This window comes from Emydura macquarii, unplaced genomic scaffold (genome assembly GCF_026122565.2).
Source record: "Emydura macquarii macquarii isolate MOO-44397 ecotype Brisbane River unplaced genomic scaffold, CSIRO-AGI_Emac_v2 contig_931, whole genome shotgun sequence".
NCBI lineage: Eukaryota > Metazoa > Chordata > Testudines > Chelidae > Emydura > Emydura macquarii.
In genome coordinates, this window is record NW_027131068.1 from 7,640 (window position 1) to 67,421 (window position 59,782).

General features: G+C 52.2%; 5 protein-coding genes across 5 annotated transcripts; 2 read left to right on the forward strand and 3 right to left on the reverse strand.

The window, feature by feature from the left end:
* Nucleotides 1-450: 450 nt before the first annotated feature.
* On the reverse strand, nt 451-2,635 carry LOC137149966 (phospholipase A2 inhibitor and Ly6/PLAUR domain-containing protein-like). The gene is made up of 5 exons (XM_067543619.1): nt 2,587-2,635; nt 1,728-1,844; nt 981-1,133; nt 748-891; nt 451-530 (listed from the first exon to the last, which is right to left on the reverse strand). Exons 1-5 carry the CDS (start codon nt 2,633-2,635, stop codon nt 451-453), a joined length of 543 nt encoding a protein of 180 aa, XP_067399720.1.
* Nucleotides 2,636-6,206: 3,571 nt separating this feature from the next.
* Nucleotides 6,207-12,839, reverse strand: LOC137149972 (phospholipase A2 inhibitor and Ly6/PLAUR domain-containing protein-like). The gene is made up of 6 exons (XM_067543625.1): nt 12,813-12,839; nt 10,926-11,061; nt 7,351-7,467; nt 6,847-6,999; nt 6,580-6,723; nt 6,207-6,358 (listed from the first exon to the last, which is right to left on the reverse strand). The coding sequence occupies exons 1-6, from the start codon at nt 12,837-12,839 to the stop codon at nt 6,207-6,209; spliced, it is 729 nt and encodes a 242-aa protein (XP_067399726.1).
* Nucleotides 12,840-17,070: 4,231 nt separating this feature from the next.
* Nucleotides 17,071-21,482, forward strand: LOC137149974 (phospholipase A2 inhibitor and Ly6/PLAUR domain-containing protein-like). Its single transcript, XM_067543626.1, has 5 exons — nt 17,071-17,119; nt 20,155-20,271; nt 20,624-20,776; nt 20,962-21,075; nt 21,322-21,482. Exons 1-5 carry the CDS (start codon nt 17,071-17,073, stop codon nt 21,480-21,482), a joined length of 594 nt encoding a protein of 197 aa, XP_067399727.1.
* A 7,265-nt stretch (nt 21,483-28,747) lies between these two features.
* Nucleotides 28,748-29,550, reverse strand: LOC137149967 (phospholipase A2 inhibitor and Ly6/PLAUR domain-containing protein-like). The gene is made up of 3 exons (XM_067543620.1): nt 29,453-29,550; nt 29,186-29,329; nt 28,748-28,964 (listed from the first exon to the last, which is right to left on the reverse strand). Exons 1-3 carry the CDS (start codon nt 29,532-29,534, stop codon nt 28,804-28,806), a joined length of 387 nt encoding a protein of 128 aa, XP_067399721.1. The 5' UTR covers nt 29,535-29,550; the 3' UTR covers nt 28,748-28,803.
* A 22,881-nt stretch (nt 29,551-52,431) lies between these two features.
* On the forward strand, nt 52,432-57,000 carry LOC137149975 (phospholipase A2 inhibitor and Ly6/PLAUR domain-containing protein-like). Its single transcript, XM_067543627.1, has 5 exons — nt 52,432-52,480; nt 55,534-55,650; nt 56,003-56,155; nt 56,341-56,484; nt 56,701-57,000. The coding sequence occupies exons 1-5, from the start codon at nt 52,432-52,434 to the stop codon at nt 56,859-56,861; spliced, it is 624 nt and encodes a 207-aa protein (XP_067399728.1). The 3' UTR covers nt 56,862-57,000.
* Nucleotides 57,001-59,782: the final 2,782 nt, after the last annotated feature.

The window sequence follows — 59,782 nt, forward strand, 5'->3', positions numbered from 1 at the left end:
CGTCCTCTGCCCTTTGCTGCTGGGAGGTGCCAGCCAAAAAGACCCGCTGAGTTCCACTAAGGGGCTGATAATTCCCTTTCAAACAGTTTATGTGTTGGATCCTCTGCCACTGCTTTGGAAAGATTCAGTGTGGATGCTTTGCAGGTCCTTTCTTATGGACTAAACATCGCTGGGCAGTCTGAACAGCCTGTGACCAGGCCGCTGTGTTTGGCCAGCGTATTGGGAGACATGCTGACTCTTTACTTAGACAGTCTGTGTCTCTGGTTCAGAGGGAAAAGTGGGTAGGTGGATACAGAGCAGGACAGCTGTGCAGCTCATCTCTCGGGAATACAGGGGGTGGCCGGTAAACTGGTTGTGGTACTGGTCCCAGTAAGATCCCCTTACTGGTTGTGGTACTGGTCCCAGTAAGGCCGCTGTACTGGTCCCGGTAAGGTCCCCTTACTGCTTGTGCTACTGGTCCCAGTAAGGCTGCAGTAATGGTCCCAGTAAGTTCTCCTTACTGGTTGTGGTACTGGTCCTGGTGAAGTTACCTGGACAGGGAGAGAGAGAGAGACGTGATCGGGAGCTCCCTCATCTGCCCCCAGCTCCCATGATGCTTCTCACACACTCCGCTCGTAGCAGGACTGCACCCTGCTCCAGGAGGGGAAGGGGTCTAGTGGTTAGCACAGGGTGGCTGGGAGCCTGGTCTCCTGGGTTCTAGCTGGCTGAGGCTCTGCTCCAGACCCCACCCCGATCTGGAGAAATTACCCGCTGTTAATGTCCCGGCGACATCAGCACAATGGTCCTCAGCACCGGTGCAGGCTAAGATCTCCATGGCCTTGCAGCGATCCGCCCCCGGGACGTAACACGCCGGGCACTGCCGGCCGTTGGGGACGTGGCTCACGGATGGCACTGAGAACAACAACCAGACATGCAGCCAGCCGGGGGTGGCCCAGCTCTTGGGAAGAGTGTGGGGTGTAGTGGTGAGAGCAGACACACACCTGGGATGGCCCCGGCATTGTAGCCGTCGGTGTCACAGCAGGAGACCTTCAGGCGCATGGTGAAATTGCGCGGGAAGGTCACCGTGAAGGAGCCAGGCTCACAGCTCTTGGTTTCCAGGCACAGCTTAGCCGTGTAGATGAAGTAGCTTTCTCCTAGAGGAGGGAACCAGAGAATCACCGCTTAGCTCCCCAATGCCCCCCCCCAGCTACTCTGTCCACCCGCTCAGTATCCATCCACCCCCATCTAAGCTCATCTCCCGCCCCCCCCAAGAGAATCCTCTCTTCTAGCTGATCCAGTTCCCCCGTCCACCCACTCCCATTCCCCATCTAATCCCAGCCCCCAGCTGTGACAATGTCTGTCTACACTAAGCAGCCCCAGCTCCAGGAGGGGAGGGGTGTCTACAAGTTCGAGCGGGTGCTCTGGGAGCCAGGTGTGACCAAGTCTGCCCTCGGGTTTCCGCACACCAGTGCAGCCACGTCCTGACTCTGGCTGGGCCAGGGCAGGGGTCCTGGCTAGTACTGCTGGGGATGGCCCATCCGCCCTCCAGGGGTCTCTGAAATGATCACACACCTGGGTCCCATCACCAAAATACATGAGTAACACAGGGGGAAACTGAGGCGCGCACACAGCACTCAGAGAAAACCCCCAAGAATATCTCCACTTCATCACCCCAGGACTCCTCGGTTCAATCCTGGCTCAGGGGGGACAATGTCATCGCCACTTAGTAGGAATCTTGTTTCACTCACCCAGGTTAAACGCTGCCACGCTGGTGACGCAGTCGCCTTCCAAGGGGGCGCAGGGCTGTAGGGGGCCGGAGCACGATTCCTCTTTGGACTCACACACCTTGCAGAGCAGAGCGCTCCCTGGAGGAAGGAAACATCCCTTTTCAGTGCAAATCCTGTACCCACTAGTCACCTCTCCTCCTGCGGAGCCAGGCACAGAACCCAGGAGTCCTAACTCCCAGCCTGCCTGGCTCCCCACTCGGAGCTGCGGAAAGAAACCACTCCCAGGAGTCTTCACTTGCAGTCGTTTCAATTCTACCCCACCAGACCCCACTCCCCTCCCCTCCCAAAGCCAGGTGCAGAACCCAGGAGTCCTGGCTTCTACTGCCCCCGCCGCCAGTTCTAACCCAGTAGACTCCACAGCCCGCTTTCAAAGCCTGGGAGGAATCTCAGCGCTGGGGGGCCCAGGGAACATTTCCAGGCAGGATTACAGGGGAGGAGGCTGGAAACGGATTTCCTGACACCTGAAAATTTTCCATGCTGTCCAAACCTTTGCTGCTCCTCGTTGGGACGACCCCGAGATCCGCCAAAGTTGGAGGAGGAGGAAGAAGGACAGACTGATGCCGACCCCAACCCCGTCACCCCAGTGTGACCCATGGCTGGCAGGTCAGGGCCCTCGTGAGGGATGTGGAGCCCCAGGGTCAGATCCCTGCTCTCCCCGATTCAGACGGGGGACGTGGCTCCGCGTTTTCCTCTCTCTGGTTTTAGCCAAAAATTCCATCCTAACCCGAGACTCTGTCATCGAAAGTGGCCCGTTGCCTGTGTGAATTCCCGCCCCTTCCAGCGCCCGGATCCCTGTACCTGGGGACAGACGGGGACTGACCTGTGGCCAGGAGAGCGGGCAGCAGGCAGAGCGACAGGGGTGCCCACATGGTGGCTGGGTGTTTTCTGCAGTGAAGAAAGCAGTGAGGAAGCTGCCGGCTGTGGGTATGTCACGGAGGTTGGCAAATACCTGCCCCAGGGAATCAGCTGGAGCTGTCCCATGACATCCTGGAGGAGCCGGAGATAGAATCATAGAAGACAAGAGCTGGAAGGGACCCCGGGAGGATCTAGTTCTACCGCCTGCTCAAAGCAGGACCAACGCCAACTAAGCCATCCCAGCCAGACCTTTGTCCAGCAGGGCCTTATAACTGCTAAGGATGGAGAGTCCTCCACCTCCCTAGGTAACCCAGTCCAGTGCTTCCCCACCCGCCTAGTGAAAAACTTTTTCCTAATATCCAACCTAGACCTCCCCCACTGCAACTTGAGACCATTGCTCCTTGTTCTGTCTGTCACGCTGGCTGGATTGGGGGGGGGGAGGGGGCATTTATTATATTATTTAACATCAATAGGTCAAAATCATAGTGATTCACGTGAGATATGCCAGGCCAGGTACTGTTAGAAAGGCTGTAATGTGCTAAGTAAGATGATGATGTTTATGTTCATGTGTTATGTGTGTGATGGAAGTTATGGATGTGGTTGATATTATCAGTATTTCAAACTGGGCTGTCTGGGTAACGCCTCAGACAGGCTGGCGGCAGGACAATAGCCTGTTTAATGGCCCATTAAGACATTCCCAGGTGCAAGAGGCCCAAGAGGAGAAGCCAGGGATACACCTGATGAGTCACCAGGACTTGGTCATGTGACTCTGGACTCCATTTTGGTTCCTGTAAAATTCCACAAGCAGCATGGCCAGGGCCAGAGGCTATCTAAGGCAAAAGCCTTGGAATCCATTTTGTCTTCAATCCTGATCAGCTTCAGCCACCAATCTACCTCTGGATCAAGTCATCTGCAACGGAGGCTGTGCAACAAAGGACTGAGACTCATCCAGGTACTGGGTGTGCACCAGAGGATCTGTACAAACCTGCAACTCCACAGTTCTTCTAGAAACCTGATGTATAAGGACTTTCAAATCAATTGTATGTATGTGATTTGCTTTGATCCTTTAACATTTCTCTTATAATTTCTTTCTTTCTTTTTACAATAAACTTTTAGTTTTAGTTGCTAAAGGATTGGCTGGCAGCGTGGGATTGTGGGTAAGATCCAAACTTATATTGCTCTGGTGCTGTGGCTGACCCTTTGGGGTCAGAGGAAACCTTTTTAGTAAAGAGCAGAGAGTTAAATAACTGGTCTCTTTACTGGACCTAGTGGCCGATTGGGAGCCAGAGGCTGAAATGAAATAAAGGGGGATGTGTGTATTTGTATACAGGCTTCTTGATAACCGGTGTGGGGAATCAGAAGCACAGTTTGCGGCTGGTTGGGAAGTCTGACTTCAGTGTCACCCACCAGTGCTGGGAGAATCTGCTCTCCGTTTACAGCCTGCCCTGACCTTGGCATTTTCAGGTGGCTGCCCTAGGCATGGAAGGGTTACACTGTTATTTACCACCAGTGAGAACAGCCTATCTCCACCCTCCCTGCAACCCCCCTTCAGATAATTGAAGGCTGTTTCTAGGTCGTCTCCCCCATTCTCTAAGGGGCCCACACTTTCCATAACCTTCTTCTTATTGCTAACATACCTGTAGAAACGCTTCTTGTTCCCCTTCACGTCCCTGGTTAGATGCAACTCCAGCTGTGCTTCGGCCTTCCTGATTTCACTCCTGCGTGCTCGAGCAGTATTTTTATACTCCTCCCTAGTCATCTGTCCAAGCTCCCACTTCTTGGAAGCTTCTTTTTTGTGTTTAAGTTCACCGAAGACTTCTTCCTTAAGCCAAGCTGGTCGCCTGCCATATTTGCTATTTTATCTGAACATCGGGATAGTTTGTTCCTATCCCCTCAATAATGTTTCTTTAAAATGCAGCCAGCTCTCCTGGACTCCTTTCCCCCTCAGATTAGCCTCCCAGGGGATCCTGGCTATCAGCTCCCTGAGAGAGTCAAAGTCCGCTTTTCTGAAGTCCAGGGTCCGTATCCTGCTGTTCTCCTTTCTTCCTTTTGCCAGGATCCTGAACTCGACCATCTGATGGTCACAGCTGCCCAGGTTACCACCCACTTCTACAACCCCTACCAAATCTTCCCCCTTTGTGAGCAGCAGGTCAAGAGGAGCACGGCCCCTCGTTGGTCCCTCCAGCACTTGCCCCAGGAAGTTGTCCCCAACACTCTCCAAAACCTCCCTGGATTGTCTGTGCTCTGTTTTGTTGCTCTCCCAGCAGATGTCAGGGTGATTGAAGTCCCCCATGGGAACCAGGGCCTGTGATCTGAAACCTTCATTTAGTTGTCTGAAGAAAGCCTCGTCTACCTCATCTTCCTCGTCCGCTGGTGCATACCAGACGCCCACCACGACTTCACCCTTGTTGCTCTGGCCTCTAAACTCAGCCCACAGACTCTCAACAGGCTTTTCTCCAGTTTCATACCGGAGCTGTGAGCAGTCGTGTTTCTCTGTTACATACGGTGCAACTCCTCCACCTTTTCTTCCTGCCTGATGGGAGATTTCACAGGCCTGGGTGGTGGAAAATCAACCCAGAGGGACATTTCTCCTCTCCAGCGTGTTCCCTCCCGCCTGGACGGCCGTGCGAGCGTGGCCCCTCCTGCCTACAGACCTCTGTCCCCAGGGGCAGCTCAGCTACCCTTTCCCTCAGCCACCTGGGCCTGGCCTTGGGGGAGAAGGTCAAGGCAGGACATGTGGGTTCTATTCCTGACTTTGAGAGGGGCGTGGGTAATGGGGGGTGTGGTGGCTGGGTGTCAGGACTCCTGGATTCTTTTCCTGCCAGTGTCTCTTATGCACAGAAAAGAGGCGACATTTCCCCCTCCAGAGGCTTTATTCAGCCAGTGGAAAAAGGAATCTGCAACCTCCCCCCCCCCCCCCCCCGTTAGAAATAACCAAACAGGTTGTCCCGGGGGCGGAGTGGGGAGATGGAACCCTTTATTGCCTGCTCGTTCCACCTCGACGCCGCGAGTGAGCAACGAGGGGTTACTTTACAATTCTCTTATCCATAACGGTCTGTAAAAGTACACATTGCAAGCAATACCCCATAGACCCTTATTTAGTTAAACTAACACCTATAAAATGAATATTAACAACTACATGATGAATACAATTATACCCGCCCCTGTTTGTTGTTTACAGGATTATCGCACAGAGCGCAGGCACATCACCTTAAAACCTATACATTTTACGCTAACATTCTTTGAAGTAAAGGCATGCCGGGGGGAGAAGGAAGATAATGCTTTCTTCCCACCAAGGCCTTGCACAGAAATAGCAATAGGTATTTTATTAACCTCGTCCCCTGCGCAGATGGCCAGGAAGGGAGGAAAAGAAGAGAGAGAACAGACTCCAACTAGAATTCACATCAATTAACAGAAACAAGGTTTGCCCGTGCCATGACCCCGTTCCTTGTAACTTAGGCCTGATCATTTGTCCAACTTTTCACTCTTTACTCTCCTACACCCCCCTGGAGGGGCAGCAGCAGGAAATTCACTGCCCGCCCCCCCCCCGGGGAGCAGGAGAAGGGGAGGATGCCAGGCTCTGGCTCACAGCTCCCCTCTGGACGAGGGTGCTGGGTAGCACTGGGCCCAGGTCAGTACCTCCTCCACACCATGTGCATACTTCTTCACCCCCAAAGCCAGGATGCAGGAGCCAGGGGAGCCGCATCCAGCCGCAGCCTTCGTCAGTGTGATGTCACCTGGACAGGAAGAGAGAGATGTGACCGGGGAATCCCACATCTGCCCCCAGCTCCCATGATGCTTCTTGCACACTCCCATGTGAGCAGGATTACGCCCGGCTCTGGGCAGGGAGTGGAGTCTAGTGGGTTGGAGCAGGAGGTCTGGGGGCCAGGACGATTGGGTTCTACCTCACTGAGGCTCTGACTGCGCCCCATATCGCACCCCGACCTGGGGGAATTACCCATTGTTAATGTCCCAGTGACCTCGACACAATGATCCTCGGCGCCGGTGCAGGGTAAGGGCTTCATGTCCTCGCAGCGATCCGCTCCCTCGGCGTAGCATGATGGGCACTGCCGGCCGTTGGGGACGAGGTTCACGGCTGGCACTGAGAACAACAAGCAGAGACATGCAGTCAGCTGGGGGTGGGGAGCCAGGGGGAGTGGGGTCTAGTAGTTAGAGTGGGAGGATGGCATGTGGGAGCTGGGGTCTAGTTGTGTCGCAGACACACCTGGAATGGTCCCAGCATTGCAGCCGTCGGTGGCACAGCAGGAGAAGTTCACCCGCACGGTGATATTGGGCGCAAAGGTTATGGTGAAAGGGCCGGGATCACAGTTCTCAGGCTCCAGGCACGACTTAGCCGTGTAGATGTAGGGGTTTGCCCCTGTGGGAGGGAAACAGAGAATCACCTCTGAGATCCACAGTGTCCCCTCCCCTAGCTGCTCCATCCAACCCGCTCGGTATCCATCCACCCATCCAGCCCATCCCCACCCCCAAGAGAACCCTCTCTTCTAGCCAGTCCAGTCCCCCAGACACCCACTCCCATTCCCCATCTCATCCCACCACCATCTGATGATATCTTTCCAAACTGAGCAGATCTGTCTCTATAAGGGACGGGTGTCTACCAGGTTAGAGCAGAAGGGGTGGGGGCCTGGGAGCCACGTCTCCTGGGTTCTATCCTTGGCGTGGGGACGACAATGCCATCTATACTTGGTAGGAATCTAGTTTCACTCACCGAGATTGAACTCTGCCACGCCCATTACACAAGTCCCTTCCGAGGGGCTGCAGGGCTGCAGGGGGCCGGAGCACGATTTCCCTTTGGACTCACACACTTCGCAGAGCAGAGCGCTCCCTGGAGGAAGGAAAAATTCCTACTCAGTGCAGAGTAATGTTAGCTCAGCCACGATGGAGTTCAGATGTAGGGAGAATTTAAATGCACGAAGGGAACATTGTGTGTCCAGGTGTGAGATTTTGCTCCCATTACAGTATGTTCTAAGTTTGTTAGTAAGAGCAGAGGAGGGACCCGTGCCCAGGAGGGGCTCGACAGCTGAGGAGCTGTAAACGGAGGATTTACAATACAAAACCCATGGCCCAAGACTCGCACGGGAGGGGCTGAGCAAGCTGGTGACTCAGCAGGGCCCACCTGGACGTGCCAGGACTCACGTGACGTGTCTACTGGCCCCGTGGTCAGAAGAGATCAAATCAGGATCAGAGGCTGCCGGCCGTGTCCTTTCCCCTCCCCATCCGCCCTGAAAGCAGCAGGATTCACACTGGAGCACTCCGGCCGTGTCTGCACTGCAGGGTGCTGGCGACACAAGTGACGGCGCCGTTCAGCCAGCGCGGGGAGTAAACCCGCTGTCGCACGTCCACACTGTGCGCCTCGTGCCAGTGGAGTCATTCACACGGGCAGCTCTTGCACCCACACAGGCAGCAGTGCCCTGTGGGTAGCTGAGCCACTGTCCAGCTGCAGGCAGGCTGCTTCGGGAAGGGTTGGTGAGGCCCCATGGGGTGGGCGCAGCGTCACAGGATGAAGGTTTCTAAGTTCCGGGGCTTCATGCGAGATTGACAGCAGCCATCCCACAGCCCGTCGTAGGGGAGCAGGATTGAACCCCCAGTTCTCCCACAGCCTTGTCTCCCCACAGTCCCAGGACAATGATCCCCCCCACCCCCCGCAGTCCAGGCAGGAGCCCCTTTGCTGACACGAGCCACGAGCGCAGCTGGGCAGTGACTGTGTGAGCTCCAGGCTGAGCAATTTCAAACCTTCCCGGGGCTTTGACAGGGGACTCGGGTGCCTGCCTGGGCAGCTGGATGCAGGGCAGCCGAGTTAAGAGCAGTGAGCAGAGCGGTCAGCGTGGGACCGTGATATAGCGCTGGGAGCCCAGTTATGGCACCTGGCGCCCACACTGACACTTTGTTGCTCTGAATTTCGTGCACAAAGTTCTGCACCTTGCGTTGAGGCGGTTTTAGTTTGTCACCACAGCAGGGACGTTTTGTCGGAGGAGAGCACGGTGCCGTGTCCGGCACAGCTACTTGGTCGCCAAATGCTGACTTTTGTTGACAAAACTCTGCAGTCCGGATAAGCCCCTCGAGACTGGACCCAGCCCCTGAGAGAAGCCTGGACACTGAGACTGGAACATCCCAGGGGGATGAGAAAACTGCCTAATGTAGAGACAGGCATGTGCCGGAGGTTTAAGGTTCAGATTGCATGTTTCTCTTTCTGGATGAAAGCTTGAAAAAAACTAAGTGCACCAATTAGTTCTTTCTTTCTTCAATTAAAACTGTCTGCTCCCCCAGGGGACAGCCTATGCCTTGCACCCCCTTCACACTCCATCCGGGGATGTCCCATACAGTGCCTGGCTAGTGACAAGCAAGTTTCTCTTTATTTCCTTTAATAAACCTGTCTCCTATGCCTGCCCCTTATACGTGCATAAATTCCACAGTGGGTTTCACTGAAGTGTTTGCAAAATCGCTGCTCAGTTAAAAAAGTTGGCGTGTCTTCTCCCCACACTCGGGAGGGCGAACGGGGTAACACATCTACAACTCAGACACTTGACCAGGGCAGGACAGGGCAACTTGGGGTGCACGCACAGAGCTGGCTCAGACCAGCTGGTGCCTTTCTGGGTGAGATTTGGGAGTGGCTCTGAGAGCAGTCGTGCCATCTAGCTTGGGCGTGGGGCACCACCTGCCGTTGTGCTGAGAGATCACAGCACACGGAGGGGTCACTGCTTGTCACTAGCCAGGCACTGTGCGGGACATCCCCGGATGGAGTGTGAAGGGGGTGCAAGGTACCCCAGTGCCAGGCTGTCCCCTGGGGGGACCCGTCATAAACAGACAGTTTTAATTGAAGAAAGAAAGAACTAATTGGTGCACTTAGTTTTTTTCAAGCTTTCATCCAGAAACATCACTTCAACCTCAGCTCCCCTGTGACGGAGTTTCCCAGGAACCGTTTTCTAGAACCACTCGGGATGAAGCCAGTCAGGACCCTTGTGCTTCAGAGTCTGGCCCTCGGGGCCCCATACACAAGTGCAGCCGCCTCCTGATGCTGGCCTCCGAGGATCCAGCACCCCTGCTCCACCAGAACCCCCTTGTATGAGACCATGGGGAGCTCTTCCACACCCCAAAGGGACCATGCACCCGTCCTGCAGTCAGGAGCGATTCACAGGCAGCGTGGGCGTCAGAAGGGTTATTAGCTCTCAGGATCACGGTGTGGGAAGACTTTGCTAGCAGCTTACTTAGGAGTTACAGCAGCGACCACCCAAGGAGCCTCATCCTTCGGCTCTGCTTGAACCCTCCACGTGGCATTGGCTCTTCCCTCCGAGCAGCCCCTCAGAGCCATCCCCTCGCCCCTCCCCAGTCCTTCATCTCCTTCCTGGGCAAGGTGGCAACGCCTCTTGGTCTCCACTTGCCACAACCTGTTTCAACTGGGTGGGCCAGGGCAGCAGTCATGGCTAGATCTGTGTACGTGTGGCTGGGGAAGGTCCATCTGCCCTCTAGTGATCTCTGCAATGATCACACACCCTTGTCCCATCACCGAAATACATGCGTAACACATGGGGAAACTGAGGCACAAACACAGTATTCAGAGTAAACATTAAGAATTTCTCCACTTCATCACCCCTCCACACACACACCATGGCCCTAAGTGAGAGGAAACCAATATCCCCATCTAATAAATAGGTGTACTTTGATGTCAGCATTTGGGGGGGCAGCTCCAATCAGGCCATCGGGGCTGTGCATGGGGGGACATATCCCAGCCCAGCCTGGGGCTTGCAGTTTGGGGGGCAACGCCCTCCTGCCTCCTCCAAATGACACCATGAGACTGAGGCAGAAAGACGACATCGCAGATTCAGAGTCAGAACGAAAAACACAGCCAAGCAACTCCCATTTATTCGACCCCCCTCCTCCTCTAAAGCCAAGGACAGAACCAGGAATCCTGGCTGCCAGTCTCCCCTGTTCTGTCCTCAGAGCTGGAGATAGAACCCAGGAGTCCTGCTTTGCGGCCATTTCTGCTCCTACCCACCAGAGCCCACTCCCCTCCCAAAATCAGGCATAGAACCCAGGAGTCCTGGCTTCCAGCCCCACACTCTAGTCCACTACACCCCACGCCCCACCCAGAGTTGGAGATACAAGCCAGGAGTCCTGGCTTTCAGACCTCTCCTCACTTTGAAAGCCTGGGAGAGAACCCAGGAGTTCTGGCAGAAATTCTCTCCTGACCCAAGAATCCATCATGAAAGGGGACCCACACCCTGGCTGAATTGTCACCCCATCCAGTGCCCAGCTCCCTGTGCCCGGGGACGGACAGGGACTCACCTGTGGCCAGGAGAGCGGACAGCAGGCAGAGGAGCAGGGGTGCCCACATGGTGCCTGGTGTTTGCTGCACTGAACAGTTCGGCAGAGCAGCGAGGAAGTAGCCGGCGATATCTATGGCAGGGAGGTTGTCAAATACCTGCCCGGAGATGGGCGATTTCAATCAAAGAGGTAAGCAAGGTCTGAGTGGCCCTCCCCTATTCAGCCAGCTGAGAGGGGGGCCCTTTATTTGCATGGGCTCTGTATTGCATGAGTACAATCAGGTGCTCAGCATGCGTGTACTGTGTCTGCAGAAGCACACCTAGGGGCTGAGCATGATGGGAAATGCTCAGTCTGGCTGGTGTTGGGTTACAAATCACTTTAAAGGTGCCTGCAGGGGTAATGAAATGTTGTCTTCCTGCGGTATGAACAAATAGCAGCAGAGCTGTGCTTAGACTGGTCTGAGGAAAGAGTCACCCTTAGGTAAAGAGAACTGAAGAAAGGTGGCGTACGGCTGGTAGAGGCGGGTAAGAGCAAACAGGGAGGGTGAGGGTCTTGATTTGGAGGCTGGGCAAGGTTGGGTGAAGGGCTGCTCCCACCATTAAGGGGTAGAATTAGTGGCTCTGTCTGGAGTGGTTTTGTTTTGTTATGGAGCAAGGACTTTTGGTTGCATCCATTTATCCAGCAAGAGCCCCAGGACTTGGAGCAAGACCAGTGCTCCTGTGTGGGCAGGGGCGTCTCCCATGGGCTGAGAGCTGAGATCACTGGCAGCTGAGTCTCACTATAAGTGACAGTGGAGAGAGCCCCCAGGCAGTGAGAGCAGTAGAAGAGAGCAGTCAATCCCGTGGTGGGTCGGCGACAGGAGCCAGCCGAGGGGACTGGCTGAGCCCCACAACCAAGAGATGGACAGTGCAGCTATGATGGGCAGTGGGGCAAGGGAAAGCAAGAAGGGAGAGGCAAAAGACACGCCCCACATACTCCGGAGTGAGTTCAGCTCAGTGTGTTCTTAAATTCTCTTTGCACTCTTCCCAAACCAGTGCTGTGTTCCTTCCTTCCTTTTATTACAAGGTTTACTTTCTAGGCTCACACTCTGTTCTTGCCGGAGGGGAAGTATGGCCTTTTGGGGCTGCCCAGGGAACAGTGGGTGGTTTCCCAGATGGGGGTCAGAGGACTGAGCCGCAGGGCAAGATTGCTGGTGTGGAGGGCGATTATGCCTTGTGGGGCGGGATTTCTCGGAGGAGAGCTGAGCACCATTCACCTCTGTTTTCCCTGCTCTTTAAAGACGGAGACTAGAGAGCTGAGTTGGATCCAGGCTGGAATTGCTGATAACCAGATGAGAAGCCCCTGCCCCGGACTGGGGTGGGTGTCAGCACTGCAGGGTCAGAGCCTGCCTGGCCTGCCTGACCTCACAGCGAGGTCTGCCACAAGACCCTGAGATCACTGAGCGCTTGGGTACATGGGGGTCTGAACCCACATCAATGCTCCTCTGGCCCAGGAAAGCGACAGGGAGCAGGGTGAGGCAGAGGGGAGGGGAGGGTGTGTTAAAGAAACAGGTGTTGTCAGGCTTTTACTCAGCAAGGTGGGAAACTGGGGCAGAGGATGCTGTCTGCACTGGGGGGACCATTTATAATATTATTTAACATCGATGTTGCAAAATTACAATAATTCGTATGGGATTTGCCATGTCAGGTACCATTAGAAATGGTACAAGTTGCTCAACATGATGTGTAGGTATCATCTTGCTACTGTAAGTTATAGTTCTGTGTGATATCCCTGTATTTCAACTTGTGCTGTGTTTCTGGGCGACACCCCAGACAGGATGGCAGCAGCAATGAACCAGCTCATTGGCCCATGAAGGAAACTCACAGGTACAATGAGCCCAAAGAGAAAAGCCAGGGCTAAACCAGTTACCTGAGTCACCAGGACATGTAAGAACATGCCCGGACTCTCTCTGAGGGTTTTCCATGCCATAGGCTGAGGGCTTGTGTTTGGAACAAGCCACATCACGATCCAAGCAGAGAGTCTAAAAGGCAGCTGCACCAGCACATCCATATTGTCTTCAGTCTTCATTCCTGCTTCTTACCTCTGGAACAACTCATCTGGAACTGAAACTGTGAAAGAAGGGACTGAGAGACATCCAGGTACTGGGTGTCCACCAGAGGGACTGAACCAGCCTGCAAACTCCACAATTCTACTGAAAACCTGATACATTGGACTTTCAAATGATTTGTATGTAATCTGATCGTGTTAGTCATTTAACATCTTTCACCTCGACTGTTTCTTTCCTTTTACAATCAACCTTTAGTTCAGTTACTAAAGGATTGGCTGGCAGCGTGGTATTCTGGGTAAAATCCAAACTCGTGTTGATCTAACAATCTGTCTGGCACTTTGGGGATCAGGAGAACATTTCAGTAAAGAGCATAAAGTTGTAATAACTTCTCTCTTTACTGGACCTTGTGGCTGACTGGAAGCCGGAGACTGAGATGCAGTAAAGGGGACTGTGTAATTTTTTGTTTCAGCTTCTTGATGACGAGTGCAGGGATCAGAAGCCCTGTCTGTGACGGGTAGATGAATCTAACTGCAGTGTCAGCCACCGGTTTGGAAGAATCTGGTTTGCAGCCTGTAGGAGGGTAAAGAGTTCAAAGCTGGACAAATGATCAGGCCTAAATTACAGGGAATGGGGTCAAGGCACGGGCAAACCTAGTTTCTGTTAATTGGTGTTAATTTTAGTTAGAGTCTGTTCTCTCAATTCTTCTCCTCCCTTCCTGGCCATCTGCGCAGGGGATGAGTCTATTGCTATTTCTGTGCAAGGCCTTGGTGGGAAGAAAGCGTTATCTTCCTTCTCGCCCTGGCATGCCTTTACTTCAAAGAATGTTAGTGTAGAATGTATAGGTTTTAAGGTGATGTGCCTGCCCTCTGTGCAATAATCCTGTAAACAACAAACAGGGGCGGGTATAATTGTATTCATCATGTAGTTGTTAATATTCATTTTATAGGTGTCAATGTAACCAAATAAGGGTCTATGGGGAGTTACTGGAAATGTGTACATTTACAGACTGGTATGGATAAAAGAAACGTGAGGCTGTCAGGCTCACTGGGCTGGCTCACAGTCGCTCGGGTTTCGGGTTCCAGCGTGTCGAACAAAGACTGAGCCAAAGGGCTATCTGCAGAACTACCGTTGGTGTAGCGCTTTCTACACAGGGGTCCGAGGCCTTAGGAGCCAAAACAAATTCCAAAGGCCTCATGGGAATGGTGAAGGCGTCCATGTTCTCCTCTCGGCGTTTTTCCACGAGCTGTGAACCACGTGGTATCGAAAATGAGATGCTTTAAAGGCCCCGAGACTTACGGGGGCATTGCCGCCACCTGCCCAAACGTTGAGCCCCAGAGATTCCACCCCATCCCCGATTGGTGCACCTTTCCCTGCTGGGATGTCTTAAGCCCGCTCCAATTGGTGGAGGGTGGCGCTCTGCTCCTCCCCGTGCCCTTTCTGAGCCAATCCTGCTCTCGGCGTGAGACACCCGCCGACTGGTGGAGGGGTCGCACCACCTGCTTCCAGTCAAGTGGCCATCTGGGGTCCAATCCTGCTCTCGGGGCAGTCTCGCAGGGGCAAAACTCTCTCCTATTGGTGGAGAGCAGGCGGGAGGCGTTCTCGGAGGGTCTCACCACCCGCTGCTGGTCAGGTGCCCATCTTGACCCGGAAGTCATAACTCAGGGCGGGACCAGATGTCAGGTGACTGGCTGGGCGGGGCTTTCAGTGACAGCGGTGGGGCTTAAGGGTCACAGGTGGGGCTTAGGGGTCGAGGGAGCGGAACCTCCCGGGGCAGGGGTGGAAGTCAAGTGATCGGATGGGGCGGGACTTCCAGTAACAGGTGGGTGGGGATAACATTTGATTGATGGTAGGCACCTTATGCTACTGGCATCAAAACAGGAGGTGCTGTCACAGGTTATGCTTCAAGTAAACTGCACAGAAACACCACAGAACCCACAAAAAGGGCTAGAAATAACAAAGATGAGCTAAACGAACCGTCTGGAAAGGATGTGGATATGTCATTAATATGCACGGACCTGCCAGCCTATAGAATAAGTGTACCCTAATAATTTGGGGGTGAAGAATCCAAGTTTGGACTTAGAAGGAGGACTCCATTGGTCAGGGTATAAGAAGGGGCAAATCACGTTCCTTGGGGTGATCGTCAGCTACTCCTTCTTGAGACTTTTTTTAGGTAGTGTGTTAAGATTTCCTCGTTTATATTTAGTATTATTTGTAGTGTTAGTCATAGCCTTATAGTTCTTAGCGCTCGAGCATTGCCTAGCTCTCCACCCCTCTTCTCTTTTTTCCCTTTTTGGGACCAGGACCACAGGCGATGCCCATAAGCTGCCGGACTATTTTTATCACCCCAGGTGTAACATATTTTGCACCTCTACCTTAATTTGCTCCTGTACCTTCCCAGTGCCCTGGTGGCTCTGCTGGGAGGGGGTTGAGGCCCATTTCTGACGATCTTATGGCTCAGCAGCGGTGTTTTTCCTGGCTTATTGGAAAACACTTCTTTGTATTCCTGAAGCACCGACACCACTTTGTCCCTCTCATTTGGGGTTAAACCACTGAAGATGTTAATATCTTCTAGGGTGGAGTCACTCTGGTATTTTGCCAACAGGTCAATGAGACCAGATGCCACAGTTTCCCCTTCTGCACAGCAGATCATGTTTCCCATGGCCTCCCTGCTATGATAATGCTTAAGTCTATTTACATGTACCAACTGGGGAACAGCGTGGTCCTGAGGTTTCTTCATGGAGTATGTGTCCTCAGAAACCACCTCTGTCACCTCATAAGGCCCATCCTATGTGTTTTGCATTTTACATTTCCTCATAGAGTTCAAAACCAGGACCAGGTCCCCTTTTCCAAAAGAGCTTTTACAAGTTTTTTTTTATCATCCCACACATTTTCTTTTGCCGGACTGTCTTTGAGGTTTCCCTGAACCACATCCCTCTTATCTTCCAACTCCTTCCTGAATTTCTGTACATATTCAGTCACCGGCGCTTCCCTGATTTCCGTGCCTCCCTCCCAGGAGTCTCTCATGAGATCTAGGGGCCCCCTCGCCTTCCTCGCATAGAGAAGATCAAATGGGGAAAATCCTGTTGACTCCTGAGGCACGTCTCTGCACGCAAACAAGAGGAATGGCAATAATTCATCGCCGTTCATCCTGTCTTGCTTGCATACATCCCTAGCATAGATATTAGGGTCCCATTAAATCTCTCTACCAACCCGCTGGCTTCTGGGTGACATGCGGCGGTCTTCAATTGCTTCAGCCCACATAATGTCCACAGCTCGTGAATAGCCGTGACATAAAGCTTGACCCAAGGTGAGACAGAACATCCTTGGGAAAATCCACCCTACTTAAAAGAGTGAAGAGGGCTCTTGATGTGGTTTCTGCCTCAATATTAGACACAGCCATTGCCTGAGTGATTTTAGCTCTCAGTATACAAACCCCCGTACCCCACCCCTGCTGACACAGGTGCACTGTCCCTGCTTCTAGTCTGGACGCCCAGTTAAAGAAACGGATGCAGCTGCAGACAGAAGAGAAACGCCGCACTCCATTAGAAAACTAAAAGAACCTAAACAGAGACACTTTACCTTTCAAAAGTGGGAGAACACAGTCAACCCATGAGTGACAGCAAATCACCAGCCAGCCTGCCCAACCCACTCCACACTTGCTCTTGCTTTGCTCTACCAGCCGTACTCCACTTTTCTTCAGTTCTCTTTAGATGAGAGTGACTCTTTCCTCAGACCAGGCTAAGCACAGCTCTGCTGCTGTTTGTTCATACCGCAGGAGGACAACATTTCATTACCCCTGCAGGTACCTCTAAAGTGATTTGTAACCCAACACCAGCCAGACTGAGCATTTCCCATCATGCTCAGCCCCTAGCTGTGCTTCTGCAGACACAGTGCATGCATGCTGAGCACCTAGTTGTACTCATGCAATACAGAGCCCATGCAAATAAAGGGCCCCCCTCTCAGCTGGCTGAATAGGGGAGGGCCAATCAGACCTTGCTTACATCTTTGATTGAAATCGCCCATCTCCGGGCAGATATTTGACAACCTCCCTGCCATATATATCGCCAGCTGCTTCCTCGCTGCTCTGCAGACCGTTCACTGCAGCAAACACCAGGCACCATGTGGGCACCCCTGCCCCTCTGCCTGCTGTCCGCTCTCCTGGCCACAGGTGAGTCCCCGTCCGTCCCTGGGCACAGGGTGCTGGGTACTGGATGGGAAGGGAATTCAGCCAGGGAATGGTCCCCTTTCGATGATGGATTCTTGGGCCAGGATGGAATTTCTGCAAGAACTCCTGGGTTCTCTCCCAGGATTTCAAAACGAGTTGGGGGATCTAATGGGTGAGAGCAGGGGTCTGGCTTTTATCTCCAGATCTGGGAGGAGAATGGGGTGTAGTGGACTAGAGTGGGGGGGGGAGGGCTTTGAGCCAGAATCCAGGACTCCTGGATTCAATGCCTGATTTTGAGAAGGGAGTGGGGTGTGGTGGGTGATAGTAGAAATGGACACAAATCACTACTCCAGGTTTCTATCCCCAACTCTGAGCAGGGAGCAGGGGAGATTGGCAACCAGGATTCCTGCTTCTGTCTTTGGCTCTGGAGGAGGAGGGGGTCGATCGGGTGGGGATTGTTTGACTGTGTTTTTCGTTCTGACTCTGAATCTGACAGTTCGTCTTTGTGCCTCAGTTTCATCCGTGTCCTATGGAGGAGGCGGGGGACGTTGTGTCCCCAAACTGTGAGCCTCAGGCAGGATTGGGATATGTCCCCCCAAGCACAACCCCGATGGCCTGACTGGAGCTGCCCCCTCAAATACTGACATTAAACTACGCCTATGCTCAGTTCCCCTCTTTATAACATGGGGATATTGATTTCCTCTCACTTAGGGCCATGGTGGGGTGGCGCTGTGATGTAACTCATAAGTAAGCTGCTAGCAAAGTCTTCCCACGCCGTGATCCTGAGAGCTAATAACCCTTCTGATGCCCACGCTGCCTGTGAATCGCTCCTGACTGCAAGACGGGTGCATGGTCCCTTAGGGGTGTAGAAGAGCTCCCCATGATCTCATACAAGGGGGGATTCTGGTGGAGCAGGGGTGCTGGATCCTCCAAGGTTAGAGTCAGGAGGCAGCTGCACTGGTGTATGGGGCCCCGAGGGCCAGACTTCGAAGCACAAGAGTCCTGACTGGCTTCATCCGGAGTGGTTCTAGAAAACGGTTCCTGGGAAACTCGGTCACAGGGGAGCTGAGGTTGAAGTGATGTTTCTGGATGAAAGCTCTGAAAAAAACTAAGTGCACCAATTAGTTTTCTTTCTTTCTTCAATTAAAAAACGTCTGTTTGTGGCAGCATGACGGAAGGTGGAGCCCCACACCCAGCTAGATGTCACGACTGCTCTCAGAGCCACTCCCAAATCTCACCCAGAAAGGCACCAGCTGGTCTGAGCCAGCTCTGTGCGTGCACCCCGAAGTTGCCCTGTACTGACCTGGTCAGGAGTCTGAGCTGTAGGTGTGTTACCCCGTTCGCCCTCCCTGAGTGTGGGGAGAAGACACGCCAACTTTTGTTGACTGAGCAGAGATTTTTCCAAACACTTCAGTGAAACACACTGCTTTAATTAAGAATATCAAACAGGTTTATTAACTACAGAAAGGTGGACATTCCATGCATATAAGGGGCAGGCATAGGAGAGCAGAGATAGGTACCAAAGGAAATAAAGAGAAACACGCAATCTAGACCTTAAACCTCCAGCACTCGGCTTTATCTACATTAGGCAGTTTTCTCATCCCCCTGGGATGTTCCAGTCTCAGTGTCCAGGCTTCTCTCAAGGGCTGGGTCCAGTCTCGAGAGGCTCATCCAGACTATAGAGTTTTGTAGACAAACATTAGCGATCAAGTAGCTGTGCCGGACACGGCACCGTGCTCTCCTCCAACAAAACGTCCCTGCTGTGGTGACAAACTAAAACCGCCTCAACACGAGATGCAGAACTTTGTGCGGCAAATTCAGAGCAACAAAGCGTCAGTGTGGGCGCCGGGTGCCATAACTGGGCTCCAAGCGCTATAACACGGTCCCACACTGACTGCTCAGCTCACTGCTCTGAACTCGGTTGCCCTGCATCCAGCTGCCCAGGCAGGCGCCCCAAGTCCCCTGTCAAAGCCCCGGGAAGGTTTGAAATTGCTCAGCCTGGAGCTCACACAGTCACTGCCCAGCTGTGCTCATGGCTCGTGTCAGCAAAGGGGCTCCTGCCTGGACTGCGGGGGGTGGGGGGGATCATTGTCCGGGGCTGTGTGGAGACGAGGCTGTGGGAGAACTGGGGGGAATCAATACTGCTGTCTTATGACGGCGGCTGTCAATCTCGCAGGACGCCCTGGAACATCGGGACTCAGAAACCTTCATCCTGTGACACTGCGCCCACCCCGTGGGGCCTCACCAACCCTTCCCAAAGCAGCCTGCAGCTGGACAGTGGCTCAGCTACCCACAGTGCACTTCTGCCTGTGTTGGTGCAAGAGCTGCCCATGTGAATGACTCCACTGGCACGAGCTGCATAGTGTGGACGTGCGACAGTGGGTTTACTCCCTGTGCTGGCTGAACGGCCCCGTCACTTGTGTCGCCAGCACCCTGCAGTGCAGACACGGCCGGAGTGCTCCAGTGTGAATCCTGCTGCTTTCAGGGCAGACGGGGAGGGGAAAGGACATGGCCAGCAGCCTCTGTTCCTGATTTGATCTCTTCAGACCATGGGGCCAGTAGACACGTCACGTGAGTCCTGGCACGTCCAGGTGGGCCCTGCTGAGTCACCAGCTTGCTCAGTCCCTCCCGTGCGAGTCTTGGGCCATGGGCGTTGTATTGTAAATCTTCCGTTTGCAGCTCCTCAGATGCCGAGCCCCTCCTGGGCAGGGCTCCCTCCTCTGCTCTTACTAACAAACTTAGAACATACTGTAATGGGAGCAAAATCTCACACCTGGACACACAGCAGCGAGATGCCTATTGTGACAGCAGTCTGGCCGTTAGCAGGTTACGACTGTTCATTGGATATCACACGTGCCCTGTTCAATATGTCTGGTTACAGCCGTAGGGAGCGATCAATGTGTGGTTCATAGTCTGTGGTTCAGGGCACAGGGTGTCACAATGTTCCCTTCGTGCATTTAAACTCTCCCAACATCTGAACTCCATTGTGGCTGGGCTAACGTTACTCTGCACTGAGTAGGAATTTTTCCTTCCTCCAGGGAGCGCTCTGCTCTGCGAGGTGTGTGATTCCGAAGGGAAATCGTGCTCCGGCCCCCTGCAGCTCTGCGCCCCCTCGGAAGGGACCTGCGTCAGCTTCGTTGCAGCATTTAACGTGGGTGAGTGAAACAAGACTTCTACTAAGTGAAAATTCCATTGTGCTCCCTGAATCAAGAACAGAAGCCAGGAGTCCTGGCTCCCATCCTCCCGGTGCTCTACCTTTGTACATTCCCCTCCCCTGCTGGAGCTGGGGCTGGTTAGTTTAGACAGATACTGTCACAGCTGGGGCTGGGGTTAGATGGGGGAAGGGAAGTGGGTGGATGGAGGCGCTGGATCAGCTAGAAGAGAGGGTTCTATCGGGGGTGAGAGATGAGATTAGATGGGGTGGATGGATACTGAAGGGGTTGGATGAAGCAGCGGGCGGGGACACGCCTGGGATCTCAGAGGTGATTCTCTTTTTCCCTCCCACAGGGACGAACTCCTTCACCTACATGGCTAAGTCGTGCCTGGAACCTGTGAACTGTAGGACCATCAACTTCACGTTGACCTTTGGGAAGAACATCACCAGACGGGTGAACAGGACCTGCTGTGACACGGATGGCTGCAACTCCGGGTCCATCCGAGGTATGTGTCTGCTGCAAACTAAGAATCCCCCAGGTCACACATTGAGAGAACCCAGGAGTCCTGTCTGCCAGCCCTTCCCAGATATAACCACTAGACCCCACTCCCCTCCCAAAGCTGGGATGAAGCCCAGCATGAGGTGACTCCACAGCCCCGGCTGACAGTGTGTGTCTGGTTGTTGTTCTCAGTGCCAGCCGTGAGCCTCGTCCCCAACGGTTGGCAGTGTCCGTCGTGCTACGTTGAGGGGGCGTATCGCTGCAAGAACATGAAGCCCCTACTCTGCACTGGCGCCGAGAATCAATGTATTGATGTTGCCGGGACATTAATAATGGGTAATTCCTCCAGGTTGGGTGGGGTCTGGGGCATAGTCCGAGTCTGAGTGAGTTAGAACCAGGTGTCCTGGTTCCCAGCCCCCGTGCTCAGACCCACTATACCCCACTCACCGCCCAGAGCTGGGCGCAGTCCTGCTCAGAGGGAAGTGTGCGCGGAACATCCTCGGGGAGACAGATGGCTATGGGAGCCCTGATCATGTGACTCTCCCTGTCCAGGTAACATTACCCTGCCAAAGGCTTCGGCTGGATGCAGTTTCCACGGCTCTAACGTTCTGAGTCCAGGGGTGAAGAAGTACGCGCAGTTCGTGGTCAATGTCGTGACCCGGGTCAAAGTGAACCCACCTACCAGGGCTGGTGGAGACAACAAGAAGCCCTGAGCCATGTCCTGGCATCCTCCCCATCTCCTCCCTGCCAGAGGGGTGCAGTACGCTGTCTCCCCGGTGGACACCAGCTGCTGCTTCTCTTTCTGTGTGGGGATTGCGGTTTCCTTCTTGCATTGGCTGAATAAAGCATGTGGTGTGGTGAAGGTCCGGACTCTTCTGTTCACAAGACATACTGGCAGGGAGAGAACCCATGAGTCCTGACACCCAGCCTCCCTCGCTCGAACCACTGGACACCACGTCCCTCCCTACCTAGACCAGACAGCAAATGTGAAATTGAGATGGGGTGGGGGTAATAGGTGCCTAGATCAGAAAAAGCACCAAATATCAGGACTGCCCCTATAAAATCAGGAGATCTGGTCACCCTAAACCCAATAGACCCGTCTCTCCTCCCAGATCTGGGGGTAGAACCCAGGTGTCCTGCTTCTACCTCCTCCCCCAAGGCCAGGCCTAGGTGGCTGACAGAAAGGGTAGCTGAGCTGCCCCTGGGGACAGAGGCCTGTAGGCAGGAGAGGCCACACTCGCCCGGCCGTCCAGGCGGGAGGGAACACGCTGGAGGGGAGAAATGTCCTTCCGGGTTGATTTTCCACCACCCAGGCCTGTGAAATCTCCCATCCGGCAGGGAGAAAAGGTGGAGGAGTTGCACTGTATGTAACAGAGAAACACGACTGCTCACAGCTCCGGTATGAAACTGGAGAAAAGCCTGTTGAAGGTCTGTGGGCTGAGTTTAGAGGCCAGAGCAACAAGGGTGAAGTTGTGGTGGGCGTCTGGTATGGACCAGCGGACGAGGAAGATGAGGTAGACGAGGCTTTCTTCAGACAACTAAATGAAGGTTTCAGATCACAGGCCCTGGTTCCCATGGGGGACTTCAATCACCCTGACATCTGCTGGGAGAGCAACACAGCAGAGCACAGACAATCCAGGGAGGTTTTGGAGAGTGTTGGGGACAACTTCCTGGGGCAAGTGCTGGAGGGACCAACGAGGGGCCGTGCTCCTCTTGACCTGCTGCTCACAAAGGGGGAAGATTTGGTAGGGGTTGTAGAAGTGGGTGGTAACCTGGGCAGTTGTGACCATGAGATAGTCGAGTTCAGGATCCTGGCAAAAGGAAGAAAGGAGAACAGCAGGATACGGACCCTGGACTTCAGAAAAGCGGACTTTGACTCTCTCAGGGAGCTGATGGGCAGGATCCTCTGGGAGGCAAATCTGAGGGGAAAGGAGTCCAGGAGAGCTGGCTCTACTTGAAAGAAACCTTTTTGAGGGGATAGGAACAAACTATCCTGATCTGCAGACAGAATAGCAAATATGGCAGGCGACCAGCTTGGCTTAAGGAAGAAGTCTTTGTTGAAGCTAAACACAAAAAAGAAGCTTCCAAGAAGTGGGAGCTTGGACAGATGACTAGGGAGGAGTATAAAAATACTGCTCAAGCACGCAGGAGTGAAATCAGGAAGGCCGAACACAGCTGGAGTTGCAGCTAGCCAGGGACGTGAAGGGGAACAAGAAGCGTTTCTACAGGTATGTTAGCAACAAGAAGAAGGTTATGGAAAGTGTGGGCCCCTTGCAGAATGGGGGAGATGACATTTTCATGGCCTTCAACTATCTGAAGGGAGGTCAAGTCAGGATGGAGCTAGGCTGTTCGCAGTGGTGGCAGAACAATGGTTTCAAGTGGCAGTTGGAGTGTGTGACGTTCTCCCCTGCAATCTGATTGGTGTGTAGCTGTGTCACTCTGATTCCTCACTCCTGTGCCTTGACTTACGCTGCTTTGCTGTGTCAACCACCCACTTCTTCGTCAGCTCACGCTCAGCCTTCTGTGAGTAATCGGTCCCTGGCCTAGTGAAGGAGCTCTCCTGCCAGCTGCTTCTGGGATTGATCCAAAGCAAACACCCACAGCTCCAGAGGCAATCCTGGGAACTGCCGTTTTACAGAGTTCAGTGCTGTACACTGCACAATGCAAGCTCATTACATTTGTCCATCAGTTTATCAAAGACATTGATATGCACCGGCTTTGTCACTGTAAGACAAGTATCTGCACACACTCAACCCACAGGCCCAGCCTTAGATAAAAGAAATACATAAGTTTATTGATTACAGCCAGATTTTAAATGATTATAAGCCAGAAAAATATGAATCAAGGTTTGATCACAATGAATTAAAAGACAAGAAGCATCCTAAACGAAACTCAACTCTTGAATAGCCCGATAGTCTCAATTCATGCTCAGAACAGGCTGGCTGACTCCTTTTCAATCATCCCCCGTCCCTCCCCACCCCATGGACACTCTGTCAGTGGCTCGCTGTTGCTTCATAAATTGATTCCATGGAAGAGCTCCACAGACAAACATGCCTCTGTCTTTAACATGTTCTCTCATCACCCCCTGGGGTCGGGTGATCGGCCATGTCCGGAAATGGGCATGATTTCCTCCACATGAGTAAAATGAGCATCGCCTGATCAGGTGCTCAGGCCAGTCGATTCTTCTTGTATGCATGCCTTCGCAAGATGTGAACCCTCACTTTTCTTTGTGTGTCCCTGTATCTATTCTAGCCATGGGAGACACACATTTGGGGAATATGAAATACCAGAGGTTCATAACTATGTATATGTGACATTGCGGGAAACATGCTACCATAACAATAGTGTTCACTGTGTCATGAGCATTCGAAAAACACCTTCCATGTCACACTTTGCCTTAGAGAGTACACATTTACACTATAAGGGTGAACATGAATGACACACAAATCACACCATGCAGCTGTACATGTGGTATAGCATGTCACAGGGACGTCTAAGTCGATTATTAGGAAAATATTTTTCCATAGGAGGGTGGGAAAGCACTGGGATGGATTACCAAGGGAGGTGGTGGAATCTTAATCCTTAGGTCTTTAAGGCCCATCTTAATAAAACCCTGGCTGGGATGAATTAGTCGGGCTTTGTCCTGCTTTGAGCAGGGGGTTGGACTAGATATCTCCTGAGGTCCCTTCCAACCCTAAACTTCTACGATTCTACAATATGGAAAAAGCTGAAGTACTCAATGTTTTCTTTGCCTCTGTCTTGAAAGACAAGGTTAGCTTCCAGACTACTGCACTGGGCAGCACAGAATGGGAAGGAGGTGAACATCCCTCAGTGCTGAAAGAACAGGTTCCGGACTATTTAGAGAAGCTGGACATGCACAAGTCCATGGGCCGGATGCAGTGCATCCCAGGGTGCTGAGGTCATTGGCTGATGTGATTGCAGAGCCATTGGGCATTACCTCTGAAAGCTCGTGGTGATCGGGGGAAGTCCCGGACAATTGGAATAATCAATAACATTTCTCCAATAACGATCTGAATGCAAGAAATTATTGTCAAGCTGGCTGGATTGGGGCGAGGCATTCATTACGTTATTTGACACCAATATGTCAAAATCATAGTAATCCATGTGAGATATGCCAGGCCAGGTGCTGTTAGAAAGGCTGTAATGTGCTAAGTAAGATGATGATGTTTATGTTCATGTGTTATGTGTGTAATGGAAGTTATGGATGTGTTTGATATGTCCGTATTTCAAATTGTGCTGTGTCTGGGTTACACCCCATACAGGATGGCTGTAGAAAAATAGCCTGTTTAATGGCCCATTAAGAGATCCACAGGTGCAAGGGGCCCAGGGGGAGAAGCCAGAGATATACCTAATGAGTCACCAGGACTTACTCATGTGACATTGAACTCCATTTTGGTTCCTGTAAAATTCCACAAGCACCATGGCAAAGGTCAAAGGACATAAAAGGCAGCTGCCCGGGATCCATTTTATCTTCAGTCACTAGTTTGTCTTTCAGTCATCACCTACCTCTGGATCAACCCATCTACTGAAGCTGTGAAACAAAGGACTGAGACCCAGCCAGGTACTGGGTGTGCACCAGAGGGACTGTACCAGCCTGCAACTCCACAATTCTTCTAGAAAACTGATGTATCTGGACTTTCAATCATGTGTATGTGTCTGATTGCTTTAGTCATTTCACATCTCTTATAGTTTATTTCTTGCCTTTTATAATAAACTTTTAGTTTTAGTTACTAAAGGATTGGCAGGCAGCGTGGTATGTTGGGTAAGATCCAAACTTATATTGCTCTGGTGCTGTGGCTGACCCTTTGGGGTCAGGAGAAACCTTTCTGGTACAGAGCAGAGCGTTAAATAACTGGTCTCTGTACTGGACCCAGTGGCTGATTGGGAGCCAATGATTGAAATGCAGTAAAGGGGCTGTGTGTATTTGTATTTTGACTTCTTGGTAACCAGTCTGGGAATCAGCAGCGCTGTTTGTGGCTGGTTGGGAAGTCTGACTTCAGTGTCACCCACCAGTGCTGGGAGAATCTGCTCTCCATTCACAGCCTGCCCTGACCTTGGCATTTTCAGGTGGCTGCCCTGGGCACGGACGGGTCACAATTATAAACTGCAAAAATAATGTTTAATATAAACTCCATAAAATGTAAATGCAAACAAAACTCAACCCGCCCAGACCCAAGGCCAGCCCTGCGTCCGCACACCTCCTGGGATTGTCCGTCGCCCCCGTCACAGACTCGGAGGCCCGTGCTCTCTCGGCTCCTCACGGCCCCTGGGAGGACAGCCCCTGTGTGACAGCCCCCACGAGGGTCGCATGCGCTCTCTGGGGTTATGCTCTGTGGTCCCAGCACCGCACTTCTGAGCCGTCAGCACGCCTGTCTCTCATAGTGGGCCCCCATGGGGAGCCCCCATGATCCAGGCCCTCGGGACCCACACACCCAGAGGGAGCCAGCCCCCCCCCCCCCCCCGATCTCCCAGCAGCAGCGACTCTTCGCCGGCGTAAGGGGACTATTCGCCCCTCGCTGCCACTGAGTGGGGTTCTTGGTTGGCAGCTCCCAGGACCAAAGGGGGAGGGTGGATGAGGAAGCAGGTCCCTGAGACAGACAGCCCCCAGAGCCAGTGGGGAGAGGCCAACGCTCCAGGTCAGCCTGATTGACAGGGCGGGCAGGACAATGAGGGAGCCAGGAGGGCAGGCGGGTCCCATCCTGCACATGAACTGCAGCTGCCTGGGCAGAGCCGGGCGAGCTAAGGACAGAGCAGCCGGGCTGGGAGGGGAGAAGCCAGGCCAGGGAGCCGAGCCGAGCTGAGCCGAACTGATCTGGGTGGGGCGGGACCGGAGCCGGGTGCAGCGAGCAGCTGAGCAGAGCGAGGGGGACCCTGGGCAGGGCCCAGCGCAGGGAGACGCCCCCAACCCAGAGGCCGCGCGGCCTGGACTGGGAGGGGGATCGTGTCCCCGATGGGGGCGACACTGGGGGCACATGGCCACTGCCAGAGCAAGTGTCCGACCCAGCCTCCCTGCAGTGCAGCGCAGGGGGCTGCGACGTGTGAGACATAGACTGTGAACGTCCCTCGCACCCCAGAGACGCTGGGTGGGGCCCCTGGGCCAGGGCCGGCGCTGGGTGTTTGCCTTCAACCATTCTCCTCTTTTCGTTATTTTCTCATTGATCACTGTTTAATAAATGGGGTTTGCTTTGCACCACACACATCGATCAGTGGGGCAGGGCAGCGCCCGGTGCAGACAGCCCCCGGAGTGCGAACACCCCAGCCCCTGCCCTAAGTGACAAGGTTGAGGGGTCGAGCCTTGTCGGGGTTACGGGGACCCCACCATGCAGGAGAGTGTGAGGGGACCCATCGTGGTCAGGCCGGCCTCTGGGGAAAAGGAGCAGTGGCGAGGACGCAGATCCTGTCGCCAGCCAACTCCACCGGGGCAGCGTATGAGCCGGGAAAGTTCCCCACAATAGGAGGACCATCCCCCGCTTCCAGTCATTTCCCCAGCTGCCAGCCACCCTGGTCCCTTCAGTGCCGCACATGCACCTGAGCCATGGGCAGGGAGAAGGGCCTCAGCCTGGGACCCTTCCCCCCAAGTCACACAGACCCGCAGCAGCCGCTGGGGCTGCCCCACACAGACAAGGGCTCTCGGTCCCAGAACCGTGAGTTAACGTCTCCCCATTAAGCACCCTGCCGCTCCCGCTGGGGACCAGAGGATCCTGAGGCTGTAAGGGAACCTGAAGACGTACCCTCTGGGCATGGAGGGGAACCCATCAGCCACGCTCCCCCTGGCCAGCTGGCTGGGTGACAAACGCACAGCCCGCTCTCTGGGCCCGCATTACCGGCTGTCTGCCCCTCACCAAGTTCTCCCTTCGAGGGTCTCTCTGGCCAGCGCTTCCTTCATCTGTGGGTGCTGTCCTCTGTGTGGCTGTGATTACAGATCAGTTCTCTGAGCGCCCCTGGAGAAGGTGCAGCCCATCCCCGTCGGCTTCTCTTCCACCTCCGGGTGAACCTGACTCTCCCCTGGCATGCCCCCGGGGTTCCCAGCTCCTTCACTCTCAGCTCCAGTTCCGATGCAGTGGGGTAGAGAAACCCAGGCTGGATCGGACTTCCCAGCCAGTGCTTTCTCCCGGCACCAGCGGTCACTGGGAAGATCCCTGACTCTGGGTCGACCCACCCTACGGTGACACTCTCACGCCGGCCGGGATAAGTCCTAGACTCCTCCACCTCCTGGGACCGCACCTTTGGGCTCTTGGCACGCCTCTGTCCCTGTGCCCCCCTGCTGACCAGCGAACTGGGTTTGTGGGACCCCCGGCTGCCACCCTGACTGTCCCTTCCCCACCACTATTCGCAGGCCCCACGGAAGCCCAGCTGGGGGCTGGCACTTGTTTCTCGGACTGGTCTATCTCTACCAGCCATGCAATCATCTGCTCCTTGGTGAGCTTCCCAGTGCTAAACCTAGCTAGGAGCCAGGACTCCTGGGTTCTGTCCCCAATTCTGGGAGCAGTGGCGTAGCAACGGGTGGGCCTGGGTGGGTCATTGCCTGCCCCCCCCCCCACACACACACACACTTTGAAAGCAGGCTCAGCCAATCACATTTTAAGCAATTAACCCCACATTTTTATCAGCCTCTGTCTTGCTTGTGACACTAGGCTTGTGCCCACCCCTGTCAACCACAGGCCCTGCCAAAATGTCAGTTCTGGCTACGCCTCTGTCTGGGACGGGGGATCTAGTGATTAGAGCATGGCAGAGGGGAGCCAGGATTCCTGGGTTCTATTCCCAGCTCTGGGATACGAGGGGTCTAGTGGTTAGATCAGAGGGCCTCGGAGCCAGGACTTCTGGGTTCTCTCCCTGCCAGTATCTCTTGTGAACAGAAAAGATTTAAGGAACTAGCCTCTTTTCCCCAACACATGCTTTATTCAGCCAACAATTCACAGAAGGAAACCACAATCCCCTCCCCAAAGAGAAGCAGCAGCTGCTGGCCAGGGGCACCCCCATGAACAGGAGAAGGGGAGGACACCAGGTGCTGGCTCAGGTCTCTCTGAGGCCCCCACCGGCCCGGGGTGCTGGGTAGCACATGGCCCGGCTCAGCGTTTCCACCACGCCCTGCACGTACTTCTTCACCCCTACGGCCAGGTTGCAGGAGCCAGGGGAGCCGCATCCAGCCGCAGCCTTCGTCAGGACGATGTCACCTGGATGGGGAGAGAGAGACGTGATCGCGGGCTCCCACATCTGCCCCCAGCTCCCATGATGCTTCTCGCACACTCCCATCGAAGCAGGATTGCGCCCGGCTCTGGGCAGGGAGTGGAGTCTAGTGGGTCGGAGCAGGAGGTCTTTGGGCCAGGACGATTGGGTTCTACCTCACTGAGGCTCTGACTGTGCCCCATATCGCACCCCGACCTGGGGGAATTACCCATTATTAATGTCCCAGTGATCTCAACACAATGATCCTCGGCGCCGGTGCAGGGTAAGGGCTTCATGTCCTTGCAGCGATCTGCTCCCTTGGCGTAGCATGATGGGCACTGCCGGCCGTTGGGGACGAGGTTCACGGCTGGCACTGAGAACAACAAGCAGAGACATGCAGTCAGCTGGGGGTGGGGAGTCTGGGGGCGTGGGGTCTAGCAGTTAGAGTGGGAGGATGGCATGTGGGAGCTAGGGTCTAGATATGCTGCAGACACACCTGGAATGGTCCCAGCATTGCAGCCGTCGGTGGCACAGCAGGAGAAGTTCACCTCCACCGTGAAATTGGGTGCGAAGGTCATGCTGAAAGGGCCGGGATTACAGTTCTTAGGCTCCAGGCACGACTTAGCCGTGTAGGTGAAAGGGTTTGCCCCTGTGGGAGGGAAACAGAGAATCACCTCTGAGATCCACAGTGTCGCCTCCCCCAGCTGCTCCATCCAACCCGCTCGGTATCCATCCACCCATCCAGCCCATCCCCACCCCCAAGAGAACCCTCTCTTCTAGCCAGTCCAGTCCCCCAGACACCCACTCCCATTCCCCATCTCATCCCACCCCCAGCTGACGATATCTTTCCAAACTGAGCAGATCTGTCTCCATAAGGGGAGGGGTGTCTACCAGGTTAGAGCAGAGGGGGTGGGGGCCTGGAAGCCACGTCTCCTGAGTTCTATCCTTGGCGCAGGGACGACAATGCCATCTATACTTGGTAGGAATCTAGTTTCACTCACCGAGATTGAACTCTGCCACGCCCATTACACAAGTCCCTTCTAAGGGGCTGCACGGCTGCAGGGGGCCGGAGCACGATTTCCCTTTGGACTCACACACTTCACAGAGCAGAGCGCTCCCTGGAGGAAGGAAAAATTCCTACTCAGTGCAGAGTAACGTTAGCCCAGCCACGATGGAGTTCAGATGTAGGGAGAATTTAAATGCACGAAGGAAACATTGTGACACCCTGTGCCCTGAACCAAAGAGTGTGAACCACACATTGATCGCTCCCTATGGCTATAACCAGACATATTGAACAGGGCACGTGCGATATCTAATGAACGGTCGTAATCTGCTAACGGCCAGACTGCTGTCACAATAGGCATCTCGCTGCTGTGTGTCCAGGTGTAAGATTTTGCTCCCATTACAGTATGTTCTAAGTTTGTTAGTAAGAGCAGAGGAGGGAGCCCTGCCCAGGAGGAGCTCGACAGCTGAGGAGCTGTAAACGGAGGATTTACAATACAACACCCATGGCCCAAGACTCGCACGGGAGGGACTGAGCAAGCTGGTGACTCAGCAGGGCCCACCTGGACGTGCCAGGACTCACGTGACGTGTCTACTGGCCCCATGGTCTGAAGAGATCAAATCAGGAACAGAGGCTGCCGGCTGTGTCCTTTCCCCTCCCCATCCGCCCTGAAAGCAGCAGGATTCACACTGGAGCACTCCGGCCGTGTCTGCACTGCAGGGTGCTGGCGACACAAGTGACGGGGCCGTTCAGCCAGCGCGGGGAGTAAACCCGCTGTCGCACGTCCACACTGTGCACCTCGTGCCAGTGGAGTCATTCACACGGGCAGCTCTTGCACCCACACAGGCAGCAGTGCCCTGTGGGTAGCTGAGCCACTGTCCAGCTGCAGGCAGGCTGCTTCGGGAAGGGTTGGTGAGGCCCCACGGGGTGGGCACAGCGTCACAGAATGAAGGTTTCTGGGTTCTGATGTTCCGGGGCATACTGCGACTTTGACAGCTGCCGTCCCACGGCCTGGTCAGCCAAACGGACATAGCTGAACACATGCACAAGAAGCCGAGAGAAGTGGTGGGGGGGAAGAGTGTGCGACAGGGAGTGAGTGTGTGAGAGAGAGACACAGACAGAGTGTGTGCTGGGTGTTACAAATAACCAAACAGGTTGTCCCGGGGGTGGATTGGGGAGATGGAAACATTTATTGCCTGATCGTTCCACCTCGACGCCGTGAGTGAGCAACGAGGGGGTTACTTTACATTTCTTTTGTCCATAATGGTCTGTAAATGTACACATTGCCAGCAACTCCCGTAGACCCTGATTTGGTTACACTGACAGCTATAAAATGAATATTAACAACTACACAATGAATACAATTATACCCGCCCCTGTTTGTTGTTTACAGGATTATTGCACAGAGGGCAGGCACATCACCTTAAAACCTATACATTTTACACTAACATTCTTTGAAGTAAAGGCATGCCGGGGGGAAGGAAGATAACGCTTTCTTCCCACCAAATGCCTTGTGCAGGAGGTAGAATAGATATTTGTTAGCCTCATTCCCTGCGCAGATGGCCAGGAAGGGAGGAGAAGAGAGAGAACAGACTCTAACTAAAATTCACACCAATTAACAGAAACAAGGTTTGCCCTGCCGTGACCCCATTCCCTGGAGCTTACACCTGACCACTTGTCCAGCTTTTAACTCTTTACTCTCCTACACTGGGGACAGTGAGTGTGTCACACGCTGTCTCTTTAAGTTCAGACAGCAGCCGCATATAACCAATCCAGAGGCAGAAGTTGGGGCAGAGACAGCAGGTGTCTCCCAGACCCCCCAGCCCAACTCAGCAGAGGTGTTTTCATCAGTGCGGGGAGTGAGACCCCGATGTCAGCCCCTGCTTCCCTCCATGGCTTTCCTATGCCTGCCCCTTATACGTGCATAAAGTCCACCTTTCTGTAGTTAATAAACCTGTTTGATAGTCTTAATTAAAACAGTGGGTTTCACTGAAGTGTTTGCAAAATTGCTGCTCAGTCAACAAAAGTTGGCGTGTCTTCTTCCCACACTCAGGGGAGCGGACGGGGTAACACATCTACAGCACAGACTCCTGACCAGGGCAGGACAGGGCAACTTCGGGGTGCATGCACAGAGCTGGCTCAGACCAGCTGGTGCCCTTCTGGGTGAGATTTGGGAGTGGCTCTGAGAGCAGTCGTGCCATCTAGCTGGGCGTGGGGCACCACCTGCCGTTGTGCTGAGACATCACAGCGCACGGAGGGGTCACTGCTTGTCACTAGCCAGGCACTGTGCGGGACATCCCCGGATGGAGTGTGAAGGGGGTGCAAGGTACCCCAGTGCCAGGCTGTCCCCTGGGGGGACCCGTCATAAACAGACAGTTTTAATTGAAGAAAGAAAGAACTAATTGGTGCACTTTGTTTTGTTCAAGCTTTCATCCAGAAACATCACTTCAACCTCAGCTCCCCTGTGACGGAGTTTCCCAGGAACCGTTTTCTAGAACCACTAGGGATGAAGCCAGTCAGGACCCTTGTGCTTCAGAGTCTGGCCCTCGGGGCCCCATACACCAGTGCAGCCGCCTCCTGACGCTGGCCTCCGAGGATCCAGCACCCCTGCTCCACCAGAACCCCCTTGTATGAGACCATGGGGAGCTCTTCCACACCCCAAAGGGACCATGCACCCGTCCTGCAGTCAGGAGCGATTCACAGGCAGCGTGGGCGTCAGAAGGGTTATTAGCTCTCAGGATCACGGCGTGGGAAGACTTTGCTAGCAGCTTACTTAGGAGTTATGTCAGCGACCACCTGAGGAGCCCCATCCTTCGGCTCTGCTTGAACCCTCCACGTGGCATTGGCTCTTCCCTCCGAGCAGCCCCTCAGAGCCATCCCCTCGCCCCTCCCCAGTCCTTCATCTCCTTCCTGGGCAAGGTGGCAACGCCTCTTGGTCTCCACTTGCCACAACCTGTTTCAACTGGGTGGGCCAGGGCAGCAGTCATGGCTAGATCTGTGTACGTGTGGCTGGAGAAGGTCCATCTGCCCTCTAGTGATCTCTGCAATGATCACACACCCTTGTCCCATCACCGAAATACATGAGTAACACATGGGGAAACTGAGGCACAAACACAGTATTCAGAGTAAACATTAAGAATTTCTCCACTTCATCACCTCCTCCTTCTGCCCCCCGCCCCCCCCCCCCCCACACACACACCATGGCCCTAAGTGAGAGGAAACCAATATCCCCATCTAATAAATAGGTGTACTTGATGTCAGCATTTGGGGGGGCAGCTCCAGTCAGGCCATCGGGGCTGTGCATGGGGGGACATATCCCAGCCCAGCCTGGAGCATCAAGCTTGGGGCAACGCCCTCCTGCCTCCTCCAAATGACACCATGAGACTGAGGCAGAAAGAGGATGTGTCAGATTCAGGGTCAGAACCAAATATAGAGCAAAGCGACTCCCACCCATTTCACCCCCCTCCCTACTGCAGAGTCAGGGACAGAACCCAGGAGTCCTGGCTGCCATCCTCCCCTGCTCCCCACTCAGCGTTGGAGATAGAACCCAGGAGTACTGATTTGTGGCCATTTCTGCTCCTACCCACCAGAGCCCACTCTCCTCCCAAAATCAGGCATAAAACCCAGGAGTCCTGGCTTCCAGCCCCACACCCTAGTCCACTACACCCCACGCCCCACCCAGAGTTGGAGATACAAGCCAGGAGTCCTGGCTTTCAGACCTCTCCTCGCTTTGAAAGCCTGGGAGAGAACCCAGGAGTTCTGGCAGAAATTCTCTCCTGACCCAAGAATCCATCATCGAAAGGGGACCGTTCCCTGGCTGAATTGTCACCCCATCCAGTGCCCGGCTCCCTGTGCCCGGGGACGGACGGGGACTCACCTGTGGCCAGAAGAGCGGACAGCAGGCAGAGGAGCAGGGGTGCCCACATGGTGCCCGGTTTTTGCTGCAGTGAACGATCTGCAGAGCAGCGAGGAAGCAGCTGGCGATATATATGGCAGGGAGGTTGTCAAATACCTGCCCGGAGATGGGCAATTTCAATCAAAGAGGTAAGCAAGGTCTGAGTGGCCCTCCCCTATTCAGCCAGCTGAGAGGGGGGCCCTTTATTTGCATGGGCTCTGTATTGCATGAGTACAATCAGGTGCTCAGCATGTGTGTACTGTGTCTGCAGAAGCACACCTAGGGGCTGAGCATGATGGGAAATGCTCAGTCTGGCTGGTGTTGGGTTACAAATCACTTTAGAGGTGCCTGCAGGGGTAATGAAATGTTGTCCTCCTGCGGTATGAACAAATGGCAGCAGAGCTGTGCTTAGCCTGGTCTGAGGAAGAGTCACCCTTAGGTAAAGAGAACTGAAGAAAGGTGGCGTACGGCTGGTAGAGGCGGGTAAGAGCAAACAGGGAGGGTGAGGGTCTTGATTTTAAGGTTGGATGAGGTGGGTTGAAGGGCTGCTCTCACCGTTAAAGGGTAGAATTAGTGGCTCTGTCTGGAGTGGTTTTGTTTTGTTGTAGAACAAGGACTTTTGGTTGCATCCATTTATCCAGCAAGAGCCCCAGGACTTGGAGCAAGACCAGTGCTCCTGTGTGGGCAGGGGGGTCTCCCATGGGCTGAGAGCTGAGATCACTGGCAGCTGAGTCTCACTATAAGTGACAGTGGAGGGAGCCCCCAGGCAGTGAGAGCAGTAGAAGAGAGCAGTCAATCCCGTGGTGGGTCGGCGACAGGAGCCAGCCGAGGGGACTGGCTGAGCCCCACAACCAAGAGATGGACAGTGCAACTATGATGGGCGGTGGGGCGAGGGAAAGCAAGAAGGGAGAGGCAAAAGACACGCCCCACGTACTCCGGAGTGGGTTCAGCTCAGTGTGTTCTTAAATTCTCTTTGCACTCTTCCCAAACCAGTGCTGTGTTCCTTCCTTCCTTTGATTACAAGGTTTACTTTCTACGCTCAGACTCTGTTCTTGCCAAGGGGAAGTATGGACTTTTGGGGCTGCCCAGAGGACAGTGTGTGATTTCCCAGGTGACTGGGTGGGGGCTCGACCCGGTTTGACGTGGTATCATTCATGGTATCTGGTATTCATGGTATCTGTCTGGCAGACGGGTTACAAATACGAACTGCAAAAAGCCAATTAACATTTCATAAATGATCATATAAATTAATATAAACATAATCGACAGCAATAATAAATAATTAACGTTCATCAATAATGATTTGAACGTAAGAAACTATAAACTGCAAACAAAACTTAACCCGCCCAGACCCAAGGCCAGCCCTGAGTCCACACAACTCCTGGGATTGTCCATCGCCGCCATCACAGACTCGCAGGCCCATGGCCCCTGAGCTCCGCACAGCCCCTGGGAGGATCCCCTCTATGTGACAGCCCAGGCGAGGGTTGCACACGCTCCCTGGGGCTAGGCCTTGCTGCCCTGGCAACACACCTCTGAACCGTCAGCCCACCTGTCTCTCGCCAAGGCCCCCAAGGGGAGTCCCCTTCATCTGGGCCCCTGGATCCCCCACGCCCAGTGAGCCAGGCCTCCCCCCCCTCCCGATCTCTCAGCTGCAGCGACTCTCAGCCAGTGTAAAACAGCAGGTTCAATGTGCGTCTGGACGCAGCACAGGCAGGTCTCCGGGCTCGAGCCCTGACAGTCTCAGCACCGTCTCTCTGGGGTGTCCTGCATCTGGGGGATCAGTGCCTCAGGCTGCTCTTTGTTCCCCATCCGGCCTCCCAGTCAATCGTCCCATGTCCCCTTCCCAGCAGCCCCGCCTCCGTCCTTTGTCTCCTCCCCCAGGCAATAGATCCCCTCGGCCCTCTCTCTTCCACCCTTTCTTCCCCCACTGGCTAAAACTGGACAGCTCCCAAGATGGGCTGGGCCCCTGGGGCCTTTGGACCACCAGTCGCTAAGTGTCCTGGCTGTCTGGGTCAAGGCTACTGGGCGGGGTCACACCTGGTCCTTACAACAACAAACCCCCTTTTCCACCACCCCTTTAAATGTGCAACACAGAGGGGAAACTGAGGCACATTCAGCACGCATATGATGCATCAAGAAAATTCCCCACTTTATCCCATCTCTCTCCCTGTGAGCCCGAACTGAGCAGGGTCTCTTCGGCAAGTGACCTGGGGAATTTATGTTCCCCCTGCTGTGAGAAAACGCCTGCTACACCAGAAGTTCCCAAACTTTTAGAACCAGTGACCCCTTTCACGCAGTGAGCCTCTGCCTGTGACTCCCTCGCCTCCCCTGTCTTGCTACCTCTCACCCCCCACTCATCACTGTTTTGCTGGGCTGGAGACGCCCTAGAGCTCGGGGTGCATCCAAGTGAGGTCACCCCACACTGTACAGGGGGAAGGGACGCTTGGCTTGACCTGCCGACTGAAACAGCTGCACCATGAGAGGCTGAGAGCTCTGAGAGCTGAAATCATGAAGACTGAGCTGCAGGCGGCACGGCTGGCAGAGGGGGCTAGTTGAGTCCAGTGTCCAGCAAGCAGCACGCCCGGCAGGGGAATCTAGCCAAGCGCAGCAGCGAAGAGACAAATGATCCAGTGAGGCCAGACTGCAGGGCAAGCCCAGCACCCCCTTCCCTCAGCACAGTGGGGGTGACCTTGCTTGGATGCATCCCCACCTCTAGCTTGTCACTGAGACAACACAAAAGTTGTGAGTGGGGGTGAGGGGATGGAAGGAAGGGCTGGCGAAGGACAGGCCCCACATATGCTGCGGCTGGTTCTGCTCACAGGTTTGTGTTTATCCGTCCTGTTTGCCCTGTTTCCCCAACCAGTGCTGGGTTACCCCCTCTCTTTTATCAACAGTTTTCTTTCCACACTCAGACTCTGGGCTTGTCAGAGGGGAAGTGTCGCCTTTAGAGGGCGTCCCGGGGATAGTGTTCCAGAGGGGCAGCCGTGTTAGTCTGTGTACAGCAAAAACAACCAGAGTTCTGTAGCACTTTAAAGACTAACACATTTAGTTTCAGCAGACATAAGCTTTCGTGAGTTTCAGCTCACTTCCTCAGATGCACTTGGTGGAAATGATACAGCAAATAGGTAACATATATAGCAGGCAACATTTACATAAACAAGGAAATAGACAACAATGGGGTAGGTGGATAAAAGCCGGGTATTCGAGGCCTAATTACAAGCATTGAGTAGGAGGTGAGAATGGGTGATCAGAGCAAATTACTTCTTGTAATGAGAGAGCCATTCCAAATCCCAGTTTAAACCCAGTTTGAATGTGTCAAGTTTGCAGATAATTTCTAACTCAGCAGTTTCTCTTTCATGTCTGTTTTTGGAGTTTTTTTGGAGAAGTACAGCAACTTTCAGGTCACCAACAGAGTGCCCTGGGAGACTGAAGTGTTCTCCAACTGGTTTATGGATGTTATTATTTTTTATGTCTGATTTGTGTCCATTCATCCTTTTGCGCAGTGACAGTCCAGTTTGGCCAATGTACATGGCAGAGGGGCATTGCCGGCACATGATGCATATATAACATTAGTGGATGTGCAGGTGAATGAGCCCCTTATGGTGTGATTGATGTGGTTAGGACCAGTGATGCTGTCACTAGAGTCAATGTGTGGGCAGAGCTGGCAACAGGGTTTGTTGCAGGGATAGGTTCCTGGATTGGACTTTTTGTAGGGTGTACGGTTGCTGGTGAGTATTTGCTTCAGGTTGGGGGGCTGTCTGTAAGCCAGGATGGGTCTGCCGCCCCCTGCCTGAGCAAGAGACGGATCATCTGCTAGGATAGGTTGTAGATCTTTAATGATGTGTTGGAGAGATTTTAGCTGGGGGCTGTAGGTGATGATAGTGTGTGATTTCCCGGGTGACAATCACCAAGAAATACAAGGTAAAAGGCAACCAGGGCCTCACTTAACGAGCTACGTGAGCTCAAAGCAAAGGTCTCTCCTCATCTGCTCTCACCGTCTGGCTGGCTGGGCGCTTTTGAGCCAGGACCATTCCCCCTGGGGCTTAATGTGTGCCAGGGCTGAGCCCGGCCAGAACCCCTGGGCCTGGCAGTTCCTGGCCCCGCCACCCCGGCGTTTGCTGCATCAGTTATGAATGTAAAAAACTAGCTGGAGGCCCAGTCTGTCTGTGGTTACAAATGAAGGCCTGCCTGCCCCTGGGTGGGGCCTTCCTTGTCCCTCAGGTGTTCCTGGTGCTGTGAACAGTGAGGGAGGGAGGAACAGATTTGGGGGGTTGGTTTCTCCTCTGCTAGCCCCCTCGCTCGTTCAAGCCCCATCTCCCAGGGGGATTCAGGGGACAGAATGGCTGTTTTTTAGTGACCATGCAGAGTGTGTTCGCCCAGCCCCTCGCTCCTGCCACGGAGCAGCCACTCTGGGGGGGATGGACCCTTGATTCCGGGGACACCTGGCTGAGGCCTTGGGTAGCTTTTGTCTGCAGGGAATTGGTGTGTCCTGGCTCCCCAGCATTGGAGCCTGGGTTAGGAATATCTTCCAGTGACTTCTTACAGTTCCACCGGTGAGCTTGTCACACGCGCTTCCCCAGGCCAGAGATGATCAGCACTTTCCGAGTTTCTGAATGACACGGCCCCAGACAGAGTTTGCATGTAATACAGCATCACTATGGACCGGGTGAGCAGAGGAGGACGGACCGTCACAGGTGTTCTTCTGATTTGCCAAGGAAAGGGCATCAAAGCGTTGCTTAGCCAGTACGGACTGAGCGGTTCCTCTTGAACTAAACCTCACTTGCTAGGTGGGGGTCAGAGGACTGAGCCGCAGGGCAAGATTGCTGGTGTGGAGGGCGATTATGCCTTGTGGAGCGGGATTTCTCCGAGGAGAGCTGGGTACCATTCACCTCTGTTTTCTCTGCTCTTTAAAGACGGAGACTAGAGAGCTGAGTTGGTTCCAGGCCGGAATTGCTGATAACCAGGTGAGAAGCCCCTGCCCCGGGCTGGGATGGGTGTCAGCACTGCAGGGCCAGAGCCTGCCTGGCCTGCCTGACCTCACAGCGAGGTCTGCCACAAGACCCTGAGATCACTGAGCACTTGGATACATTGGGGTCTGAACCCACATCAATGCCCCTCTGACCCAGGAAAGCGACAGGGAGCAGGGTGAGGCATAGGGGAGGGGAGGGTGTGTTAAAGGAACAGAAATGGTACAAGTTGCTCAACATGATGTGTATGTATCATCTTGCTACTGTAAGTTATAGTTCTGTGTAATATCCCTGTATTTCAACTTGTGCTGTGTTTCTGGGAGATACCCCAGACAGGATGGCAGCAGCAATAAACCAGCTCAATGGCCCATGAAGGAAACTCAGAGGTACAATGAGCCCAGAGAGAAAAGCCAGGGCTAAACCAGTTACCTGAGTCACCAGGACATGTAAGAACATGCCCGGACTCTCTCTGAGGGTTTTCCATGCCATAGGCTGAGGGCTTGGAACAAGCCACATGACGATCCAGGCAGAGACTTTAAAAGGCAGCTGCACCAGCACATCCATATTGTCTTCAGTCTTCATTCCTGCTTCTTACCTCTGGACCAACTCATCTGGAACTGAAACCGTGAAAGAAGGGACTGAGACGCATCCAGGTACTGGGTGTGCACCAGAGGGACTGAACCAGCCTGCAAACTCCATAGTTCTAATGAAAACCTGATACATGTGGACTTTCAAATGATTTGTATGTATCTGATCGCTTTAGTCATTTAACATCTCTCACCTCGACTGTTTCTTTCCTTTTATAATCAACCTTTAGTTCAGTTACTAAAGGATTGGCTGACAGCGCGGTATTCTGGGTAAAATCCAAACTCATGTTGATCTGGCGATCTGTCTGACCCTTTGGGGATCAGGAGAACATTTCAGTAAAGAGCACAGAGTTGTAATAACTTCTCTCTTTACTGGACCTTGTGACTGACTGGAAGCCAGAGACTGAGATGCAGTAAAGGGGACTGTGTAATTTTTTGCTTCAGCTTCTTGATGACGAGTGCAGGGATCAGAAGCCCTGTCTGTGACGGGTAGATGAATCTAACTGCAGGTCAGCCACTGGTTTGGAAGAATCTGGTTTGTAGCCTGTAGGAGAATAAAGAGTTCAAAGCTGGACAAATGATCAGGCCTAAATTACAGGGAACTGGGTCAAGGCACGGGCAAACCTAGTTTCTGTTAATTGGTGTGAATTTTAGTTAGAGTCTGTTATCTCAATTCTTCTCCTCCCTTCCTGGCCATCTGCACAGGGGATGAGTCTATTGCTATTTCTGTGCAAGGCCTTGGTGGGAAGAAAGCATTATCTTCCTTCCCCCCGCCCCTCCCCCCCCCCGGCATGCCTTTACTTCAAAGAATGTTAATGTAAAATGTATAGGTTTTAAGGTGATGTGCCTGCCCTCTGTGCAATAATCCTGTAAACAACAAACAGGGGTGGATATAATTGTATTCATTATGTAGTTGTTAATATTCATTTTATAGGTGTCAATGTAACCAAATAAGGGTCTATGGGGACTTGCTGGAAATATATACATTTACAGACCGTTATGGATAAAAGAATTGTAAAGTAACCCCTTGTTGCTCACTGGCGGCGTTTAGGTGGAACAAGCAGGCAATAAAGGGTTCCGTCTTCCCAATCTGCCCCAGGGATAACCTGTTTGATTATTTCTAACATCAGTCATAGCCCCTTTAGGCAGGATGCAAGCGGGACACCCACAGTATCTGCGGTGGTAGAGGGCCACATGAATTTTATTATAGATGCTGGGGCAGCGATTAGCATTAGCCATGTCAAAGACCCTAGATCCTCTCCTCTGTCTTCAAAGAGTACAAAAATACTATCAACTTTCGCAAGTAACCAGGTCATAACCACACTGTCTAAACCCAATGAAGTAAAAATAGGTCACATATGAAAAACTCAGACCTTTACTCTAATGAAATTGCAGACCCAAGGAACAGCTCACTAGGATCTGATTTCCTATACAAACAGGGATATGTTATTGACTTGATTATTCAGTTGTTGTATTTTACAGAGTAGGCAATTGACTACCCACTGGGGCTCATGCCAGAATGTGGCATGGTGTCTCCAGTGGAGGAATCAGAATCAGAAGGCTATAACCTGGACAAAACAGTGGCTAAACACACAGACCAACCTGAGTTACAAGCTTTGCTCCGCAAGCATGCGGACACATTTGCTTCGCACAAACATGATTGTGGATGTATGGCAGTCACTATTGTCGTAGAAGGAGGAGATGTACCAGCCCAGAAACAATATCCTTACTCAGACCATGCCAAACCCTATATAGACAAGACTGTTAAGTCTTTACTAACACAGGGAGTACTAAATAGGTGTACTTCCACTGCCAATTCTCCTATTTGGCCTGTTAGGAAACCGGATGGTTCCTGGCGTCTCACAATTTATTACAGACGTCTTAATCAAGTAACACCTATTTGTACCCCTACAGTAGCCAAGATGCCAGACCTTCTCCAGTCCAGAAGCAGCATGGTTTACTGTTCTCAATATCAGTAACAGTTTTTGTACATTATCATTAGCCCCCAGTTCCCACTATCGATTTGTGATTAGTTTCCAGGGGGTCCAATATACCTGGAATCGTTTACCCCAGGGATACAAAACGTCCCCCGCATTATTTCTTGAACAAATGGGGCGGGTACTGTTCAAATTTTCTAAACCAACTGCTTTGTTCCAGTATGTAGATGACCTTTGTTTAGCAACTCGTACCAAGAAGGAGCACCTGGAAAGGGTTGATGAGCTCCTTCAGATTCTAAAGGAAGCAAGGTTGAAGTGTAATCCTGCCAAGGCACAGATAATGAGTACTCATGTCTCTTTCTTAGGTCTCATTTTGACAAAATGGGGTTGAACTCCAGCACAACAGAAAGTGGACGCAATACAAAATTGCCCCTACCGCAGGACACAACAGCTTTAAGATCTTTTTTGAGTTTAATTAGTACCACAGAGACTTCATTCCCAATTTTGATTCTATTGTAGGTCCTTTGTACCGATAGTTAAAGAAGAATGATCAATGGGAATGGACTGAGCAACACACAGAAGCAGTATCTCAGTTGAAACAGTCCATTGTCAAGGCTCCTGTGTTGATCATTCCAAATACAGAGATACCCTATCATCTGGAGGTGGCCATGAGTGTTAATGCATTAGTGGCTGTGGCTTCACAAGAGAGGCATGGGAGAATCCGACCTGTGGCTTATGCCTCATGTTTAATGTCATCAATTGAGCTTAAATATGACAATTGTGAGAAGTACTTGGTGGCCACTAGTTGGGTCATTCAACATTTTTCTTTTCTAATTGGCCTCAGCCTCATCATATTACAGTCATTGCACACACCCCTGCAGTTTGTGTTGTCTAATAGGGGAAAGGACGGGCAAGTCTCAAATGCTCGCTTAGCCCACTGGGCATTGCTGTTGCAAGGGAAAGATATTGCAGTGAAACCTGTTAGGACACCATCTCTGTTACCAACTGCCCTGCTGTATGAAGGGGAACCACATATGTGTCCAGATACAGCTAAACCCCATCAAAGGGAGGAGGCGAGAAAGCTTTTCCTACCCTTAATACAGGAAGCAGGTTCCTTCAAGGGATACCAGTTTTTTGTAGATGGCTCTAGTTAGTATCATGAAGGGAAACATTATATTGTGTTCAGAATCTATGCGGTTCCACTGGAAGAAGAAGGAGAACCTTGGCCCAATATCCTGAATTAGCAGCAATAGCTTGTGTATTGGAGTACTGCGTGCAGTTCTCCATCACCACGACAAATCAAAACATCTGTCTGTTTTCAGACTCAGCGTAGGTATGCAATTCTCTTACAGAGTTTCTACCATGTTGGGAAACTAATGGGTTCACATCTTTGGATGGGTCACCCATTAAGTATGCTTCACTGTTAAAATACATCCAATGGTTAGCAGCAAAACTCACTACTCCAGAAAAGCCAGTTAGAGTGAAAAAGATAAGGGCCCACTGTAAATTAGAACCCTATACAATGGAAAATGGGAAGGCCAAAAATTGGCCAGAGAAGGAGCCCAATCAGGGAAATCCTGGAGTAAGAAAGACCAAGAGTGTCCCAGTACTATCTCTGGTCCAGTGTGCCCAATTGCTGCAACTAAGGTTGTAAAGACTAATATACCTGACTTAAGAGAGATGCCGAAATCAGATAAGGATATAGTGAGAGTAACCCAAAAGTTCTCCAAAACAGAGGCAGAGGTGGTCACTCACAGATCCCTTATACAGAAGATACGGACAGCATTTGCAGATAGTGGATGGAGTTCTGATGTATACAGCAGATCCTTTCCCTGTGCGGGTAGTTCCAGCGCACCTGCGGAGGGAAATGTATCTGGTTCATGACACTCCAACAGGAGGACATCAGGGAGTGGACAAAACTGTCCAACATCTTACGTCTGTGGGATGGTGGCCGTTTCTGAGGATGGATGTGCAACGATATTGTGACAACTGTTTGGCATATGCTCAAGCCAATCCTACTCCATCCAAAAGAAATGTGCCATTAAAATCTCAGGTATATGAAGGCCCAAGGATGGCTCTGCAGATTAACTTCATAGGTCCTCTGCCCAGGACCCAGAGAGGCAACCAATATCTGTTAGTGGTTGACAATCCTTTTTCAAAGTGGGTTGAGGCATTTCCTTTAAAAGTCAATACTGCAAAAGCCACAGCCAGGGTACTAGTAGAACAAGTCTTCTCTTGATGGGGGATCCCTGCGAAGGTGGAATCAGATCAGGGATCACACTTTACTGGACAGCTCTTTAAGAACTGCCTTAAATTGATGGGAGTCCCGCAGAGACTACACATCCCATATAGACCCCAGTTATCTAGGATGGTGGAACGAACCAATCAGAGAATAAAGGCAATGTTAAGGAAACTAGCTGATGCCAATGGGTGTAACTGGGACACCCTCATGCCTTTAATTCTAATGGCACTGAGGGCAACACCTGCTGCGTCTACTGAGCAAACACCCTTTGAGGTGATGACAGGCCGAAATATGCGATTACCAGAACATTTGATCTGGCACACCAGTGGCACTCAGCTGGAGGGAATAAAAATGGATACATACCTGCAAAATCTGCAACACCATTTAAATCAGGTCCACATGCAGGTAGCTGTTAAATTGGGGAAATCCAGATGAAAGGCAAAGGCAAAACCCAGAGAGAGAATACTTGGGAGGTTGCAATCAAGTAATGCTGTTAACTTACAAGGCACCAGAGCATGGACTGTGTAACCGATGGATCGCACCATTCCAAGTCATCGATAAACTCAGTTCGGCAGTGTATAAAATTAGGATAACAGGAGGCAAGCGTAATACAGACAAAATTCACCATATTGATCAGTTAAAGTTATATCGATCGTCCAGGTCTCAGGAGCAGCTTCCTCCTCAGGAAGGTGAGCAACAGTTGAAATCATTGCCACTGAAGCCCAGCATCACCATGACATGGACACTGGTATTCCTGATTTACTGCACCCATCGTCACTTTAAGGGTAAGACTCCGAAATTAATTTGGGACTAAACTGTTGCAAAAGATACAACAAATCACCCAAGATCAGGAAACATGGCGACATGTACATGCTCAATTAATTGAACATTTGAAGCAAAATGCACCTAAGAAAGAAGTGGAAGAGACTCTTACGATCAATCCAGGCCATATGGTTACCTTAGAAATGCATACCAAACCAGTGGAAAATGCTTCTATGGACTCATTCCTTCACCTTGTAAATGTTTTAAGTACTAATGTGGTGGTAAACATTGTTTGGAGTTGGAAGGGATAGACGGGAGTAAAACCCTCACCCTCACCTGATTTAAAGTTTGGAGGTAATTTTGGGTTTGAAATTTACCCTGAAACAGGGAAAATTGATAGTGACTACATGGAAAGGAACTAATTTGTCTGCCTGGACTATTGAAACGGCATTAATTATACATGATATTTCCTTACGCATGTCTGGTAGTTATTACCGCCAATTCAAATTTCCTGATAAGTGGAAGTACATTAAATTAATAGTCCAATCATCATATATAAATGATCTCCTGGAAATTGGGGATTTAGGTCTAATCCAGAACTTGTCCACAGCCCTATTCGACAGGTTAAGGGAATTAGAGGGGAAGATGTCACCTTTCAGTATAAATTAGCCAGAGTAGTCGCATTACCATCCACTGGCTGGAAAAAGATCTTGCCCTTGGATGGTGACTCAAAGGGGGGAGGATGTAAAACTTATACCTCTTCACCAACAAATTCAACTTCCCTCAAACATGGAGTGCCTTATGGGACCGGGAAGAACAGAGCCAAATGTGTTATCTTGATAACTGGAGGTAGTTTGACCTTATACAAAATCGAATATGAGGATGAGGGACAGTACGAAGTATGTATCGTAGCAACCTTCCAAACTAAATCAGGAAACAAGAAATACATATTGAATGTAACTTTTGAGTTGGAAGTTCGGGATCCAATTGTTGATTATGATTACAATGATTCAATACAAGATAATGTAACTTGTCCAATGGTAGACCCAGGACCCACTAGTGGTCTTCCCATAATGCCCATATCAATGGTATTGGTTAATCAACTTCGGTTCATGCATATACCCATAGTATTGAATCTGTCTAGTTGGTCACTAGGTGAATTTACTTATTGCAAGCACACCAAAGTGGCTTCCTTTTACTCAGTGCTCCTTGTAGATAAAGTTGCAACTTACCAACAGCAAATGCAAGACATTCCTTTGTTGGGAATGGGCAACAAATTCCATACCTTTAGAAGGAAGCACAGCTTAAATCCTCTTGGAATTTTGGGTTCTGTAACAGGACTATTCAGTTCAGGAATGCCAATCTGGAAACAAATAGATATTTGGAACATTTGCAAACACATAAATTATGTGTTACAGGAGGAAGTTCACCAGGTAATCAACCCAATGTTATGGGGAGTAAAGGGACTAACTCAGGAGAAGCGATTTATTATTTATAACATGCATGAGACAGCCCAACTGTTTAATGAAACCCAACTTAAAATTAACCAACTGGTCACTATGAACAATGCTCAGCAAAAGGACCAATATCTAGGAAAGGAAATTATCTGCCCTGCATATGGAGAATATGTTATAAATACTATCACAGATACATTGCAAGCTCTAAAACTGGGGAAAGTTCCAGACCGAATCAAAGATGAACAATGATTACGTTGCTATTGCTCTAAGTGTTTTCAAAGGCCGGAAAGGGAGTGAACTACATATTTGGATCTATGCCAGCATTTGTCATTGGGAACAGTGAGACAGATGGGGTCTGTGACACCTCACCCCAACTGAGACAGTTGTTCTTTTTCAAAAAATTGTACAGTGGCACAATCCTTGTATGTCTCATTCGCTATTTCTTTGCCGGTGTTTGACCCAGACAAGGATGTATACAAGTAATTGGCAGCTGTCCAGTCCATGGGTCACCTGGAAGACGACATCTACAGAGAATGTATCAATGTGCCTCTCTTCGTGATCTATCACACTCCAACTCAGACTTGGAAAGTTCCACAGATGGCCTGTTGCTTTGAAAAAGGGCCTCAGTACATCTGTAGATGGGATGTGTCTGAGACAGATACCATTATGTGTGGATACACAGAGAGTTACAAAACAAATCGTTCTCGTCATGCCTGGTGAGGCTGACCAAGTGGAGAACTCCAATGGAAAAGGTGTCCTATGCTGGAAATGGCCAATTTTCCGTGGTAACCAATCAAAGAAGGAACCACTATGGTCCATTGGAGTCTCAGGTCACAGACCCACATTTTTCTTTTATTCCAAAGCAACCTACATTAATTGGAAATCAAGCAATTTCCCCTATTCCCACCTTTGAGAACATCACTACCGTTCTGTCTGACCCAGCTTATCAAGATTTAACTATCCAAAGTACACCAGCATTTCTTGTCTATGTTCCCCCAATAGGGTTATCATCAAAATCATTATTGTCTTGTAAAGAGACCCACCTAATACAAATTACCAATTATATGGACAAGGCCAAACAGGCTATTACCCAATTAATGGATGAAACCAAAAAACCTTCAGCACGCCCCTGGGTAGAAGTCATAGAATCATAGAAGATTAGCATTGGAAGGGACCTCAGGAGGTCATCAAGTCCAACCCCCTGCCCAAAGCAGGACTAACCTCATCTAAATCATCCCAGCCAGGGCTTTGTCAAGCTGCAGCTTAAAAACCTCTAAAGATGGAGATTCCACCACCTTCCTAGGTAACCCATTCCAGTGCTTCACCACCCTCTTAGTGAAAAACTTTTCCTAATGTCCAACCTAGACCTCCCCCCCCGTAACTTGAGACCATTGCTCCTTGTTCTGTCATCTGCCACCACCGAGAACAGCCTAGCCCCATCCTACCTGGAACTCCCTTTCAGGTAGTTGAAGGCTGCTACCAAATCCCCTCTTGTTCTTCTCTTTTGCAGACTAAACAAGCCCAGTTCCCTCAGCCTCTCCTCATAAGTCCTGTGTTCCAGCCCCCTAATCATTTTTGTTGCCCTCCGCTGGACTCTCTCTAACTTGTCCACATCCTTTTTGTAGTGGGGGGCCCAAAACTGGACACAATACTCTAAATGTGGCCTCACCAATGCCGAATAGAGGGGAATAATCACTTCCCGTGACCTGCTGGCAATGCCCCTCCTAATGCAGCCCAATATGCTATTAGCCTTCTTGGCAACATGGCACACTGCTGACTCCTATCCAGCTTTTTATCCACTGTTACCCCCAGGTCCTTTTCTGCAGAGCTGCTGCCTAGCTCGTCTGTCCCCAGTCTATAGCTGTGCATGGGATTCTTCCGTCCTAAGTGCAGGACTCTGCACTTGTCCTTGTTGAACCTCATCAGATTTTTTTTGGCCCAATCCTCCAATTTGTCTAGGTCACTCTCTATCCTATCCCTACCTTGCAGGGTATCTACCACTCCCCCTAACTTAGTGTCATCTGCAAACTTGCTGAGGGTACAATCTACCCCATCCTCCAGATCATTAATGAAGATGTTGAACAAAACCGGCCCCAGCACTGACCCCTGGGGCACTCCGCTTGTTACCAGTGTAAAGCATGAAGGATTTTCCCCAAGGATCAGGCAGCACAGACAATACTGAAGAGGTTTTATTGACACACACAAATAACCATAGCTATGGGGAAGCCCAAGCAGCACAGCTTTGTGCTGGCTACTGGTGCTTCGTTTTGCTTTCAGATACAACAGACTAATATAGGATCACACCTACATAGTGATTGTTGTAATATGTCTGGTTCTCAGATGCCCCACGATTTATGGCCCCAGGAAGGGCAAATACCACTTCCAGATGCCACGTGACCCTATGACCCCAGGATAGGTAAACACCATTCCCGGATGTCACATAGCGGGGGGCTCCTGGTGACAGGAAGTCTAGGACCCCAGGCAGCCATTTGACCTAGGGCATCCTATCGATATTCTCCTGATTCCACAGTCAAAAAGTCAAAAGTCCAGTTAGCAGAGGGATGGCACAAAGTACACATTTACAAATAACATTGATTGTTATTACAACAAAGGCTTTTTTCAAAATCTGCAAGGTATGGTGGAGGCTTTGATTTTTTATTGTGGTTGTTGTTAATATAGTATTTCAAACCCGTCATGACTTTGAGTTGCAAAGAGTAAAAATGACCCACCAATTCCTGAGGCTTTATTTTTTAAATTGTCCAATCGCATTCTACAAACTCCCAAGGTAATATTTAAACTATCCAATAGCATTCAGTCACCTCCCTTACTGTGAGTGAGGCCCAGCAATCCTAATTACCTGATCACTAACTAACCCTGGTGGAAACAAAGGTTGGCTCCTTGGAATACAGTGGGGTGGGGTGATGAGTCAGAGCCATTGTACTCAGACACGTCTCAAACATTCCTGTTTTTTACAGATTTTTTTTTCCTTTTATTTTAAACACTTTTTTTGGTTTGTTTTTCCCCCCAGATTTCTACTACACACATTTCAGCTTTTTTCTGTAAATACACAAAGACACAATAGCTGGGTTCTCACAAAAACGTTTTTTTATTTAAAAGACATGCAGCCACCTCGAAACATTTATCATATATATATATGTGTATATATAGAAGGCCCACACAGACCATCTTACAGAAACACAGATAGTCACAAAGCCCCTTTTCAATACTTTTATTTACAGCTAACAAGCCTGATATCGTCCCTCACCATGTGTAGGGCCCCTCACCATTCTCTAACTTAATCCTTTTGGATTTCTGACAAATAGTCTGCTTCCTATGTAGGGTCCTGTAACTGTGTGTGCGGACCAGACGATCCATATTACGCTCTAAACAGGCATCCTCTGGTTTGGTCATTGTCTTTAAAACACTGCCGGGGTCTTGACCGAATTGCACAGCCTTTACCAAGGTCACCCCTTGTGCTAAATGTTCTTGAGTTAAGCAGAGACATTGCATAACATAACTTATGGCAATAACAGAGTTCAACAAGCTTTCAAAACATAGTTCAGCACACAGGTCCCGAAGTTTGCACTTTATATCCTCTGAAGTCCAAGTCACGCAGTCATGGTCCCATTGGCCTGGAGCGTCTATGACACAACCCTCACAATCTTCGAAAAGCTTTTCCCTAAGACAGTGATTAAGGACAGCATACACAGTAACACGTACAATAGCCCGCATGACTTTTTTACACTCACGACGTGGCACCGGCTCAGCAAGTTCCATGCCAAGACTTCTCTTCAACTCCATATAGGTGCCATCCTTGGGGTCATCCTCTTCATCGATTTGTATCATCGTTGACCAGAAACAAGCCGGGCCCAATTCAGCTACGCTGCCTGATGCAACGTTGTTTGGGGTCATCTGCCGAGAGATTTTCAGAAAAGAAATAGCTGTAAGTCTCCTCTCGGCATTTTTCCTCCTCTCGGCGTTTTTCCACGAGCTATGAACCACGCGGTATCAAAAATTAGATGCTTTAAAGGCCCCGAGACTTACGTGGGCGGTGCTGCCACCCGACCAACCGTTGAGCCCTGGAGATTCCACCCCATCACCGATTGGTGCACCTTTCCCTGCTGGTACGGCCTAAGCCCGCTCTGATTGGTGGAGGGTAGCGCCCTGCTCCTCCCCGTGCCCTTTCTGGGCCAATCCTGCTCTCGGCGTGAAATGCCCGCCGACTGGCGGAGGGATAGTACCGCCCGCTTCTGGTCAAGTGGCCACCTGGGGTCCAATCCTGATCTCGGGACAGTCCCTCGGGGGGAACCCTCTCCTATTGGTGGGGAGCAGGTGGGAGGCATTCTCGGAGGGGTCTCACAACCCACTTCCGGTCAGGTGCCCAACTTGACGTGGAAGTCATAACCCGGGGCAGGACCAGATGTCAGGTGCCTGGCTGGAAAGGGCTTTTGGTGACAGATGCGGGGCTTAGGGGTGAAGGGGGCGGAACATTCCAGGGCAGGAGCAAAAGTCAAGTGACCCGATGGGGCGATACTTCCAGTAACAGGTGGGTGGGGATAACATTTGATTGATGGTAGGCAACTTATACTACTGGCATCAAAACAGGAGGGCCTGTCACAGGTTATGCTCCGAGTAAACTTCACAGAAACACCACAGAACCCACAAAAAGGGCTAGAAATAACAAAGGTGAGATAAACGAACTGTCTGGAAAGGATGTGGATATGTCATTAATATGCACGGACCTGCCAGCCTATAGAATAAGTGTACCCTAATAATTTGGGGATGAAGAATCCAAGTTTGGACTTAGAAGGAGGACCCCATTGGTCAGGGTATAAGAAGGGGCAAATCACGTTCCTTGGGGTGATTGTCAGCTACTCCTTCTTGAGACTTTTTTTAGGTAGTGTGTTAAGATTTCCTCATTTATATTTAGTATTATTTGTAGTGTTAGTCATAGCCTTATAGTTCTTAGCGCTCGAGCATTGCCTAGTTCTCCACCCCTCTTCTCTTTTTTCCCTTTTTGGGACCAGGACCACAGGCGATGCCCATAAACTGTCAGACTTTTTTATCACCCCAGGTCTAACGTATTTTGCACCTCTACCTTAATTTGCTCCTGTACCTTCCCAGTGGCCTGGTGGCTCTGCTGGGAGGGGGTTGAGGCCCATTTCTGACGATCTTATGGCTCAGCAGCGGTGTTTTTCCTGGCTTATTGGAAAACACTTCTTTGTGTTCCTGCAGCACCGACACCACTTCGTCCCTCTCACTTGGGGTTAAACCACTGAAGATGTTAATATCCTCTAGGGTGAAGTCACTCTGGTATTTTGCCAATAGGTCAATGAGACCAGATGCCACAGTTTCCCCTTCTGCACAGCAGATCATGTTTCCCATGGCCTCCCTGCTGTGATAATGCTTAAGTCTATTTACATGTACCAACTGGGGAACAGCGTGGTCCTGAGGTTACTTCATGGAGTATGTGTCCTCAGAAACCACCTCTGTCACCTCATAAGGCCCATCCCATGTGTTTTGCATTTTACATTTCCTCATAGAGTTCAAAACCAGGACCAGGTCCCCTTTTCCAAAAGAGCTTTTACAAGTTTTTTTTTATCATCCCACACATTTTCTTTTGCCAGACTGTATTTTAGGTTTGCCTGAACCACATCCATTCTATCTTCCAACTCCTTCCTGAATTTCTGTACATATTCAGTCATCGGTGCTTCCCTGATTTCCGTGCCTCCCTCCCAGGAGTCTCTCTTCAAATCCTTTACCCCACATAATGTCCACTGCTCGTGAATAGCTGTGACATAAAGCTTGACCCACGGTGAGACAGAACATCCTTGGGAAAACCCACCTACTAAAACAGTGAAGAGGGCTCTTGATGTGGTTTCTGCCTCAATATTAGACACAGCCATTGCCTGAGTGATTTTAGCTCTCAGTATACAAACCCCCCTACCCCACCCCTGCTGACACAGGCGCACTGTCCCTGCTTCTAGTCTGGACGCCCTGTTAAAGAAACGGATGCAGCTGCAGACAGAAGAGAAATGCCGCACTCCATTAGAAAACTAAAAGAACCTAAACAGAGACACTTTACCTTTCAAAAGTGGGAGAACACAGTCAACCCATGAGTGACAATAAATCACCAGCCAGCCTGCCCAACCCACGCCACACTTGCTCTTGCTTTGCTCTACCAGCCGTACTCCACTTTTCTTCAGTTCTCTTTACCTAAGGGTGACTCTTTCCTCAGACCAGGCTAAGCACAGCTCTGCTGCCATTTGTTCATACCGCAGAAGGACAACATTTCATTACCCCTGCAGGTACCTCTAAAGTGATTTGTAACCCAACACCAGCCAGACTGAGCATTTCCCCTCATGCTCAGCACTTAGGTGTGCTTCTGCAGACACAGTACACGCATGCTGAGCTCCTGATTGTACTCATGCAATACAGAGCCCATGCAAATAAAGGGCCCCCCTCTCAGCTGGTTGAATAGGGGAGGGCCACTCAGACCTTGCTTACCTCTTTGATTGAAATCGCCCATCTCCGAGCAGGTATTTGACAACCTTCCTGCCATAGATATCGCCAGCTGCTTCCTCGCTGCTCTGCAGACCGTTCACTGCAGCAAACACTGGGCACCATGTGGGCACCCCTGCCCCTCTGCCTGCTGTCCGCTCTCCTGGCCACAGGTGAGTCCCCATCCGTCCCCGGGCACAGGGAGCCGGGCACTGGATGGGAAGGGAATTCAGCCAGGGAACGGTCCCCTTTCGATGATGGATTCTTGGGTCAGGATGGAATTTCTGCAAGAACTCCTGGGTTCTATCCCAGGATTTCAAAGCGAGTTGGGGATCTAATGGGTGAGAGCAGGGGTCTGGCTTTTATCTCCAGATCTGGGAGGAGAATGGGGTATAGTGGACTAGAGTGGGAGCGGGGGGGCTCCTGGGTTCCCAGGACTCCTGGATTCAATGCCTGATTTTGAGAAGGGAGTGGGGTCTGGTGGGTGATAGTAGAAATGGACACAAATCACTACTCCAGGTTTCTATCCCCAACTCTGAGCAGGGAGCAGGGGAGATTGGCAACCAGGATTCCTGCTTCTGTCTTTGGCTCTGGAGGAGGAGGGGGGTCGATCGGGTGGGGATTGTTTGACTGTGTTTTTCGTTCTGACTCTGAATCTGACAGTTCGTCTTTGTGCCTCAGTTTCATCCGTGTCCTATGGAGGAGGCGGGGGGACGTTGTGTCCCCAAACTGTGAGCCTCAGGCAGGATTGGGATATGTCCCCCCAAGCACAACCCCGATGTCCTGACTGGAGCTGCCCCCTCAAATACTGACATTAAACTACGCCTATGCTCAGTTCCCCTCTTTATAACATGGGGATATTGATTTCCTCTCACTTAGGGCCATGGTGGGGTGGCGCTGTGATGTAACTCCTAAGTAAGCTGCTAGCAAAGTCTTCCCACGCCGTGATCCTGAGAGCTAATAACCCTTCTGATGCCCACGCTGCCTGTGAATCGCTCCTGACTGCAAGACGGGTGCATGGTCCCTTAGGGGTGTAGAAGAGCTCCCCATGATCTCATACAAGGGGGGATTCTGGTGGAGCAGGGGTGCTGGATCCTCCAAGGTTAGAGTCAGGAGGCAGCTGCACTGGTGTATGGGGCCCCGAGGGCCAGACTTCGAAGCACAAGAGTCCTGACTGGCTTCATCCGGAGTGGTTCTAGAAAACGGTTCCTGGGAAACTCCGTCACAGGGGAGCTGAGGTTGAAGTGATGTTTCTGGATGAAAGCTCTGAAAAAAACTAAGTGCACCAATTAGTTTTCTTTCTTTCTTCAATTAAAAGACGTCTGTTTGTGGCAGCATGACGGAAGGTGGAACCCCACGCCCAGCTAGATGTCACGACTGCTCTCAGAGCCACTCCCAAATCTCACCCAGAAAGGCACCAGCTGGTCTGAGCCAGCTCTGTGCGTGCACCCCGAAGTTGCCCTGTACTGCCCTGGTCAGGAGTCTGTGCTGTAGATGTGTTACCCCGTTCGCCCTCCCTGAGTGTGGGGAGAAGACACGCCAACTTTTGTTGACTGAGCAGAGATTTTTCCAAACACTTCAGTGAAACACACTGTTTTAATTAAGAATATCAAACAGGTTTATTAACTACAGAAAGGTGGACATTCCATGCATATAAGGGGCAGGCATAGGAGAGCAGAGATAGGTACCAAAGGAAATAAAGAAAAACACGCAATCTAAATTTTAAACCTCCAGCACTCGGCTTTATCTACGTTAGGCAGTTTTCTCATCCCCCTGGGACGTTCCAGTCTCAGTGTCCAGGCTTCTCTCAAGGGCTGGGTCCAGTCTTTAGAGGCTCATCCAGACTGCAGAGTTTTGTCGACAAACGTCAGCGTTTGGGGACCAAGTAGCTGTGCCGGACACGGCACTGTGCTCTCCTCCGACAAAACGTCCCTGCTGTGGTGACAAACTAAAACCGCCTCAACACGAGACGCAGAACTTTGTGCGGCAAATTCAGAGCAACAAAGCGTCAGTGTGGGCGCCGGGTGCCGTAACTGGGCACCAAGGGCTATATCACGGTCCCACGCTGACCGCTCTGCTCACTGCTCTGAACTCGGCTGCCCTGCATCCAGCTGCCCAGGCAGGCGCCCGAGTCCCCTGTCAAAGCCCCAGGAAGGTTTGAAATTGCTCAGCCTGGAGCTCACACAGTCACTGCCCAGCTGTGCTCGTGGTTCGTGTCAGCAAAGGGGCTCCTGCCTGGACTGCGGGGGGGGGGGGATCATTGTCCGGGGCTGTGGGGAGACGAGGCTGTGGGAGAACTGGGGGGAATCAATACTGCTTTCCTACGACGGGCCGTGGGACGGCGGCTGTCAATCTCGCAGGACGCCCCAGAACATCGGGATTCAGAAACCTTCATCCTGTGACGCTGCACCCGCCCCGTGGGGCCTCACCAACCCTTCCCAAAGCAGCCTGCATCCAGCTGGACAGTGGCTCAGCTACACACAGTGCACTTCTGCCTGTGTCAGTGCAAGAGCTGCCCGTGTGAATGACTCCACTGGCACGAGGTGCATAGTGCGGACGTGCGACAGCGGGTTTACTCCCCACGCTGGCTGAATGGCCCCGTCACTTGTGTCGCCAGCACCCCGCAGCGCAGACACAGCCGGAGTGCTCCAGTGTGAATCCTGCTGCTTTTAGGGCGGATGGGGAGGGGAAAGGACACGGCCAGCAGCCTCTGATCCTGATTTGATCTCTTCAGACCATGGGGCCAGTAGACACGTCACGTGAGTCCTGGCACGTCCAGGTGGGCCCTGCTGAGTCACCAGCTTGCTCAGCCCCACCCGTGCGAGTCTTGGGCCATGGGTGTTGTATTGTAAATCCTCCGTTTACAGCTCCTCAGCTGTCGAGCTCCTCCTGGGCACGGGTCTCTCCTCTGCTCTTACTAACAAACTTAGAACATACTGTAATGGGAGCAAAATCTTACACCTGGACACACAGCAGCGAGATGCCTATTGTGACAGCAGTCTGGCCGTTAGCAGGTTACGACTGTTCATTGGATATCACACGTGCCCTGTTCAATATGTCTGGTTATAGCCATAGGGAACGATCAATGTGTGGTTCATAGTCTGTGGTTCAGGGCACAGGGTGTCACAATGTTCCCTTCATGCATTTAAACTCTCCCTACATCTGAACTCCATTGTGGCTGGGCTAACGTTACTCCGCACTGAGTAGGAATTTTTCCTTCCTCCAGGGAGCGCTCTGCTCTGCGAGGTGTGTGATTCCGAAGGGGAATCGTGCTCCGGCCCCCTGCAGCTCTGCGCCCCCTCGGAAGGGACCTGCGTCAAACTCATTGCAGCGTTTAATGTGGGTGAGTGAAACAAGACTTCTACTAAGTGAAAATACCATTGTGCTCCCTGAATCAAGGACAGAAGCCAGGAGTCCTGGCTCCCAGCCCCCCGGTGCTCTACCCTTGTAGATTCCCCTCCCCTGCTGGAGCTGGGGCTGCTTAGTTTAGACAGATACTGTCACAGCTGGGGCTGGGGTTAGATGGGGGAAGGGAAGTGGGTGGATGGAGGCGCTGGATCAGCTAGAAGAGAGGGTTCTATCGGGGGTGAGAGATGAGCTTAGATGGGGTGGATGGATACTGAAGAGGTTGGATGAAGCAGCGGGCGGGGACACGCCTGGGATTTAAGAGGTAATTCTCTGTTTCCCTCCCACAGGGACGAACTCCTTCACCTACACGGCTAAGTCGTGCCTGGAACCTGCGAACTGTAAGACCGAAAACTTCACGTTGACCTATGGGAAGAACATCACCAGACGGGTGAACAGGACCTGCTGTGACACAGATGGCTGCAACTCCGGGTCCATCCGAGGTATGTGTCTGCTGCAAACTAAGAATCCCCCAGGTCACACATTGAGAGAACCCAGGAGTCCTGTCTGCCAGCCCTTCCCAGATATAGCCACTAGACCCCACTCCCCTCCCAAAGCTGGGATGAAGCCCAGCATGAGGTGACTCCACAGTCCCGGCTGACAGTGTGTGTCTGGTTGTTGTTCTCAGTGCCAGCCGTGAGCCTCGTCCCCAACGGTTGGCAGTGCCCGTCGTGCTACGTCTTGGGGGCGTATCTCTGCAAGAACATGAAGCCCCTACTCTGCACTGGCGCCGAGAATCAATGTATTGATATCGCCGGGACATTAATAATGGGTAATTCCTCCAGGTTGGGTAGGGTCTGGGGCACAGTCCGAGTCTGAGTGAGTTAGAACCAGGTGTCCTGGTTCCCAGCCCCCGTGCTCAGACCCACTAGACCCCACTCACCGCCCAGAGCTGGGCGCAGTCCTGCTCAGAGGGGAGTGTGTGCGGAACATCCTCGGGGAGACAGATGGCTATAGGATCCCTGATCACGTGACTCTCCCCATCCAGGTAACATTACTCTGCCAAAGGCTTCGGCTGGATGCAGTTTCCACAGCTCTAACGTTCTGAGGCCAGGGGTGAAGAAGTACGCGCAGTTCGTGGTCAATGTCGTGACCCGGGTCAAAGTGAACCCACCTACCAGGACTGGTGGAGACAACAAGAAGCCCTGAGCCATGTCCTGGCATCCTCCCCCTCTCCTCCCTGCCAGAGGGGTGCAGTGCGCTGTCTCCCCCGTGGACACCGGCTGCTTCTTCTCTTTCTGTGTGGGGATTGCGGTTTCCTTCTTGCATTCGCTGAATAAAGCATGTGGTGTGGTGAAGGTCCGGACTCTTCTGTTCACAAGAGATACTGGCAGGGAGAGAACCCAGGAGTCCTGACACCCAGCCTCCCTCGCTCGAACCACTGGACACCATTTCCCTCCCTATCTAGACCAGACAGCAAATGTGAAATTGAGATGGGGTGGGGGTAATAGGTGCCAGATCAGAAAAAGCACCAAATATCAGGACTGCCCCTATAAAATCAGGAGATCTGGTCACCCTAAACCCAGTAGACCCGTCTCTCCTCCCAGATCTGGGGGTAGAACCCAGGTGTCCTGCTTCTACCTCCTCCCCCAAGGCCAGGCCCAGGTGGCCGAGGGAAAGGGTGGCTGAGTTTCCCCTGGGGACAGAGGCCTGTAGGCAGGAGAGGCCACACTCGCCCGGCTGTCCAGGCAGGAGGGAACACGCTGGAGGGGAGAAATGTCCTTCCGGGTTGATTTTCCACCACCCAGGCCTGTGAAATCTCCCATCCGGCAGGGAGAAAAGGTGGAGGAGTTGCACTGTATGTAACAGAGAAACACGACTGCTCACAGCTCTGGTATGAAACTGGAGAAAAGCCTGTTGAGAGTCTGTGGGCTGAGTTTAGAGACCAGAGCAACAAGGGTGAAGTCGTGGTGGGCGTCTGGTATGCACCAGCGGACGAGGAAGATGAGGTAGACGAGGCTTTCTTCAGACAACTAAATGAAGGTTTCAGATCACAGGCCCTGGTTCCCATGGGGGACTTCAATCACCCTGCCATCTGCTGGGAGAGCAACACAGCAGAGCACAGACAATCCAGGGAGGTTTTGGAGAGTGTTGGGGACAACTTCCTGGGCCAAGTGCTGGAGGGACCAACGAGGGGCCGTGCTCCTCTTGACCTGCTGCTCACAAAGGGGGAAGATTTGGTAGGGGTTGTAGAAGTGGGTGGTAACCTGGGCAGCTGTGACCATGAGATAGTCGAGTTCAGGATCCTGGCAAAAGGAAGAAAGGAGAACAGCAGGATACGGACCCTGGACTTCAGAAAAGCGGACTTTGACTCTCTCAGGGAGCTGATGGGCAGGATCCTCTGGGAGGCAAATCTGAGGGGAAAGGAGTCCAGGAGAGCTGGCTCTACTTGAAAGAAACCTTTTTGAGGGGATAGGAACAAAGTATCCTGATTTGCAGACAGAATAGCAAATATGGCAGGCGACCAGCTTGGCTTAAGGAGGAAAACTTTGGTGAACCTAAACACAAAAAAGAAGCTTCCTATAAATTAATATAAAAACAAACGTCAACAAAAATAATCAATAACATTTCTCCAATAATGATCTGAACATGAGAAACTATAAACTGCAAAAACAAAACTCAACCCGCCCAGACCCAAGGCCAGCCCTGCGTCCGCACACCTCCTGGGATTGTCCGTCGCCCCCGTCACAGACTCGGAGGCCCGTGTTCTCTCAGCTCCACACGGCCCCTGGGAGGACAGCCCCGTGTGACAGGCCCCGCGAGGGTCGCATGCGCTCTCTGGGGTTATGCCCTGTGGTCCCGGCACCGCACCTCTGAGCCATCAGCACGCCTGTTTCTCATAGTGGGCCCCCGTGGGGAGCCCCTTCAATCCAGGCCCTCATGACCCCAACACCCGGAGGGAGCCAGGCCCCCACCCCGATCTCCCAGCAGCAGCGACTCTCGGCCGGCGTAAGGGGACTGTTCGCCCCTCGCTGCCACTGAGTGGGGTTCTTGGTTGGCAGCTCCCGGGACCAAAGGGGGAGGGTGGATGAGGAAGCAGGTCCCTGAGACAGACAGCCCCCAGGGCCATTGGGGAGACGCCAACACTCCAGATCAGCCTGATTGACAGGGCGGGCAGGACAATGAGGGAGCCAGGAGGGCTGGGGGGTTCCATCCTGTATTTGAGTGCAGCTGCCTGGGCAGATCGGGGCCGAGCTAAGGACAGAGCAGCCAGGCTGGGAGGGGAGAAGCCAGGCCAGGGAGTTGAGCCGAGCCGAGCCGAGCCGAGCCGAGCCGAGCCGAGCCGAGCCGAGCCGAGCCGATCTGGGTGGGGCGGGGACGGGGCTGGAGCTGGGTGCAGTCGGGGCCTGGGCAGGGGCCTGTTGTGAGTCACAGACTGTGAACGTCCCTCGCACCCCAGAGACGCTGGGTGGGGTCCCCGGGCCAGGGCCGTTGCTGGGTGTTTGCCTTCAACCATTCTTTTTTCTTTATGTTTTTAGTTGGTGGCTCTTTGATAAATGGTTTGCTTTGCACCATACGCATCGATCAGTGGGGCAGGGCAGCGCCCGGTGCAGACAGCCCCCGGAGTGCGAACACCCCAGCCCCTGCCCTAAGTGACCACGACAAGGTTGGGGGTTGAGCCCCCCAGGGATCCTGGGCCCGGCCTTTTCGGGGTTACGGGGACCCCGCCACACAGGAGAGTGGGAGGGGACCCGTCGCGGTCAGGCCGGCCTCTGGGGAAAAGGAGCGGTGGCGAGGACCCAGATCCTGTTGCCAGTCAACTCCACCGGGGCAGCGTATGAGCCGGGAACGTTCCCCGCGATAGCGGGACCATCCCCCGCTTACACAGTCATTTCCCAAGATGCCAGCCACCCTGATCCCTTCGGTGCCGCACACGCACCTGAGCCATGGGCAGGGAGAAGGGCCTCAGCCTGGGACCCTTCCCCCCAAGTCACACAGACCCGCAGCAGCCGCTGGGGCTGCCCCACACAGACAAGGGCTCTCGGTCCCAGAACCTTGAGTTAACGTCTCCCGATTAAGCACCCTGCCGCTCCCGCTGGGAACCAGAGCATCCTGAGGCCCGGAGGGAA

What these genes read in the sequence shown, in the direction of transcription:
- LOC137149972 (XM_067543625.1), bottom strand. Translation starts at nt 12,839, where the DNA reads ATGTTCTTACATGTCCTGGTGACTCAG. An exon ending in GTCCGCTCTCCTGGCCACAG is followed by an intron (nt 7,468 to 10,925) that starts GTGAGTCCCTGT and finishes TCCTTCCTCCAG; the next exon opens with GGAGCGCTCTGCTCTGCGAA. An exon ending in CAATGCTGGGACCATTCCAG is followed by an intron (nt 6,724 to 6,846) that starts GTGTGTCTGCGA and finishes TGTTGTTCTCAG; the next exon opens with TGCCAGCCGTGAACCTCGTC.
- LOC137149966 (XM_067543619.1), bottom strand. Translation starts at nt 2,635, where the DNA reads ATGTGGGCACCCCTGTCGCTCTGCCTGCTGCCCGCTCTCCTGGCCACA. An exon ending in CGTGGCAGCGTTTAACCTGG is followed by an intron (nt 1,134 to 1,727) that starts GTGAGTGAAACA and finishes TCCCTCCTCTAG; the next exon opens with GAGAAAGCTACTTCATCTAC. An exon ending in CAATGCCGGGGCCATCCCAG is followed by an intron (nt 892 to 980) that starts GTGTGTGTCTGC and finishes TGTTGTTCTCAG; the next exon opens with TGCCATCCGTGAGCCACGTC.
- LOC137149967 (XM_067543620.1), bottom strand. Translation starts at nt 29,534, where the DNA reads ATGACCTTCGCACCCAATTTCACGGTGGAGGTGAACTTCTCCTGCTGT. An exon ending in CAATGCTGGGACCATTCCAG is followed by an intron (nt 29,330 to 29,452) that starts GTGTGTCTGCAG and finishes TGTTGTTCTCAG; the next exon opens with TGCCAGCCGTGAACCTCGTC. An exon ending in CACTGGGACATTAATAATGG is followed by an intron (nt 28,965 to 29,185) that starts GTAATTCCCCCA and finishes CTCCCCATCCAG; the next exon opens with GTGACATCGTCCTGACGAAG.
- LOC137149974 (XM_067543626.1), top strand. Translation starts at nt 17,071, where the DNA reads ATGTGGGCACCCCTGCCCCTCTGCCTGCTGTCCGCTCTCCTGGCCACA. An exon ending in GTCCGCTCTCCTGGCCACAG is followed by an intron (nt 17,120 to 20,154) that starts GTGAGTCCCCGT and finishes TCCTTCCTCCAG; the next exon opens with GGAGCGCTCTGCTCTGCGAG. An exon ending in CACTGGCGCCGAGAATCAAT is followed by an intron (nt 21,076 to 21,321) that starts GTATTGATGTTG and finishes CTCCCTGTCCAG; the next exon opens with GTAACATTACCCTGCCAAAG.
- LOC137149975 (XM_067543627.1), top strand. Translation starts at nt 52,432, where the DNA reads ATGTGGGCACCCCTGCCCCTCTGCCTGCTGTCCGCTCTCCTGGCCACA. An exon ending in GTCCGCTCTCCTGGCCACAG is followed by an intron (nt 52,481 to 55,533) that starts GTGAGTCCCCAT and finishes TCCTTCCTCCAG; the next exon opens with GGAGCGCTCTGCTCTGCGAG. An exon ending in CATTGCAGCGTTTAATGTGG is followed by an intron (nt 55,651 to 56,002) that starts GTGAGTGAAACA and finishes TCCCTCCCACAG; the next exon opens with GGACGAACTCCTTCACCTAC.